This window comes from Myotis nattereri, assembly GCF_964212035.1.
Source record: "Myotis nattereri genome assembly, chromosome: 16".
NCBI lineage: Eukaryota > Metazoa > Chordata > Mammalia > Chiroptera > Vespertilionidae > Myotis > Myotis nattereri.
In genome coordinates, this window is record NC_138091.1 from 44,834,180 (window position 1) to 44,903,722 (window position 69,543).

At 60.1% G+C, this 69,543-nt stretch overlaps 1 protein-coding gene across 1 annotated transcript; it reads right to left on the minus strand.

The window, feature by feature from the left end:
* Window positions 1-3,931: 3,931 nt before the first annotated feature.
* On the minus strand, window positions 3,932-59,524 carry CACNA1G (calcium voltage-gated channel subunit alpha1 G). The gene is made up of 34 exons (XM_081109135.1): window positions 59,420-59,524; window positions 59,149-59,282; window positions 58,736-58,833; window positions 56,409-56,568; window positions 55,625-55,925; window positions 55,387-55,479; window positions 52,320-53,097; window positions 50,014-50,390; window positions 37,597-37,748; window positions 36,641-36,826; window positions 36,444-36,558; window positions 36,207-36,362; window positions 31,761-31,845; window positions 31,473-31,666; window positions 30,205-30,636; window positions 29,234-29,334; window positions 28,891-29,014; window positions 27,086-27,154; window positions 26,810-26,994; window positions 25,835-25,961; window positions 24,158-24,283; window positions 23,527-23,616; window positions 22,740-22,953; window positions 15,539-15,690; window positions 14,526-14,635; window positions 13,405-13,538; window positions 13,032-13,102; window positions 12,822-12,900; window positions 12,610-12,731; window positions 11,901-12,254; window positions 7,273-7,435; window positions 6,808-6,977; window positions 5,369-5,434; window positions 3,932-5,134 (listed from the first exon to the last, which is right to left on the minus strand). The coding sequence occupies exons 1-34, from the start codon at window positions 59,510-59,512 to the stop codon at window positions 4,703-4,705; spliced, it is 6,243 nt and encodes a 2,080-aa protein (XP_080965261.1). The 5' UTR covers window positions 59,513-59,524; the 3' UTR covers window positions 3,932-4,702.
* Between the last annotated feature and the right edge of the window lie 10,019 nt (window positions 59,525-69,543).

The following is a 69,543-nucleotide window of genomic DNA, read 5'->3' on the forward strand; positions in this document are numbered from 1 at the left end:
CTTTGGGTGATGATGGAGGTCTGAATGGGGTAGGGGGAGAGGACAGAAGAGACAAGGGGCTGGGAGGAAGGGGGTGATCCGGGGTGGGAGGGCAGCATTACGTCAGGGAAAGGTGGTTTCTGGGAAACTGGGTGATTGCAGGGCCAGCCTTGGCCAGCCCTTGCACAAGCACCCGGAGCTTAGGGACACCTTTTGCTGTGGCCGAACCTCTCTCCGCGTGCAAGGTGGAGGGCTGTGGCTGCTCCAAGCCTCCAGGGTGCCAGGCTGGGAGGTCACATGTACATTTCTATGTACACAAGTGGTATCGCTTTGGAAAAGGCCACCCTGGCAAGGCACGTTGCACCATTCCCCATGCCCTCCGCAAGGAGAAGAGGCCGGGGTAGTGTGAAGCCAGTGGGCTGCAGGTTGGCCAGGCCTCGCATGAAGTCTGCCACTTCCTGGCTGCGTGACCTCGGGCAAAGCACGGAACCTCTCTGAAGCCGTAGCCTCCTGGGGAAATGAGAGCAATGGTACACCCCTCGCCAGCGTGCTGTGAGGAGTAAGTGCGAGCCTGCCGGCGAGTCTCAGGTTTGTTTTGGGCACCAGCTCAGCTCACCCTCTTCCCAGTTCCCTACCCCCAGACAGACCTTTTCTTGGGGTGGGGGTAGAAGAAGCAGAAGCCGCCAAGCCTGAAGTGGGGGCCTCGCAGCTGTTGACACGATTTCTTCTGAACCCCCAGGGAGAGGGCGCAGAGCAGATGTGCCAGGATAGATGGTCTTACCTCCCAAAGCCCCCACATCCCTGAAGTTCCTAGTCAGTTCCACCTCTGCCCCTGGAGGCACTAATTCAAGACCTGCTGCCTCCCCACCAGCCCCTCCCCACCCCCAGCCTCCTCACACCCCTCTGCTCCCTGCCCCGGTATCCTGGAGCCGAATAAAAAGCCATCCACACAATCAGCAGGAGGTGAGCATCATTGTTATTATTACTACTGTTCATCAGAGTCAGTAGTGCCATTATTTCCATTTCAAACTCACAACAGTTTCCATCATTGATAAAGACTTTACATTGTTAGGGGAGATGCCACAATTCCCTCCCCCAGATATCCACTTTGAGGCTGAGGGGCCCTGGGCTGGGATGGAGGGGACAGGGTGACAGCTTAGCTCTCTGGCTTCATCTTGACCCAGAATCCTCCAACTATTAGAGGAAAGAAGGCCTCAGAACTCCCTCCCCACCCCCCACCCCCCAGCCTTACTAAGGAATAGACAGCTACAGGATTCTACAAAAATAGAAAAGCTTAATCTGCAAGCCTAGGTCACAAAACTCTAGGAATTTTGTACAGTTTGGCCAAAAAAAAAAGAAGGCAGCTTCTATGAGCACCCCCCCCCCCCGCCCCTTCCCCACCCAAGGAGGACAGAGAAAATAGGATTTGACATTATTGCAGGTTTTTGGATTAAACTCCAAGAGAATCAAACCAGGTGTTTGCTTTAAGGAGTGGTATTATTTCTGTCCAGGTTAGGAAACACCAGGTTGGAAAAAGCATCCAGGTTCATCGCCCAGCAGTCTGGCACCCACCCGCTGCCCCCCTGGTCCCAGGTTCAGACGGGGAGGAGCTGTGAGTGAGAGCTGCCAGCTGCTGTCGAAGTTTCAAGAATCCTGGAGTCTGAAGGTGCTGGGCATGTTGACGGGAGTGGGGTTGGGTGGCCAGCAGGGAACAGGCTGGTTGAGCGCCGCCTTTTGGGTTTCAGACCAGAGACTATTGCCCACGGTAGCACCAGAAAGGAGGTTCTGGGCCAGGTCGACAGCCCCGCCTCCTCTTCCCTTCTTCCTGCCCCTCCTTCCCCTCCCTCCCTCCTCTGCTTGCTCCCACTGGGCCGGCAGCAGCAGGCAGCAGGAACACCTTGTGGGTGCTCATTCATCAGCCCCAGGGGCCAGTTCCCCCCTCAGCAGCCTGGCTTCTCCACCTACCAGTTCCACTGGACACCTGGCCCTGGTCCCCTCGACTTGGGAGACAGCAGCCCTCTGTTTACATAGCTTAACCCATCGCCTGTCCCGATGGGCTGGTCCCCGCAGCGCGGGTCAGTGACTCCCGCAACTTGGGAGGCTGAAGCCAGACTGCTGAGGTTGCCCTGCGGAAGCCTGGGAAAGGCCAACCCAGCAGCACCGGGCCCTCCCCCACCAGCCCGGGGTGGGATCTCAGCAGCTGAGGCTGCCTCTCCCAGCCTCACTCGGCCCCATTAACCAAAACGGCTTCATTATGCCAATTTCCAGCTTTCAGTGCGAGGCTGATAGCTGTCAGCAGAAATAAGAGTTAATCTGGAATTACATTCAGAGCTGCCTGGCTCAGAGGAAGCAGCGATAACGCTTTGATAGAAGCCCGAGTGGATCCTGCCGGCCCAGCCTTCCGCCTCCAGAGGGGTGGGCTTCTCCCCTCCTCCCCGGCCCGGGAGGGAGGTCAGGCCGGAGGCTGCAGTGCTCCAGGGAGAGGCATTTGGGTTCTCTTTGCCCCAGACACGAACACATACACATATACTCACATATACACACACATCCACTCATATCCATTCACTCATATATATACACTCACACACATCACTCAGATATATATACACACTCATACAGACACACACTCACACATCCACTCACTCATATACACACACACTCACAATACACTTATACACACTCACACATCCACACACACTCATACACATCCACTCACACACTCATACACACACACAGCACACTCACACCACTTATTCACACACACCCTCACATACACACTCATACACAATCATATACACACTCATATACACTCACACATACACACTCATACACATCCACTCACTCATATACACACACACTCACAATACACTTATACACACTCACACATACACACTCATACACATCCACTCACACACTCATACACACACACAGCACACTCACACCACTTATACACACACACCCTCACATACACAATCATATACACACTCATATACACTCACACATACACACACACTCATACACATACACACACACTCATACACATCCACTCACTCATATACACACACACTCACAATACACTCATACCACTTATACACACACACCCTCACATACACACTCATACACTTACACACTCATACACAATCATATATACACACTCATATACACTCACACATACACACACACTCATACACATCCACTCACACCCACACACTCACAATACACTTATACACACTCACACATACACACACACTCATACACATCCACTCACACACACTCATACACACACACACAGCACACTCACACCACTTATACACACACACCCTCACATACACAATCATATACACACTCATATACACTCACACATACACACACACTCATACACATACACACACACTCATACACATCCACTCACTCATATACACACACACTCACAATACACTCATACCACTTATACACACACACCCTCACATACACACTCATACACTTACACACTCATACACAATCATATATACACACTCATATACACTCACACATACACACACACTCATCCACATCCACTCACACCCACACACTCACAATACACTTATACACACTCACACATACACACACACTCATACACATCCACTCACACCCACGTATACACACACTCACAATACACTCATACCACTTATACACACACACCCTCACATACACACTCATACACAATCATATACACACTCATATATACTCACACATACACACACACTCATACACATCCACTCACACCCACGTATACACACACTCACAATACACTCATACCACTTATACACACACACCCTCACATACACGCTCATACACAATCATATGCACACTCATGCGCACACACGCGTGCACACACATGCAGAGGCAGCTTTGGCCCCTCCCCTCCCCACCGCCCACGCCCCACCTCCAGGAATCTCTCCCCAGTGCCGGCCGGAAATGCCTAACGGTGCCTTGTGCTTTTACTCTGGACCGTGATTAGCTTTATTTTGGAAAATTACTTTATTATATAGATATAGATATATAGATATAGATATGTATGTATGTATATATAAAAAGGTTTCATTTCATTTGTAAAATCTTATATTTTTTTTCTTTTTCTCTCTTTTTTTTTTTTCCTACAGAAAATGATGACGAGGTTTAAGGAGAAAATAAGTTACATTACAGTTTCCAAAATGGTCCTCGCTCTCCGCGGAAGATGGGTCGCCGTCAGGGCTGTGATGCACTCGCCGTCCCAGCTTGTGCTTTGCAAGAAGAGGGAGTGTAACTAGACTGGTGGTTTTAGGTTAAAATAGCCGAGGCAGACGCCTTCGCCTCAAAAATATTCTGAGACACATAAAAGTGGAAGGAAACAAGTCTCCTCAGTCACAAAATGCCGTACATCCCGCATATACTAGATTCAATTAATTTAATAAAATAGAATATACATAGATTCTGCACAAACGTATTGCTTTCTCCCAACAGCTCCTGGTGTCGGGAACCTCAGCGACACTGGGCTTCTCTTCCCGCCTGGAGCCAGGGTGGGCAGGGCTGCTGCTCCCCACTCGCTGGGAATCCTGCAGTGGCCAGTGCCCAGTGCCACTGAGGCAGGGAGGGGCGCCTCTTGGGTGTCCACATGGAACTTTTGTCAGGAATATAGCCCAAGAGGAGGAGCGAGGATTTGGCACCCAGTGGAGAAAGGTGAGTGGGAGAGGGGGGGCAGGACTCAGGGGTCCAGGTCTGCCGGGTCAGAGGATAAACCGGAGACGCCCAGCATGTCTTTCTTTGGGGAGGGCGAGGCAGCCATGCTGTCAGGGGGGCCGGAGGCCGAGAGATCCTTGGAGTCGCTGGACGGAGCCCTCCTCCGGAGGCAGATGCCAGGGCTGGGTGGGGGCCGAGCGCCCTGGCCCTGGGGGGGGTCTATAGAGATACTGGGCGGACTGAGTTTTTTCTTGGGCCGGCTCCCAGGCCCCCCAAGAGGTTGCCCCCCGAGGCCCGAGGGGCCGGGGTCCAGGTGGGGTTGGGAGCCACTGTCCAGGCAGCTGACAGCAATGGAGTGCCTCCGCTGCTCCTCCAGCCAGGACGCCGGCCGGCGCCCGCAGCTCTGCGCCTCCACGCTGTAGCACTTCTTCAGGTCCCGCGGGGAAGGGGGCGCCTCCTGGCCGCCCACCTGCAGGAGGTCTCCTGAAACCCAGCTCAGCTCCGTGTCCAGCTCTAAGCTGCTTCTGGCCTCCAGCGGGCTTTTGTCCCAGGTGGGTTCTGGTCCCGGGCAGGGGGCTGGCGAGTGCGTGTGCTTCAAGATCTTGCTCTGGCTGCGGGAGTGCTGCACCGGGGTGCTCGGCTGGCCCCAGAAGGAGGAGGTCCGGGCCAGAGGCGGGGAGGGCCCACTCACCTCTGACAGCAGGTCCTCCCTGCTGCCCAGGCCCTGAACGTCCAGGGAATCGGTCCTTATTGCTGCCTGTATGGGGTGGGGGGAGGGCTCAGCCTGGGGGCTTCCTCTCCCCCATTAGCTGTTCCTCCAGGCAAGCTAGCGAGCCCCCTCCTCCCCGTCCAGGGAGCTGCAGGACCACCCTAACGGAGGGTCCAGTATTGGCTCTTGTGGAGAGATACGGGCCATGTGCATCGGGCCCTCTGGCCGCTGCCCTCCTCGGTGTCTCCCCCAAGCCTGCAATTCCCAGGCCCCCAGGACACAAGGAGGCACTGGGACAGCTCTGCTCTCCAGCCGGCTCCCTCATGCCTCCCTGCCTCTTTGGCCTTAAGCCCTCAACTCTATGGGCTCCGGTCCTCTGTGATGTACAGCCCGACAGTCTCTACCCTCCAATAAGACGGACCCCTTCCTCGTCTTTGCTCCCTGCTGCACTGGGCCCATGAGCATCTCGGCCCGTGACCTGTCACCGCAGAGATCTGGTGGGGTGTATGTCTACGATCACACCCTGAGCTCTGGGGGGCAGGGGCTGTCTCATTTGTCCATCTCCCCGGGGTCTGGCACACAGGGACTGCTCAGTGAATATTTACAGGATGGATGGGGACTGTACCTGTTCCCCCAGTGGGTGGGATTGAGCAGATTCTCACGTGGCCGTGCTCAGGCATAAGGACACACACCGCGTGGGCTGTGGGCTTGCTGCTGGTGGACACACAAGCCTCGCCTGGCTACATGAGCCTCTGCTCTGGGCCCCTGGAGTGTGGGCTCCAGAAGGTGGGCCCCAGGCTTGGCCAAAGATGGAGACACCTAAAATGTGCCTCGTGCCCAGCCGGTGCAGCTCAGTGGTTGAGCGTCGACCTATGAACCAGGAGGTCACAGTTCGATTCCCGGTCAGGGCACATGCCCTGGGTTGTGGGCTCCATCCCCAGTCGGGGGCGTGCAGGAGGCAGCCGATCAATGATTCTCTCTCATCATGGATGTTTCCATCTCTCTCTCCTTCTCCCTTCCTCTCTGAAATCAATAAAAACATATTTTTTTTAAAAAAATGTGCCTTGTGCCCCTTAGCTAGGTCTAGAAATACAGAGAACAGGGAGGCAGCTGTGGGTCGGGAAAAGAGAGTCAGAAGCCTGGCTCATCTCCAACTTGTCCTGCGTCCCTGGGCAACCTTGGCCTCCTCTGGGCTCCAGGCTTCCTCAGTGAAACAGGGGAGAAGGGCAAAGTCCGAGCAGTCACAGACCACCTCTGCTCGGTCTGGCTTTGTGTCCTGGTGCCTGGCCTGGCCTGTCACTGCCTCAGAGTCAGTGTTTGCTGGGAGAATGGAAGCGGCAACCCTGGTCATCGCCAACAACCCGGGACTCCCGGCAGAGAGGCTAGCCCTCAGGCCCAGGCCCACCTCCACACCAGCTTACCTGGCGCCTAAGAGGCCTCTGGGCCAAAGGGGAGCGGCCTGGCGGGGGCAGTTTGGGGATGGTGCCCCACGTGGGGGCGCCGTGGGGCTGGAGCAGATGGGGAGCATCTTTGGGAAGCTGCAGGATGTAGCTGGTGTCTGCTGGCTGGGAGTGAACGGACAAGACAGAGCCTGCGGGGTGAGGGGGACAGGGGAAGGAGGAAAGAGAAGAGGTGAAGGGCCGGCCAGTCTGGCTCCCACCTGAGTCCCCTCCCTTCCTCTCTCTGCGCCCCCATCAGGGCCTCCCCCCTTACCACAGACCCCTCACCCTGTTCGAAAGCCACCTCCCTCAGGCAGGGGCTGGGGGCTCCTCAGGAGTAGGAGAACCCTCTTTGGCTGCCTCAGTTTCCCCCCAGGTTAGGACGGAGCCTCGTCAAGGACGAGGTCCCCAGTGTGAGCCACGCTGGCTTGCCCCAGGCCCTGGTACCTGACTGAGCTTTGGGGAGCCCCCAGCTCCTGTGTCCCAGGGACCCCTCGGCCGTGCTTCCATCGCGGCACATGTAGCTGTCGTTGGGCAGAGAGTGCGTGCGGCTGACCCCGGACTTCCGCACGCTCAGCAGGTCTGGCACCTCCCCCGGGTGGGGCCTCCTCTGCAAAAGAAACAGGGGAGGGAGGTGGGCGGAAGAGGGGCATCCAGATTGGGTAACTGAGGCAGAGATGGACAGCACAGGCCAAAAGCTCCCCACCCCCCACCCCCGCCACCGCCCAAGGCCCCGGCCCCCACCCCCTTCTCGGACAAGGTGGTGATGGGATGTGTCAGGCAGAAGGGCAGACACATGGAGGAGCCCTCCACACACAGGGAGGAAGGAGGCGGGAGGAGGCCCTGGCCCCACAAAACCATCCACACTGTAACCCTTGGAGCCTCCCGGGCAGGGGGGGGTGGGCGCGGGGGGGGGGGCGGGTGGAGGGTGAGGAGGTGTCTAAAGGAAGGAGAGCAGCCCCCAGCCCCCAGCCTGGTTTAAGAGCTCATCCTCAAGGCCCCACTGAGAGGGGCCGAAGGACCACAAGGGAGGATGAAAAGCTACCAGCATCCCGCAGTCCTCCTTGCTGGGGCTGTGGGGGGACTGGGAATGGGGGAGACTTGGCAGCTGGGACTGCCTTCTAGGTCTCCATCCAATTTTGAAGGCGGCCTCAGCACCCAGTACTGGGCGTGGGCCGAGTGAACAGGTTGAACGACATGAACTTTAGGGGCTGTCATAGCTGGCTTACCCGCCTGTCTCCCTCTCCCCTTTTAATCACACCATGGGGGTGGGCTGGGCACTCAGGTCCTCCTCAGTGGAGAGACGGGGGGTTAAGGTGGGTGCCTGGAATCTATTTCAAAGAAAGGCCTTTGACCCCAGCCAGAGGGAGACGAGGTTTGCTCCCAAGAGACTTCTCCATCCCCCGGTCTGTTCCCAGTTCTCAGGGCGGCTGTAGGGTCCCACACGGGCCCAGCCGGCTGAGCAGCCACCAGGCTGGGAATGGCTGTGTTGAAGACAGTGTGGTTCCTTTGCTTCCCCCCCTCAGCTCAGGTTCCACTTCTGCACCCACCCCAAGACCCCTAGGGACAGAGCCCTGCTGTGAGGAAGGGGGTCCCTGTCCCCTCTTAAGTCCTAAGAGAAAGGAGAAGGGTGGGAGGAGGGGGCTGCTCATAGTCAGAAGGGACCAGGGGTCGGGCAAGGGTGGAGAAGCTGTCAAAACACAAAGAAGCCCCCGGACACAGGGACACACAGGGACAGGGACAGAGAGGACAGGACGCCCCCCCCCCCCCAGCCCCATTGGAAAAGGGCAAGATGGTGGCAGCAGAAATGTGGCTCTTACCCACTATGTGGTGGCAGATGGCGGGGGGTGGGGGTGGGGAGGGAGGGTAGGTGGGAAAGAGGGGGGCAGGGAGGGGGAGGGCTGGCTGGCACAGGGCTCCAAACTCGGAGGCTGGTTCTGCATTGAGGCAGGCCCTTTGGTCAGCTGCCTGAGGCCACCTCTGCTTTGGGCTGCGTCACTCCTGTGGGTCCGGATTAACCCTTTCACAACGGCAGCCCCTGGGCCCTTCTGGGGGAGGCCCTGATTGCATATGATCTCATTTCTTTGTCCACAGTGGGGGACCTGAGAGCCCTAACAAAGCCTGGGGCACCAAGTGCCTATGGTTGTGCCTGTGCCTGTGCCTCTGCGTGGGGCCGTGACAGGGGAGTGGGCAGGGATCTGGAGCCCGGCAGCCAGCCCAGCCCCCGGGGAGGCCGGGGGGGCAGTGAGGGGCTGTGCATGTACATTGCTCTCCGGGGCACTAAGTAAGAATGTGTGAGTGTCATCAGGCAAAGAGTCATCCGTCAGAGCTAGAGAGCAGGACGGTTCAGACACAATCTCTGACGTCAGAGACAGAGCCTCCATCTCAGCTAGAGGGATCTAGACAGGGAGAGAGATGAGCAGGCATAAGAAACCAGGACGGAGAGCTCTCACGCACACACATGCAATGCACACGCATGTACACAGAGCCCCTCTGCCCCTTTCCACGAAGCACAGGGAAAAGGGGCCTCCCTTCTCTCTCCCCACCGGCTTCCCGAGTCAAGTTAAACCGCCCCCCCCCCCCCCCCGCCCCACACACACCTCAAACCCCCACTCTGATCAGAGAGGCTGCAGCAGGCACCAAAGGGCCAGAGCAAACAATGACAAAGCAGGAGACACAGAAACGTATTCTAGAGATACCCCAGGAACCTAACAGCCCCCCCCCCCGCCCCGCCACCAGGGAGGGAGCAGGATGGGGAGGGCTTTAGACTCTCATGAAGATTCCAGGGGGAAAAAATGCAGAAAGGCCAGCAACGCGCCTCTCTGCCCTCAGCACAGACAGCAGCGGTGTGTGGGGGGGTGTGGGGGTGGGGGTGTGTGGGGGGTGCTGGGGACAAAGCCGCCGATCTGATGACTGCTTTCTGCCTATTCTCTCGGCTTCCAAAAGCCTGGCAGGACTTGGCCTGCCCCCGGATTCCGGCTTCTCCCCTCCTGGGGCCTCCTCCGCCTGCTGGCATGGCTTGGGCTCTGGGAGATGCTCTCCTCTTGCCAGCCTGTACTGGACACACCTGGTGGGCCGCCACACCAGCGGGCTGTCTCACCTGGAACCCACTGGGGGCAACCTCAGTGCCTACAGGACCCTGGGGGGCAGCGGGGCCGTCCGGCCCGATGAGCTGGCTGCCCTGGCCCCTTCCCATCGCCTCCTCCTCTCTCTCAGCACCGTTCCCCAGGGGCCTCCTTCAGGAGGGGCGGCTCAGGAAGGACTCCCCCTCCCCCTGATCACTCTAGGGCTTGGCCAGGTTCAGGTCCCTACAGCCCCTCTGAGACCCTGGAGGCCAGGCCCCTTCCCCTGGGAGGGTCTCCGTACATTTCTCTGGGTCAGGATACAGGTATCCCAGACTCTGGGAACCTGCCTGTCCACCCCTTCACCCCACAGGGCCTGTGGGACTCGAGGCTTTTCTGTCTCCAGCTGACACCTGTTTCCAGGTCTGCTGCAGCCCCTAGCCTAGGAGAGGGGTGGGGGGTACTCTGCCACGTGGAGGGGGTCAAGGGCAGCCAGAGAGGCCACGGGGGGAGAAGAGGAGGACCCCAGAAAGCAGGAGATCCATGTCTAGATGGGACTGGGGGAGAAAAACCCGTGGCACCGTGGGAGGGGCTGGGCTTGAGGAGGAAGCCGAACCGTATGTCACCCCCGAGTCCCAGAGTCCACTCCCAGCTGGAGCCTTCGTTCTTTCTCGGGACCAGGTCGGCATCCACGGGCTCCTGACTGCACCCCTCATGCCCAGGGGGTCCCATGGCTTCAAACGCCTCCAAAACAGAGGACGGGGGGTGGCTGGTGGGTTCGGAGAAGGGAGACCGTGGCCTGAGCGTGTCCCTCAGTGGGTCCCCTTGCCACCGGCTCTGCTCCCAGAGGCCCTTCTCCCTGGGCCTGGCGCCTCACCTCCTCCGCCCTGTCCCAGCCCCCTCCTCCACGCCCTGTCCCAGCCCCCTCTCCTCGTTCAGGGTCTTTCTCACCAGTGCTCTCTCCAAACCCCGTCTCCATCCGTCCTCTCACTCCGAGTCCCATCTCAGCACCCTCCCTTCCGACTGTGTGACCCAGAGCCTCGTCTCAGGCGGAGGGACACCCCGGTGCCTCCTGCCAAGCCCGAAGCCCAACGGAGGCCCTCAGGCTGCTTTCTCCAGGTCCCCAGCGCGCAGGACACGCCCCACCTCCCAGAAGCAGGCACAGCACGGGCACAGTAACCTGTGGGTCGGAGCCACCCGGGCTGCTGGCTGGCGGGAAGGCAGAGGGCTGGCCCTCTGGGCCTGCCAGCTCGTCCATCAGCTTCAGCTCCCCCTCCAGGGAGCCCTGGATCAGCAGGGATATGGTGTCAAACATCTGTCTGTCCTGGGAAGGACCAGCCCATGGGGGGAGCCGGAGAGTCAGGGAGCAGGGGTCAGAGGGGCAGTGAGGGGACAGGGGATTGACCAGAGACACAGAGGGAGAGAGAGAAGGACACACACACACACACACACACACACGCACACACACGTGTGTGCACACACAGCGACAAAGAGCCGGAGGAGGAGGAGGAGGAGGAGGAGGGAAGGGGTGGTGGGGAAGAGAGAGGGGTGCGAAGAGGAAGGAGAGATGGGAGATGGAAGATAAGAGCCCACGGGGAGAGGGAGAAGGAAAGAGAGGATTGGGGAAAAGGATGGAGAGATGGAATCAGGCAGGTTGAGGGTGGGAAGGAAAGAGGTTTGGCAATCGGGCAAGGGTAAGAAAGAAACAGGAAGGAAACAGAAAACTTAGCCTTGAACCTGAGAGCCAGGAAGGGGAGGCCAGGCCGGCGGAGGCTCGGGGATGAGTGAGCCAGCCCATGTGTGGCCCTGGGCAGTGAGTGTGGGCTGCCATCGCGGGGCTGGGCAGGGGACTGCTGGTCCCTCCACTTCCGGGCAGGAGCAGCAGGAGGCCGGGGGAGCCCTGGGGTCAGCTGTGCTGCCCACTCCCCGTGTACCACCCTCCGAGCCACTGGCCACCCACCCACCTGTCCCCGTCCCCCCACACCCCCTCGAGCAGGGGGGATGTGTGCTCACCGTGCGGGGCTCCAGGGAGTAGCGAGAGGAGGCCGCCCCGGCGCGGGTGCCGGCGTGCGGGGCCCCAGGCTTGGGGCTGTCGGGGCCGTCGGCCCGGGGCCAGAGGAAGGGGCTGCCCAGCGGCGCGCGGGGCTGCGGGCTGAGCGGCTTCATCTCCAGCTCGGCCTCCAGCTCGGCCTCCAGCTCGGCCTCCTCCTTTGCCTCCTTGTTGCTCTCCTCCAGGTGCTTCATCAGCACGGCGATCACCACGTTGACCAGCACAAACTGGGCCGTCAGCACGAAGGACACGAAGTAGATGGGGGAGATGACCGTGTTGTAGCAGGTGGACTCCTGGTCGCAGTCCCGGAGGGTGTCCTGGGGGAGGCGGGTAGAGGGTGAGGCGGGGCGCACAGCGGACGGAGCTGTCGTGGGAAATGGGGTCACCGGTGTCACAGAGCATGAAGGAGGAGGCGGAAGGGCAGGAGGAGGGGCCCACGGTGCCGGGGTCATGGGGGGGGGGGGTAGGAGAGCGGCAGACACTGGCCTGGGAAGCGTGAGTCAGAGCGTGACCCGGGGACCCGGGGGGAGGGAGGCGCGGTGTTCCGCGCGGGGGATAGAAGGGCACGTGCTGTTAGTCACATCTCGCCAAGGAATCTTGGCCCAAGAAGTAGGGCTGTCTTCTTGGGGCCCGAGCCAGCCCTGGGGGTACCCCACTGCCGGCGGCCCTCACCTTCATTATGCCATTCCAGTTGTCACCTGTGGAGACCCGGAAGAGGGTCAGAAAGGCCATGCCAAAGTTGCGGAAGGTGGCATGCCGGCCCAGGCCCTCACAGGGGTGCGTCTCGTCACACTCTGGAGGCGGGACGGGGAGAGAGGCCGAGTTAGTCCAGGAGGCCCCGGGGCCGCAGGCCCGCCTCCTCCACCCTCCCCACCCCAACTCACCCAGGTCTCCAAAGAGCTCCACGCCCAGAGCTGCAAAGATGAAAAACAACAACATGAAGAGAAGTCCCAGGTTCCCCACCTGGAAAAGAGGAAAAGAAATGGAAAAGGTGCCGCCGGATCTCCCAGCCAGCTTCCCCGAGCCCCCCACCCCTTCGGAGAGCACCCCCTCCCTGAGAGGACCCCGCCCACCTGCCCCCACCGCCCAGCTACCTGGGGCAGGGCCTGCATCACTGTGTCCAGCAGCGCCCGCATGCCCACAGCCATCTTCAGCAGCTTCAGCACTGCAGAAAGGACAAAGTCGTGAGCTGGCCCCTCTGAGTCCCAGGCCATGTAGCTGGTGGGGCCATGGCCAGGGCCCGGGCGGGTAGGGTGCCTGGCCCCAGCGAGCCAGGCTGCCATGGCTCCAGTGCCACCCTCAGCCCAGCCTCGACCATCCATCCCCTTTGGCGGAGGCTGGGAGAAATACCCACAGGAACCCACACCTACTCAGTCGCCCGAGCGGATCCCTGCAATCCCCCCCCCCCACCCCCGGGGCCAGTCCCCCAGGCAGGGTGAGGGGGTGGGCAGGCAGCTGGCCACGGACCTCGGGCGATGCGCAGCACCCTCATGATGCGGATTATGGTGGGGTTGATGGGCAGTGAGGCGTTGACCTCGATCTCCTCCAGCGTGATGCCCATGATGGACAGCAGCACAATGGCCAGGTCCAGCTGGTTCCACCTGGGAACACGGGACACAGATCCCTGAGTGTGTGTGTGAGGGGGTACGGGGTCCCTGAGGAGGAGCAGGCAGTTGGGGCTACAGAGAGGAGTGGAGGTCGCTTGTCTGTGGTCACTGAGCCAGTCCAGCCGGTGGCACAGGCAGGGCTATGACGTTAGCTTGAGGGCCTCTGCTTTTCACTGTTATTCATTTGCTGTTTTATTTAGCACTTCTATGCTGTTTGCTATGTGCCAAGCGCTGTTTTAAGGGCTTTATAAATAGGAACTCTGCACAGCTCTGTGATTTGGATACATTAGCTCCCATTTTACAGACCAGGAAATGGAGGCACCGAGATTTTAAGTAACTTACCCAAGGTCACCAGTTTCTAAGTGGTGGAGCCAGGGTTCAAATCTGGTCCAGGCAGTCTGGCTCCACGCTGTCCGCTCTTAAGCCCCAGTCCAGGCCACAGTGATTTCCAGCTGCCACTGTCCCCCAGGCCCTGTCTTGTCAAGTTCCCTTCCTTCGCTCCCATCTCCCAGGCCCGGATATCACACAACCCACCCCACCACCAGCCCTTGGTAGGTCCTGGGCTGAACCTCAGGAGTCAAGAAAGGTCTTCAGGCTCTAGGTCAGTGGTTCTCAACCTTCCTAATGCCGTGACCCTTGAATACAGTTCCTCATGTTGTGGCGACCCCCAACCATAAAATTATTTTCGTTGCTACTTCACAACTGTAATTTTGCTACTGTGATGAATCGTAATGTAAATATCTGATATGCAGGATGTATTTTCATTGTTACAAATTGAACATAATTAAAGCATAGTGATTAATCACAAAAACAATATGGAATTATATATGTGTTTTTCTGATGGTCTTAGGCGACCCCTGTGAAAGGGTTGGTCGACCCACAGGTTGAGAACCGCTGCTCTAGGTCCTTTCCCCACTCCCAAACCCTTCTCTATCACCTGTCCCCTTCCCCTCTGTCACCTGTCCCCTTCCCCTCTGTTACCTGTCCTGGAAGAACCGACGGAAGCCAAAGGCCACGAGTTTGAAAACTGACTCCAAGACGAAGATAATGGTGAAGATGTAGTTGCAGATCTTCAGAGCCTCGTCCAGGATCTGGCAGGGATGGGGTATGATGGATAAGGCCAGGGATGATACCTGCTGCCCCCAGCCAATCATACCTCCCAGATCTGGGAGACAGGGTGAGCCTGAGAGGACCGTTCTTCTCTGTTCCCGCCATGTTGGCTGGCCACTGCTTGCTACTGTAGGACAGAGTAGGGTCCTCATTCGCGGGGAATGCAAGAACTGGCCGGGGCCCTGTGCACTACCAGTTCAATGTTCCTATTTTACAGATGGGGAAACTGAGGCCTGGAGGGCAGCGATGACAGCTGACTGGAGGAGTGGCAAGATTGCTGGTGAGCTTGGGGGCTGGACATTCACTAGAACCTATACTGCAGAAGGGCTGGCACTAGTCTGCCTTCTTTTTATATTTATTTTATTTTTTAAATCCTCATCCAAGGATATTTTTTCTATTGATTTTTTTTAGAGAGAGTGGAAGGGAGGGAGGAAGGGCGTGGAAGAGAGAGAGAGTTTGAGAGACAGAGAAACATCAATTGGTTGCTTCCCACACGTGCCCCAACCGGGACTGGGGATCGAACCCGAGACCCTTCCGTGCCTGGGCCAATGCTCTAACCACGTAGCAACCCCGGCTAGGGCCAGTCTGCCTCGTTACCCTCACCAGTGCAGAGCTCAGCACAGGGTAGGCACTCAGTCAATCCATACGTGCTGGGTGAAGAAATCAGGTCCTCTACTTCCAAGCTTGGTGACCTTGGTCAAGTCAACTAACCTCTCCCAGGCTCCGTGTCCTCCTCTGTTAACCCAGGATGAGACCCGCCTCCCAGGGTAGTGAGAGGGGCACAGGAGGAACCCATGCAGAGTGCCCAGCGCAGGCTTGGCTGGTCTCACCCCCGGGGCCCCACAGCCGAGGCAGGGCCCACATGGCTGGCCACTCACTCCTACCTGGGGCTGCTGGTAGTGCTCCATGGCCATGGTGACCACGTTCAGCCCAATGACCCCCGTGATGAAGAGATCCAGGTAGTGGCTGGTGCAGAAGTTGTGGACGAGGAGCCGGAAGCGGGAGTAGTCCGAGTAGTAGGGTTTGCACTGGGCTTCTGGGGGGGGGGGGGCCAGGAGGAGAGCAGAGCAGTCGTGGGGCCCTGATCCCCGCGCCCCCTCCACCCGCAGTCCCTCATAGCCACCAGCTTCTAATGCCCGAGCTGAAACATTCCAGGATCATCAGCACCCTTGCCCTCCAGTTACTTCCTTTTCGGGGGGCGGGGGGAGCTCTCTCGGCATCGCCCCTCCAAGCGTCTGTGCTACTGGCTACCGGCTACCGTTGGGTGCAGAAGGGGTCAGGACATGCAGAGCTCCCCACCCACATTAGACACTAGGTGAGCCCCCGCCCGGAGGCAGCCTCCGACATCCACCAGCCCCTCGTAACTCCCTCGATTCGGTGTTCCGCAACCAGGCCAGATCAATAAGATAAAAAACAGCCGGTCTTATCAGGCTCGGAGGAAACTCCATCAACAGAGAGGCGAAGGCTCTTGCTCCTTCACCAAGCAGCCCTTGAGGGCAGCGGAGGAGCTTACACAGAGCTGGGATTTGGAGATAAAACCGGAGATTGGAAATTGGACATCTTCTTGGCAGGCTGCACTGCCCCACTCCCCCCCCCCCCCCCCCCAGGGCCTCCGGGGAGGTAGGGCCTGGGCCTCCTGTACCCTCGTGTGCAGGAGGGCAGAGCGGAGGCCATGGGGCCCTGCTCGGTCCCAGGCTCATCTGGGAGGACCCCACTTGCAGGACTCACCCAGTTTCTAATGAGGCAGCCCAGCCTGCTCCGGGGGCCAGGGCAGCGCTGGATGCAGGCCGGGCTGAAAGTGCTGTCTGAGATCTGTCAGAGGCACACTCTTTCTCTTGTAATTAGGGAACCACTTTGTTATAAAAATCATGGTGCCAGAGAGCTGGCCTGTGAAGCAGGCAGAATGCATCTGAAGGCAAGAGATTGCAGGGGGTCGGGGGGCCTCCTCCAGGTGCTGGGGAAAGGCCAGGCCGAGTTGGGGATGCATGCCATCTGGGGGTGGTTGACAGAATGGTCTCCCAGGCAGCCACAAGGAAAAAGAGGCCTCCCACGGGAGGCTGGGGCAGCCTCAGGTCCCAGACAGCCCTTCCCCCTCAGGAAGTCTAGGGCGAAAGCCAGCTAGCGCAGGCTGCAGCCTCTGAGGCCTATGCCAGGGGTGGCTGGCTCAGGGGCAGCAGGAAGCTTTGGGCCCAGGCCAGTTCGTCTATAATTGTCCTTTCCCATGCAGAGGACTGTTGAACAGAGAGGTAAACCGAGGCAGGGAGTGGCCTGGGTGGGCCTCCACCAAAGGCCGAAGGAAGAAGAGTGCCCAAGAGCTGCACGTCCAGCCTCGCCCGATGCCACGGTCCAGCATCAGCCCTGAGGTGTGGATAACCAAGAGGCAGCAGGTCTAGAATATTGGGGCGCATCACAGGGTGTGCTAGGCCGTCACTCTGCCTGCAGACGCGGGCCAGCCAACGGTGGCTTTGTTTGCTCAGGCGGCCCTCCTGACCCCCAGGAGGGTGGCGGTGGAGAGGCCTGGGACAGGGGACAGCAGGAGGCCGCGGGTCATCCACAGGGCGATCGTGGAGGGCGGACCAGGCGAGGGGGCCTCTTCCTTCCTTCCTTCAGTACCCACAGAACCAGAGGGCGCTAGTCGCCCGTGTTGCTTTAGCAGCTGCAACTCTGTCTCTGCATTAATCTCCGTAAGTGCCGAGAGAGCACCGAGTCCATTATGCTAAAATATGAATGGAGAATTAACTAAAATGTTTGAATACAATTAGGTTAGAAATAGTGGCTCCTTATTAGCCCATTATTAGCTGAGACAATGCAGAGAGGTTGGGAGAGTGCCTCCTCTCCCCTCTTGCCCAGTCTGACTGTTTAGGCGGCCCCAGGGCCAATTAAACCTCCGCCTTCACCGCTGCCATCTGGCCAGGGACCCCTCCTCCAAGTGGCCCAGAGAGAAAGTGGGGGCAGGACGACTGAGGCAGGGCATCTGCTCATAGCGACCGACCGGTCCCATCCCGGGTCCCAGGCCCCTGAGGTCTGTGCCAATGCCCTTCCACCTCCACCCGCATCCCCAGCCTAGACCAGCCGGTGCAAAGGCTGCTGGAAAACCCCTGTGAGAGCACAGGGCGAAGTGCACCAGGACCAACCCCTTTGTTTCACCGAGGAAGAGAACAAGGCCAGCAGAAAGCAGACCTCCACACACTGGGAGGCAGTGACAGCGCCCGGGCCTGAACTCCCAGCTCTAGGCCCCCAGCAGCGGCCGGGGGGTTTCAGACCCAGAGCTCGGGGATCTGGCCCAGAGGATGCCCTCGGAGAGTTTGCCAAAGTCCCTGGCTGTTGGGCTCTGAATGATGCCACCCCCTTTCTGCTCCCCAGCCCGTGGTTTTATAGGCAGCACCTGGGCTCCCAGCAGAACCAGGGAGGCCCCGCCCCCTCCCTCTGGAGGAGGGAGGAGCCTCATGCAGATCTGCTGCTCAGAGAGTTCTGGTCATTGCCCAGGAGGGGCCCAAACCAGTGGTCACTGGCATGTTGGCAGCCCTGGCCCCATCTCCCTGCCTCCCAGTAGTATGAGCTGTTTTAGGCAGAGAAAATACCAGAGTCAGACAGTGGGGAGAAGGGCACCCCAGGAATGCCCTGCCCCCAGTCAGGGGCAGGAACGCAGGAGCGGTGCAGGGAGGGTGTGATGCTGTGAGTGAGGGCAGCAGGCAGAGTGAGTTAGTAGGGGTCACTGGGAGCCTGAGGATTTGCCAAGGAGAGTGGCAGGGAGTAGGCGGAAGGTGGAGACACAGGCCCCCACGGCAGAGGCCACACCATCAGCTGCCACAGCCAAGCCTGCTCGCTGGGTTCCGTGGAAAAGGAGAGGGCGGTGCAGGCAGGTGTCCCACACAGTGCGGTGGGCGTGGAGCTGGTGCCGAAGGCCAAGTGGTCCCTTGGGACTAACCTGACTGCTCAGGCTGGTCCCAGGTGGCCAGTCAGGCCCATTGCCCTGGTAACCAAAGCCTTTTCCCGTGGGCCTCTCCCTGGGGTCTGGCTGAAGCCCTCCCGCTGGGCACAGCACTGGCATTAGCAGGAAGGTGTTTGATTCCTGCAGCCCCAGGCTAGGGGGTGTGTGACGTCATTCGGGGGACACTATGGGATAGGTTACTCAGCAACATCACCAGCCCCTGAGAACGACTGGAAATGCAGACGCTCACCTCCTGCCCAGTCCACACCGTGAGCACTGCTAGGTGAGGCTCAGGCATCTGTGTTCTAATATGTTCCCTGGGCAGTTCTTTTGCACACAGAGATTTGAAAAGCTCTGGTATGGACCACCCGGGACCCCAGATCTGGGAAAGAGGATATGGGACGACCTGAGGCTCTCTTCGGGGGTCTCTGAGCACCCGTCACCCGCTGGAAAGGTAACACACACTATTGCAATCCGTGTACATACTCTCATGTGCCGACAGGAGCACAGCACAATGTCCCCAGAGTGGGGATGCGGCGTGAGAGTAACGAGAGCGTTTAGCTTCGAGCAGGCGTGTCAGGAGTTCTCAGAGGCTGTGAGAGTCTGCACGTGCTGGTTCGTGGTGGAGGAGCTCCTGGGGTGTTTTGGGGTGAGCGTGTACGTGTGGACACTTCAGCCTATAGACCAGGTGAACCCACAAGGCCTCCCACCTTCTCCTCACCCCTTAACACGTCTGGAGCGTGCAGCGCAGGTTGTCGCAGAGAGCGGACCCAGGCAATCCAGACTGACCAGCTGGAGACGCCTGCGCCCCCGAGAGAGATGGTCTCTCGATGCCAAACACCAGAGCTCGCACCATGGGGCCAGCAGACAGCCACCCATCTAGGGCCTCAGGATGACCTCCCACACGGTGGCTCAGTGGGTCCCCCTTGGGTGGGTCCCCGAGCCCCCATAGCTCAGACAGCCCCACATCCACAGGGCAGCGTCTGCAGAGTCGTGTTTTGGGGGGGGGGTGCGGGATAAGGAAGAAAAGCTCAGCCCAGTGGTCCCCAGTCTGAAGCCCACGCCCTCAGCAGCCTGAAAAGGCAGCCGCATGGGGGTTTTTAGGTTCTTTTCAGTATTTCTAAAAGCTTAAAAACGTCACGCACACGCCTGTGTTAAGAGCCCACAGATGAACTGAGCGGCAACATGTTTTTTGTTTTGTTTTGCTTGTGTGTTGTTGTTTTTTGCCATCATTCAGTGTGAAACCTTCTGTGGCTTAGAAGCTCTGATTAGCAATTACATGTGCCTTTGATTAGCAAAAACTGAAACAAAGTCATTATTGAAGTGCTCTTAACTTCAAAGACGGCCTTTTATAATGTGGGGTTTGTTGGCGATGATAAGGGGGGCCCTTGGGGATCAGCAGGTTGGGAACCACTGCGCGGAGACATCAGAGGGTGTAACTGAGGTCCCACTGCCCTGACCCAGATTCCAATGACCTCAGAACCCCCCCCCCCGCCCCCCGTCCGGGGGGATGTGTCGGCTGAGCAGGCGCGGAGGACCGGGGCAGGCGGGGGGGGGGGGGGGGGGGAGGCCAGGACCAGGAAGGCTTCCCAGAGACCGGCTCTCAAAGAGAAGGACCCAACTCGCTCCCAAATCCTGGGTTTCGGGGAGAAGCTTATGGCTAACGCAGGCCTTGCATTCCCAAGTCCTGCTGTTTGTAGCGATGACGTGGCCACCGCGATTACTTGACTATTAATGAGTCTGTTCAATTATTCATCGTTACATTTTTGAAACAAATCCGTCCCCTCGCTGCTCCTCTCATCCTGCGCACTTGATCAAAGTCTCCCCTTCAGACAAAAGGAGACGGAGAGATGTGCAGCTCTAACCATCGAACTGTGTATGACCTGGGAGAAGGAGCAGGAGTGGGAAGAGGCAGCGGGGGGCTGGGGAGCTCGGGCGTGGGAAGCCTTGCAAGAGAAGGTGGGTCCTTCAAGAGGTATCTGAGGGAGGGGGGTGCTGAGACCCTTGCCTCCCATCCAGCGAGCGCAGCATCCCAGGGACCCTCACCCCTTCGCCCCGAGAGGAGAGAACCAATGAGCCGTGGAGAGGCAGCAAAGAGGAGGTCCCCAAACCCATGAGGCGGGCCTGGGGGCAGGCAGGGCCTGACCACCCCCGGGCCACACCCTGGAACCCGCAATCCCAGACGCAGTACCTGGCGCCGCGCTGGCTGAGCTGCCGGAAGCAATTACATCGTCCAGCATTAGATCTAAAAGAACGAAACACGACATGCGTCACTGGCTGGACCTGGCGGGCTGGGCAGGGCCCCCTCACAGCTCGCTCCCCCTCGGCTCCGACCCTCAGTCCACCTACGAATGGGGTGTGCCTAGCGTGGGTGGGCTGGTCCCAGTGTCCAGCCGCAAGCTCGGGGCGCAGAGCACTTGAGGAAAAGGGAGCTATCCAGCCAACGCGACAGGGTCACGGGGACAGGGAATCGGGCACAGCGCGGGGCAGGCAGCCTGTCATCAGAACAGATGTCCACGCCTACCTGTGCCCCGGCCTCAGCTGCACCTGAGGCGGCTCCAGACCCCAGAAGGGGAGCCAGCTGGTCAGGCAGGGCCACAAGTGCCTCCTGCCAAAAAGAATTCCGTCTGCAGATGCCCTGCCGAGAAGGCAGACGGCAAGGGGATGGAGCAGGGGTGGGAGCATGGCTGCCGGGGGCGAGGCGCCTGCTCAGCCTCAGACACAGAGCCAGCCAAGATGGGGCCCCGACCCCAGGGCTGAGCGGTTCGCCCGGGACACAGGTGTGGAGGCTGGGGGACGGGGACAGCTGCACCACCTGTGCTGCCCAGAGGCCCGCCTCCCCCCACGCCTGCCTGAGGGCCCCGCCTCTCCCAGGGCACACGGGCTCTGCCCCACCCGCACCCACCTGGTGGTACTCACATGTCAACACACCAAAGAGCAAACTCACTGCACACATCTTATCGGCGGAAGGAAGACGATGTGAAAAGGAGGAGAGAGAAAGGGAAACCCGCAGACCAGACAGAGACAGACACACAAAGGCTTAGAGAAACCCACACACAGAGACACTCAGAGAAACGTGGGCAGTGACAGGAAGAGAGACTCGTGGGGATGACTGGGTACCAGACAGGCAGGCAGGAGCCCCGAAGACAGGTGCAGGCGCACCTGGAGACTCCGAGAAGCAAAGGGGCTCCTCCCCCTGTCACGTCTCGTCCGTCCTCCCTGCAATCTGTGTGTCTTTTCCCTTAGTCCAGCGGTTCTCAACCTGTGGGTCACGACCCCTTTGGCGGTCGAACGACCCTTTCACAGGGGTCGCCTAAGACCATCCTGCATATCAGATATTTACATGACGATTCATAACAGTAGCAACATTACAGTTATGAAGTAGCAACGAAAATAATGTTATGGTTGGGTCACAACATGAGGAGCTGTATTTAAAGGGCCAGAAGGTTGAGAGCCATTGCTTGGTCTCATGGAAGAAGAGCGTGGGGAGGGGCGGAGAGGGGCCTCACCCAGCCAGTGCCAAGAAAGGCTGGAGATCACAGGTGAGGGGGCTGAAGGCTCTAAGGCCAGAGAGTCATGTGCTCAGAGTTCCTGTGACCCCAGACCTTCTCTGGACCAGGAGGAGATTTTTTTTTTTTTACAGCTTGTTTGAAAACTGACAGTGGGGAAGGCAGGGGTCCCCTCTCACTGCTGTCCATTGGCAACCTCTGTTGAGACCGTGCTCAGCAGCTAGACACTAGGCAGGCACAGGTTCAAGACGCTTGCGTGCCAGCCCTGGGCCGGGCAAGGCTGGCACCTGGGCCAACCCCTGGGTCTCTGGACAGTGGCCCTGGACAACGGAGCATGGTTCTCATCCCATGAGGCTCCTCTGAGAGTCGAGCTGGGAGAGGCTGTGCATGACTCCCCTGGAATCATCGCCGGAGTATGATGCTGAGCCCTGGGGAGCCCCGCAGGGTGGGGGTGGCTCCCCCCCACCACGGGGCTGAACTGGTGTGCTTCATGCTGGCTCTAAAGGCTGACATGCTCTTGTGGGGGAGGAGGTGAGGACGGGGGTGGGAGCAGCTTCTCCCGGCCCCCAGCCCCAGCCCCTGGCCCCCGACAGTCGCAAGGCCAAGGTCAAGCACAACTCAGAGAGAGGTGGAAAGACTACCGACCAGCCATCTGCTTCTCCTTACTCCTTCTCTTTTTCTCCAGTCTCCGCAGCCGTTTCTCCTCCCGTCGCCGCGCCTCCTCCTCCTCCTGGTGCTGCCGACACTTGTGGAAGTTCTCCACCACCACGCCCACAAACATGTTCAGGACAAAGAAGGCCACGATGAGCAGGAACGAGATGAAGTACAGGAGCATCCAGGGGTTGTGGTTCATGATGGGCTGGCAGGGAGCAGGAAGGACAGGAGGAGCCATCAGCCCCGGGGGACTGTCTCAGGTGCTGCCCCATCACCTGAGTCCTTTAAGACGGGGCCCACAAACTCAGGGAGCTACAGGGACCCAGCAGGGGCTGGAAACAAACCGTGTGGGTTCAGTGTTCGGCAGTAGGGAGGGGTGGGGACTGTGGCAAAGTGGAGAGGGGCTCTATCTAAAGGGGAAGCTGCGTCTTTGTTCCTGCTGATTCCGGTTGGGGGAATGCAAGTCCAGGGTTCCCAGATCTTTGGATTTCTCCTGAGCAGGCCCACGTCTGGATTTTCATGTGCAATTCGCCAATTTTTAAATGCTCACCACCAATTCAAAGTATTTAAACGTGTTGCAAAGCCAATAAGACATGCCCGGGTTTGGCCCTCAGGCTGCCAGTCACAGCCTCTGCCGTGAGAGGCAATGTCTCTTCGATGGCATTTTCCCAGCCTGCCTTGCCCTCTTTCTCTCTAGTGTTGGCACTTGTCATGCCTGGAGCCGGCCCATGCTGAGTGCCCTCAGCCCCAACATGGGTCCTGCCCGCCTCGAACCTACCTGCTGGTCCACACCCACGGCATCTAGCCCATCGTACATGATGTCCACCCAGCCGTCCTTGGAGGCCAGCACGAACAGGGACATCAGGGCCTAGGGGGAGGGGGAGAAGGAGAGGAGACCATCGGAAATCTAGGCTGTGTGGCCAAACCACCCACTACTTGTCCTCAAAGCACCTCCTGGCAGCAGCTTGGGGGGCCCCAGCCCCTCCGAGGTCAGGCTGGGGTCACACCCCAGGCCCCTGGAGGGCTCCAAAGCTGGAATGAAACCAGAAGAGCCGTGGGACGTGATCAGGCCCTCTGAACTTCAGAAACCAAAACCGGGGTGGGCCAGGGAAACAGACCCGCAAAACCAAGGGAAGTACTTCTTTTTGTACGTCTCCCTGTTTCTGGGAATGCGGAGTGAGAAAAGGAATCGTCTTGACACTGTGCCTGCACCCTGAGACGGAAACATACAGCTCGTCTCACTGCATCCTTCCTGTGGCCTCCAAGGGAGACACCGCTATGACCTGTTCACCAGCCGAGGAGACAGGCGCTGGCAAGGCCATTGCCCTGCAGGCATCATTAAGGCGGACTTGTGTCCTCTGGGGATTCCTGCCACCACTCCCACCTGCACCTCACAGCCTGGGGCTCACCTGGCCGAGGTTGTCAAAGTTGTACTTGTGCCGGACCCACCGGTAACTGGCTTCGGCACAGTCAGACTTGTTGGTGATGTTCCTGGTGTCCTCACCCTGGCACACGAAGAACTTCCCTTTGAAGAGCTGGACACACATGTGTCCGGAGACAGGGAGAAGTGAGCTGAGACCACCGGACGCCCAGAACTCCCAGCCCGCCCCTCCCAGCAGCCCTGGGGCCTAACAGCTCTGCGCGCATCCTGGGTGAGCGTAGGGGGCTCAGCCCTGGGATCAGCGGAGTCAGGGAACCTCCCCTGAAGGCACCCCTTCCTCTGGGCTCCTCGGAGCAGAGCCCGAGAGAGGGGAGGGAAGGGTGGCTACTGAAAAAAGGGTGAGAGGATGGGAAGAGCCACTCCTACAAAGGGCTGGGGGGCTGGTTCTCCAAGTGGGGTCCCTGGACCAGCATCAGCATCATCTGGGAATGTGCTATAATGACCAATTCTCAGGTCCACCCAGACCCACTGAATCAGACAGTCTGGGAGAGGGGCCAAGCGATCTGGTTTCATGGTGGGGGTGGGCTGGGTGTCATTGACCCCACTTTGCAGATGAGTAAAACTGAGGCTCGGAAAAGTAAATTCACTCCTGAAGGTTGACCAGAAAGGGGGCTCAAGCTCAGGTCTGTGTGGCTGGACAGCTCACCCTCACTCCAGAACAGACCAGGCTATGGCTGTGGGCGAGGAAGGGATTTGAGGAACGAGGACCAGGGGGCCTGGGCAGCAGCTCAGGACAGACCTAAAGCCCCTGGAAGGGCCCCAGACAGGGCTCAACAATGGCTTCCTCTCCTCCTCCAAGCAGGCTGGGGAGAGAGGAAAGGGCAGGGGCACTGCTCGTGCGGGGAAGCACCACACGGCCTTGGCAACTGTACCTGAGCCGGGTCCCCAGGGCTAGAGAATTCCAGGAAACCGGGAACAGCCCCCTCCCCTCCCCAGGGCAGAGAAGACATCCAGAAAGTCAAAGGAAAGGAGGGGGACAGGGGTAGCCACTCAGGAGCTCCCCTGCTGCCCCAACCGCCAGCTGTCTACCCTGCAGCTGAAACAGCTGGAGCCAGGGGCTCGGGAAGACAGGGTGGAGGGGCTCCCAGAGGCGCCTGCGGAATCCTATAGGCAGCTCCCGCTCTGTTTCCTCCAAAGCCAAGTTCCCTCCCTGGGCCAGAGGCCAAGTTTCCCCTGCAGCCCCCACTTCCTGCCTCGTCTGGGGTCTGCACCCGCCTGCCTGCCAGCACGCCGCTAACCTGGCCCAGCTGTCTGGGCCCTGGATCCCCAGGCCTGGCCTGCAGCCCACCCCACTCCAGCAGGGAAGGCAGGGAGGGGATCCCGGAGCAGACCGTGGGCCTGTGCCAGCGTCTGCACTCCGAGTGCAGTGCACGAAGGGGGTGGAACAGCAGCCTGCAGCTGTCACAGGTCAGAAGCCTCTCTGAGGCCCTCGTCCCCTTCGGGCCCTCTTCCAGGCTCCCAGTTCTCTGCAAAGTGCCCAGGCGGCCAAGAGGCCTAAGGCCCGAGGTCTGGAGGAAAGCATCCCTGCTTCTTCCTTTCTGGAATAAAGGTGGCGCCAGCTTGGGTCTCGCCATCCAAGGACCCAGAGGAGAGCCACTCCTTAGGCTTCGGCTGACAGCTGCCCTCCGCCCCGACCCCCACACACCTGCACCCCCAGGATGCCAAAAATGATGAAGAAGGCACAGCAGATGACCACGATGTTGCCGATGGGCTTCAGCGAGGACATCAGTGTCTCCACCACCAGCTTCAGGCCCTGTGCCCGGCTGATCACCCTGCGGAGGGAAGGGATGAGAGGGGTTCCCCCAGCTCAGACACTCCCCTGTCCCTTGCCCTGCTGCCCCGCCTCCCGATCTTGGTTCCTTGGTCCCCTGGGCTCAGGTTGAGGGAAGAGGTTGGCTTTCTGGGCTGGCTGGGCAGAGCAGTCCTCTTTTCCTGGGACTCCTGCCGCCAGGATGCCCACCCGCCATCTCTCAAAACAGGAAGCCGATGCTCCCGCTCTCATTTCCCCTCTCGGGATGTCAATGACCACCTGGGGGAGCTAGGTGGGGACTCAACTCAAGAAGGGTGTTCCCCAGGGATGCAGTGTGTTGCGAGGACAGGGACATACACTCGTAGGGAGCATGCAGGGGGCGGGCAGGGAGGGAATGGGGTGTGGCTTGTCACTGCTTGGGAAGCATCACTAGTCAGTCAGTATAGTCCCCATCCGTGTCCCCAGTCATGGACAGTTCGACTCTGGCCTGGGGATGGGAGGTGACTGCCTCCCTGGGGAGGGTTCCTGAGAGGGTGGGCACCTGCTACATCTGGAGGGTGGCCCCTGAGAGGGGCATGAAGGTAGAGAAAGCAAGGAAAGGCTTCACCAGGGAGGGCAGAGTGTCCCCCTTGAAGGTACCACCCAGGGCCCTTTGTACTGTGCCCTGCACAGGGCCAGGGGCACAGCCGCTCTGAGCAGTATGTCCTCTACGGAGTGTCCCTCAGGGAGGTGCCCAAGGACAGGAGCTCCTCAGCCCGCAGTTTCAGCCGAATGATGGCGGGGTTCTCTGTGGGGGTCGTAAGCAGGAAGCCAGGGCAGGCGAGGTTCTCGCTCTAGGTGGCCACGAGGCAGCATCTGGCGGGGGCTCACCTGAGCGGGCGCAGCGTCCGCAGCAGCCGCAGCACCCGCAACATGCCCAGGATCTTGGTGCCGCTGTCCGAGACCATGGACACCAGGATGTCGATGATGGAGATGAGCACCAGCAGCCCGTCCAGCACGTTCCAGCTGCTGCGCAGGTACGCCTGCTCCCCGAAGCACCAGCCCAGCGCCACCACCTGGGGATGCCCGCCACACCACCGTCACCACCGCCCCCCGGGGGCCGCAGCCCGGCCCTCCGCCCCCCAGGGACCCACGCGAGCCCCTCACCTTCACGGTCATCTCCGCCAGGAAGACCACGGTGAAGACGTAATTGGAGAGGGTCAGGAAGATGCGCTCCTGCAAGAGAGAGCAGGTAGGTGTTGCCTATCGGGGCCTCTCCTCGGGCTGAGTCTGCGCAGCATACAGAAACCAGGATTGTTCCAACATTCAACTCAGAAAAACGACCCCTCCTCTCCCCAACAAGGCAGATAAGCTCCTCTGCCTCCCCCCTCACACACACACACACACACACACACACACACACACGCAGTGCTAGGCTCCTGACTCACTTGCTCCCCTGCCCTGAACAGAACTGCTCCCCTCCCCAGAGTGGCCTGGAGCGGGGGATGATCCCACCATAGTGATGTCATCTGAGCCCCATCTCTCAGGCCCTATCCCGATTTCTGTCTTAAAACTGGGGCAGGATTTAACTTGATCTCCAGCCCCCCACCCCCATTCTACTCTCCTCCTGCTCCACGGACTCCCTTTCCTGCTGTGTGCCCCAGAAATGGAGCCACAGGGCGAGCTGGGGGCCTGAGGGTGGCTGTGCATGCCCAGGTGCAGGTTTGTGCTGGGCACAGGCTGGGGCAGGAGGGGGAGAAGGCGGCCTAGCCCCTGATCGCTGTGGACGGATTCCATTGCTGGGAGGCCAAGAGAGGAGCGAAGAGGACCGCAGAGGCAGCAGGCAGAGCTGAGTGTCAGCGAGAGCAACGGAGAAAGGGGAAAGAGAGAACATGCATGCGGCAGCTAGAGATGGAGGAGCCGAATGGAGCGGTCGGGGGAGAGATCGGGACCAGTGTAACCAGCGGCCTTTGCCCCACCCCACACAGGCCCAGGGGTGGGAGTCCCCAGTGCTGTGCTCACTCATCCACCTCTTCCTGGGCTGGCCCCTCCATCCCTCAGGGCTCTACGCCCCCCCACCCCCCTCCGCCTGGCTGGAGCCCACCCTAATGGAAGCCAGAAGCCACCGCAGCACTGACATCTGAACAATGGTGGGAGGCAGTGAGGGGGGCGGGGCGCCACCTCCAAGCAAGTGGGCAAGATGCCATGAGAGGCAACAGAGCCGCCCCCACCCACCCCTCTTGGACCACATCATGTCGGGGGAGGGGCTCTGATGCCAGGCTGGGGAGAGAGCTCTCAGAACAGCTGTGCCCACTCCGAAGAGGCTGGCCCCTGGGAGTACGTCTGGATACTCAAGCCTCTGGACTGTCCTTCTGAGAAGGACTGACAGGTTCATGGCCAAGCAGAAGTGACCAGTGTCCCCCCGGCCCCCTTAGGGCCCCTGAAAACCTATTTTTTGTGACCTGGCAGGACCATGAGAGCCAAGGCAGCTTCCCTCTCCTGTTCTGCATCCCCCATCAATGCACGGGTCATGGGCCATGGGGTCATAGGTGAAACCGAGACCCTTCGCCAGGAGCAGGGAAAGCAAGACAGCTCTGCCCAGCCAGGACGAGTCTCGCTGTTTGCATCATCCCAACACTCACCGACTCACACAGGGGCCTCACAAGGCTCTGGCTCACGAGAACACGCCGTCTGCAAATAGCCGGGGTGCGACGGAGCTCGCTTTCCACCCAGGTAAGGAGCAGAGCCCACTCCCCCAGCTGGGCTGGTGCATCGCAGAGGGAGACAGAGGCAGGAGGAGAGGGGCAAGGTGCCCGTCGCCAGGGTGGGAGTCAGGGGGGCCTAAGGGAGAGTCCTGGCTCCCTCCCTCTGTGTGGTCCTGGGTCTCCTTGCCCACCCTGCTGGCTACCCCGGGAGGGGCCTGGCACCGAGCAGGCACTCAACAGCCACCACGTGTCGTCCTGGGGACTCACAGCGCTGTGCGGGTCGATCTTGGGGCGCTCCATGGCAATGGTGATGCAGTTGAGGAAGATGATGACGAGGACCACGTGGTCGAACATCTTGTGCGTGATGATCCGGTGACACAGGAGGCGGAACCTGCTCCAGGACAGAGGCCAAGGCTGAGCGGGAGGCAGGGCAGGGCAGCAGTGAGAGGCATCGTCCGAGGCCCCTCCCCGTCCTGGGCCCTCCCAGCCCGAGGCCCCTCTCTCACACACTCCCACGTCTGGGGACACTGCTCACATCTCTGGGGTGACGGCACAGGATACTCTCCCATGAGGAGAGGCTGGGGTACAGGTCAGGGGACCCCCTGCTTACCTTGACTGAGGAGGGAAGATGTAGGCAGACCAAGAGTCTCGCTCTCGGCAGCAGGCAGGGAGCCGGGCTCGGATCCACGCTCTCATCCGCTCCCCTTTGCTCTGGGGAGGATCACAGGGGTGAGAGCAGGGCCAGGCCTCCGAGTCCCCGACCCCTCGTTCTTTTGTAGCAGCTCCACGGCCCCCACTCCTTGCCTACCTTCCCCCAGCCGTGTTTCTTCCTGCATTCCTGAAACCACCTTCCCACCTCCCTCTAAGGCCCTTTTGTCCCCTGAGCTTCCCTCGTCCTTCATCTCCCCCCTCCTCCCTTGCCCAAGCTCTCCACCTTTTCCCATCTCTGCCTCCAGCTCAGCCCTCGCCTGCCCTTCCTCCTTCCCTCCCTGCTGGGCTTGGAAGTGCATCAATTATCAAACACTGTACCCATCACAGCTGTCTGTTCAAAGACACACCTGGGATGAGGGGACCCTGGCCTCTTCTCCTCACGTGATAACTGGGAGGTCCTGTGCCCCATCCCAGGGCTAAAGGTGGTGGCTGGGGACTGGGGGAGGGGGGTAATGGGTAAGGATGGGTGTGAAGTCGAGGCTGTGATGAGGTCCAGATGAGACAGGGGGACAGGAGAGGGCGTCAGTTTGGAGAGATGAGTGATGGGTCTTTCTGAGTCACAGGGGGAGGACCATGAAAGATTCATACACATCTGTCCAAAACCATTCATATCCACCAAGGACCGCAGACACACAGCCCTGGGGGTGATGAAGATCTGGGGCTCAGCGAGGCCAGGAGAGGGAATAAAGGGGGTGTTTGAAGCTCGGCCTCTGGGGCCGGCACCCTGATATCCCTTGGGTGTGATGGTAAACTTCCTGAATGCCATAGAGCTGGGAGGGGCTGTCCACCCCTGCCCCAGGCCAGGCATAGCTCCTCTCACTCAAGGTCGGGGATGAGTGGGTGCAGTCACTGTGCCCACAGGGGCCTCACCAGGTTGCCCTCGTCATCGCCATCATCTCCATCCAGTGGGGGGTCGTCGGGGTGCAGGGCCCGGGCCAGGCGCCCCGAGGCCGACTTGCCATTGCAGCCCTGGTGCTCAGAGGCAGAGCTGCGGCCGCTGGCTGTGCGGTGCAGCCCGGGCACCTGCAGCGTGTCGGGCAGGTCAAAGGAGCTCTTCGCCTCCCGCTCCAGGGAGCCCCTGTGGCGACGGTCGCTGCCTGCTGGGCTGGCCCGCTCCTCCTCCGAGCTCTCCTCTTCGTCCTGGCTCTCCTGGCCCTCGCCCGACAACAGGGACCTCCGCTCCCCACTCGGGCTCCTCCGCTTCAGGCTGGGGGCCCGGCCCAGGCTGTTGCGGCTGGAGCGCCTGCTGGCCCAGCTGCTGGCTGCGCTCCAGGGGCTGTGCGGAGAACTCCGGGCACTCGGCTGGGGATGAGCAGAGGAGAGGGTGGCCTCAGCCAGCGTCACGTGGCCCTGCATCCCCCCCAGACACCCCATCTCCTGTGAGCCTCCTGGCACCACACCAGGTGTGGAGGCAGGATGGGCAGGAGCCTGGTGTCGGATGCCTGGATCCAGGTCCAGGCTTATTCCAACCGGCTGTGTGACCGTGGCCAAGTTACTGAACCTCTCTGTACCTCAGCTCCTCACCTGTCAACTAGATGGGACACGGGCACCTATTCCACATTCAGTTGGTGAGAGAAGCCTAATACCCGCCGGTGGCAGTACAAAGCACTGGTCAGAGCGTCGGCCCTGACACCGGCCTTCTGGACTAACGTGCTGGTTCCATCACCTACTGGCTTCGGAGCTTCCCACAAATCACTTGGGCAACCTGAGATGCAGGTCCCCAAATAGGGAGAGTAACAGCACCTACTTTATAAGGTTGCTATGAGGGTTCAACGTGTCTAGGACACTATGAGCAGCATCTGGAATCAGTGACCAGCTGGGGGCTGCTATTACGATAAGGTATTAAGGAGGTACCACCACACACACACACACACACACACACACACGCACACACTCACACACACGCTTTACAAGGAGGCTCAGAAGTTGAGCCTCACTCAGTTCAGGAACCGGAGCAGCAGGATTTGAACCCAAGGCCATGGCTCCACCACATGCCTGCATTACCAGCCCTGATCAACCTCCCGGGGCTCGTCCACCCATGGCTCGGGGGTATCTGCTCAGGCCTGCCCACCTCCATCCTCTCTCCCTTCCTGAAGTCCTCACATCTCCCACCGTCGGGCACCCACAGGCACCCCTACCGGTGACTTCATCTCGTGGGCTGCCCCGGGCTCCGCCGACCCGCTGCTGCTGGTGCGGCGGGAGGCAGGGCCCAGTGCCTCAGCCAGGCCGGTGCTGGAGCTCTTGGGCAGCGACATGGGCGTGGCGGCCGTGTGGATGATGAGAGGGGGCAACAGGCTCCTCTGAAGCTCCGGGTGCTCTCCCAGGGACACCACTGCGGGGGAGAGATGGGGACACCCTGAGTCCACTCAAAGCTGGGCCAGGGCCAGGGGCTGCCCCCACCCCTGCCCCCCGGGACAGATACACACAGGCCAAGCGCTTCTTCCTGTCTCCGTCGCCATCCAGGCTGGGGGAGAAGAAATCAGGCTCTGACTCGGACTTGGTGGCATCTCCCTAGGGGAGGGGAGCAGCGGGCCGTTAGGGAGCTGGCCCAGCAGGGGTCAGTGGGCTGGATGGAGGTCTCCCTGTCTTCACACGCACACACTACATAGAGGCCACGGGGACCAGCAACCACGGCACGAGACATGCACTGGCATCAACCAGACCACCCAGGCTTGGGGCCCGGGGCTCCCCAGGGTCCCTAACACCTGTGCCTCCCACCAGCCACACCTCAGAGAAGGCCACTGTTAGCCCCAGAGCCCGGAGCACAACCAGCCTGGCTGGGACTGGCTCCAAGAATGGCCGAGGGGAGAGAGGATAGCTGGGTGGGTGGTGGCATGGCCAGGGGAAGCCGGGGACCTGAGTGGTCACTAGAGCCTCAGTTCCAAAGGCCACCTGCACCCCCTGCCTTCCCTCCGTGGCTGCCCTCCCCGAGCCTCAGCCCCGAGGACCCCAGAAGGAAACTGAAAGGCCCCAGACAGAGCGGCTCAGCCCAAGGACGCCACTTCGGTCCCCCTGCTTCTCCCTACACCCTACCCAAGCTCCCACCCCTCCCCTGGCCCCATTTTTTACCTCTCTCTCTGTCTCTGGGACAGTTTTTTCTTCCTTCTTAGCAGGTCAGTAGGTTCCCCAGTAATTACACACTTCTCCTTAAGAAGTTATTAAAAAATACTTGATTGCTACTTTTGATAAGGACATAAATATTGCGTAATTGGCATCTCAGGGGATCATTTTCATTAACTCCGTTTGCGTCCCTAACAGAGCTTTTAATTATCAAGTGGGATCTCCAGGGGGCTGCTCGGGATGTGCAGCTCTGTGGGTCCTGCGGGAACCCTGACTTTGCCCTGAATCCGGGTGCAGGAAACAGCAGGGCACAGGCTCAGCGCTGGGGCCAGAGGAGGAATATGTCCCCCCCAACACCTGCTGGACCTCCTGGGAGGGCGGGGGGCCAGAGACTGGGAAGTGGATTGAAAACTCTGGCACATTCTGGCAAGAGCCATCCCTATCCCCTCATCCTCCAAAGACATGTCCTGAGCTGAGGCAGCTAGTGGGGTCTCCAACAGGGGCTCAGGGCAAGGGGGGGGGCGAGAGAGACGGGGAGCACGGTCTGGGCCCCGGATGGGACTCCACTGAGGCCCGGCGACTGGGACCCCCGGGGGCCCTCTGCGTCGGCACGCACACGCGGTGCACCACACACGTGCACACAGAGGATTCTAAGTCCCTTCCTTCTCCCTCCATCCGCCGGTCTGTCGGGGGCGGAACATGCCCTTTGCGGGTGGATGGGGGCAGAGGCAAGGAGGCTCCCCTCCTCCCTGTCCTCAAGGGGGAAGGGACTTAAAATCGAAGCCAGCCTCACGACACCAATGACCACCACGGCGACCACAGGTTGCACAGGAGCTGAGCGTGAACACGAGCACAGAGACATGGAGGCGGAGTGGAGGGGGCACGGGGCACGGGGCGGGGCATGCCGACTCAGGATCGCGTACCTACCCCCTGGGAGTCGACAGGCAGCTGAATACAGCTTAACTGTCCACTCGCATCTTCCCGTTTGCTGATTTCCTACAGGGAGAGGGGGAGGCAGGGGACGGGCGCTGGTCACAGGCGCTCAGACTTTCAAACATCAGCAGTGTCCAAAGAGGAGGGAGAGAAGGAGCGATGCAAACCCGACAGCAGGGGACGTGAGACACGGGGGGTGGGAGGAGAAAGGGGAGAGAGCGGCCTTCCAGAATTCAGCCACAGGCTCCAGGGCCAGATGAATCTGAAGGGTGAGGAGGGAGGCCACGAAGATGGGGACAAGGGCAGGAAAGGCGACCAAGCCCCCGGGTAGTTCTAACAGCAGCCACCATTCGCCGGGTGTGCCAGGCATCACGGCCGGCTTCATGAACACTAGCTTGCTTCCTCGCCAGGCGGGGAGCAGGCGCTGCCAGAGCAATCTTAGAGGAGGCACCCAGGTCTGGAAAGACTGTGCCCGTCATACAGAGTCAGAGGTGCCTCGGGGCCTCGCACCTAAGACTCTAGCTCCCCCTTCCTGGCTGGGAGGCAGCAGGCTGGGGGAATGGGCAGGAGCGGGGTTGGGCGGGTGGGGGGAGGAGGAGTGGGTGGAAGTCAGAGGCTGGGGAGGAGACCAGGTCAGGATTGAGAACAGGCCTCCTAACTCCCATCCCTTCTGCCTTCGTCCCTCCCCATCAGAACGGCTCCTGCTGCTCCAATGGGGATGGGATGTGACAAGGAACACCAGGATGACAGCTATGATGTTGTTTAATATCAATTAATGGCCTCACACAGGGCCTGCTGCCTGTTCATTTAATTAAGTGTGTGGATGATAAATATACAGGGGTTCAGGGCACTGCCCCCTGCAAGTCAGGAAATCTACAGCCAGCCGGCTCCGGCCCCTGGCGGCGCGGCAAGGCCAGCAGGGGGCCACTCTCGAGGCTCCTGCTAATGACATCCAAAGAAATGAAGGCAGCCACTTCCTCCACGAGGTGGGCTGCCTCACATGCCACCACAACGGCAAGAACCAGACTCCCCTGCCAGATTGTGGGGCTCCCAGAGCCACCGGGGCAGCCCCCTGAAACTCGGTACAGGAGGAGGCAGGCGTCTCTGGAGGCATGCAGGTCACCGTCATCGAGAGCCCCCCCTGCACCCAGGTGCTGGCTCACGTGCAGGACAGCGAGCAGCTGGCCCAGCCCCTCCGCAGGCTCTCCACGGCCATGCCACTGCCCACCCCATGGGGCGGGTGTTGGCGCTGTAATCCTGTCTCCATCCCGCCCAGCCCCGAAGCAGCAGGCCCTGCCAGAGACCATCCCAGGAGTCACTTGTCCTCTGAAGGTGGAGGAGGCTGTGGCCCCAGGTCCTGGCTGGCCCCTTAGGCTGAGGCAGGCCCACAGGCCACGAGCAGGGCCAGAGTGACCAGGCCAGGCCCGAGGGCCAGGCTGCTCTCTTCCCACACACAGACGTAGCTGCTGCCTAGCAACCGGGCCGGCTCAGCGGCACTCGATTTAACAAGGTGTTCGCTGAAAAAGGCCGCGGTGGGAGGGGGCTGTCTGCGCTGGGCACCGCCAGGACTGCCCAGGTGGCCATTGGCCAGTTGAGGGAAGCAGAACAGGCTTGGGGTGCTTTCCAGTTCCCCCCACATAGTTCCACAGCAATTATTCTAGGGGAATCTTGGCTGTCAGGAGCTGTGGCCTGGGAGGGGCTGAAGGACCGTGTCCCCACTCTGCTCCTCCTCCCACAGGCCAAGAGCCGTGGCCGAGCATGGTGGGTCTCCATAGAGACCCTGGCTTTTGTGGGAGCATGGTGGCACCCCTTCACCCTTCACGCCCCAGGGAACTACCCAGTCAGTGTCCTGCTGCAGGGAGAGCACCAATGTCTCTCCCTCCTGCAAAAGGCCCGCCGTCACCAAGGCAGGGCTCCACCAGCGGCCCTCACCACCCCGCAGGAGGAGAGGCGATAATGGGGAGCTACAGAGTTACAGGGGGCGCCGGAGAAGGCCAGTGAGGGACAGATGCCCCCGCACCCCACCAGCCTGGCCCTCGGGGAGCAGCCCTCCCTCGCAAAGCTGGGAAAAGGCGGAAAATAGATTTTTGTTTTTCCACCGTGTGCCGGGTATTTATAGACCAGGCCGCAGCGGGAGTTTCCATCCGGGTCACCCACAGAGAACTGGACCGAGCGCTCCTCCACACCCAACCTGGAGCGTTTCTAGGTTGGGTCAACCTCCCCGGGTGCACGGCACCGGGCTGGGCCTGGGGCGGGCAGAGGGGCAGGGCGGAGGGAGAGGAGGAGGGTGCAGCCTTTCGGGCAGAGGCTGTGCCCCGGCCCGGCACGGGCGGGATCAATGTAAGTCAATATTAATTGATGACGCTGCCTGTGACGGAGGTGATGGAGCCGGGGCTGGAAATAGGACGCTCATCTCTGCCATCCCCGCAGCTAATTGGGCTCATTTCTCACCCTGGGCAGCTCGGCCCTGCCCGGGCCCTGGTGGCATCTTCATCATCTCAGCCAGAGCTCAGATGACTTGCACACAAGCTTCCCCCCACCCCTCAGCTCAGATGGGTCCCCCCAGATGTCCCCGAGAACACCTATACTCAGGGATCCAGACGCCCTGTGTGCTGACACTTGTGTAGCTTTCTGAGGAAGGGTTTAGCCGACTTTGAAGGGGAAGCCCACTGGGCAGCTAACCTGGGGTCCCAAAGACACCCCCCCACATGCACCCCATTTCCTGAGTGCCAAGAGGCTTCCTGAAACCCGGCGCCTCCCACCCTTAGTCGCCCCCACCTAATCTGAAGGGTGCTTTCTGCAGAACCTGCCAGGCCCCCAAAGGTCAGGCTGGGCAGCCGATTCCTCCTGGAAATGGACCGTTGCGGGCAGGGGGTTACCTCCGCCTGGAAGCCCTCCACCAGAATGGCGACAAGCAGGTTAAAGAGCACGTAGTTGCCAAAGGTCATGAGGGCAATGAAGTAAAGGGCAGCCCAGGACGACGTGGAGGCCATTCCGTTGTAGAGCACCTTGTTCCAGTCCTCCTGGGTCAGGATCTGTGGGCAGAGGGCGGGAGTCAGGGCATTGGCCAGGGTCACCTCACCACCCCTGCCCACCCTGTCCCGCTGCCCTCGCACCTGAAAGACGGTGACAATGGCCCAGAGCAGGGAGTCGAAATTCTTCCGGTCCGGCAGCGTGTCCCCGTCCCGCTCGGATGCAAATTTGCAGCCGAAGAGGTGCATGCCCAGGATGCTGCAGACACAGGAGCCACGGGATGGGCTCAGCCCCAGCAGCCCCGCCCCCGAGGCCCCTCCCCGCGGGCACCCGCCCTCACCTGAAGATGAAGATGAAGAGCATGAGCAGCATGCAGAAGGTGGCCACGTTGTCCATGGTCTTCATGAGCACCACGAGCTGCCGCTGCAGCGCCGGCAGGAAGCGCACCAGCTTCAGCACCCGCATCAGGCGGAAGGTCCGCAGCACCGACAGGCCGCCCCCCTGCTGGCCCACGATCTCCCACACACTGCAAGGGGGTGGGGGCGGGGAGCCTGAGCCTGGTGGGCATGCCCACCCCCCGCCTGCCCCTCCCTTTACGAAGGGCCAGGAGCACCCGGGGGCCTGGATTGGCTGGCACAGCCCTCGGGCCTCCGAGATGTCAAGGATCTGGGGGACAGCTCCTGCCCTCTCCACCCTCCCGGCCAGGCCAAAGATCGCACAGCCTGGCAGTGGACAGCCCTCTCCTTCAATCGGCCAATGCAACAGCATCCAGTTATGGAATATTCCCTTTGTTCTCTTCAAATGAAATCTAAAGCCAATTCCAAAAAGCCATAAAGCAGTTCTCCTGGCTCCTGGCTGGAGGGGACGGGGCACTTTCCCGAGGTGTTGGAAACCCTGAAGCAAGCGGTCGGCGTCTGAGATGGTTTCCAAGCACTTTGCAAGCAGGGATGGCTGGCCGGGCCTCAGACCTCCTCCAACTCCTCGCCAAGGCCAACTCCCCAGTCCTCACCCACCCCCCCTCCCGGGCCTGCGTGGGGGTGAGGACAAGAAGTAGAAGCGGGGAGAGGAGACCGCAGAGGGGCTTGGCCAAAGGAGATGTGAGGCCAAGACCCTCCTGAGCAGGGTAGGACCGAGAGACAGGGTGGAGTGGAGCAGGGGGGGCACAGCGAGTCCCCACCTGGGGGCGCGGCAGGGCCTGTGGGTCAGTGGGACCCCTGGAAGAGGCTGCGTGGCTCCTCGCCCCAAGCCGCCCCACGGACGCTCTTCAGGCGAGAGGCAGTGCAGGGGCGGTCATACCTGATGACAACAATGACGCCGTCGAAGATGTTGTAGGGGTTCTTGATGTAGCCAAAGGGACCATACACGAGCAGCTTCAGGAGCATCTCCAGGGCGAAGAGGCTGGTGAAGACGATGTTGCTGATTTCCAGGGCGTTGGTGAGCTCCTCGGGCTGCAGGGCAGGGCGGGCGTGAAGCAGCCGTGGCTTGTCCCTGAGCCCCTCACCCCAGTCCCCCCAAACACGGGACCACAGGGAGAGGAGGAGCAGGAACAGAAAGCCAGGGGTTCTGGATGCTCAGGCTTATGGGGAACACCCTCCCCCAAAGGGTCCCCCCACCATTCCCAGCTCTGGGTCTCAGATCCTGGGGCCTGCCCTGTGGGCTCTGCCCACCTCCTGCTGGCAGCTCTGAGACCCATCGGTCCTGTGCTGCCAGGTCAGCCCAGCGAGCCCAGGCCAGTGGCGCAATGATGCTGGCCCGTGCCACGAGATGACTGCCAAGGCCTCACACGCATACCAGTCACACAGCCACCGGCAAAGGCACACGTGCTCCACAATTACTCTGTGGACTTGGCAGCCTCCTCTCGGACAACTACTGGCTACCCTGCTTCCTTCCAGACAACGCACCAACAAACGTCACGCACAAACACGCATACGCACACCAACATGCTGATACACAGAAGGGAACCCCCAAGAAGGGCTGTCACAGAGAAGGAGGCTCCGGAAGCTGCTACCAGAGACTAGGACACCTCGGTTCCTTCTGTCCATTCACTGTGTGACCTCAAAGAGGACAACCATCTCATCTGCTTCTCCAGCTCACTAGTCACCGCCCTCCCTTCCTCCTCTTTTCAGTATTAAGTGCTGCCTGCATACCTAGAACTGCACCAGGTACGAAAGGGGCCGCACAAACATGCCAGCCATGCCCTCTGCTCCCGGGAGCTCAGCAGCTGGCTGGAAGCAAGGTGTACGCACACAGCACAGCTGAATGACCGCCAGAGGCCTGAGATGCTTCCGTGACAAACTATATGACCCAGACAGTAAATCCGGGAGCTCGGGGACAGAAGGTGAGAGAAGGACACGCCAGGAAAGCCTTCGTCAGCAGCCAGCATTTGACATGAACTCTGAACGGTGAGTGGGGTCTCTCCAAGCAGAGCAGAGGGAAGGCACCACAGGTCCAGCACAAGAAATGAGCCCTGTGCCTGGCCGGTGTGGCTCAGTGGTTGAGCATCAACCTATGAACCAGTGGGTCACGGTTCAATTCCCAGTCAGGGCGCATGCCTAGGTTGTGGGCTCGATCCCCCATGGGAGGCGTGCAGGAGGCAGTCAATCAATGATTCTCTCTCATCATTGATATTTCTATCTTTCTCTCTTTCTCCCTTCCTCTCTGAAATCAATAAAAATATTTTTTTAAAAAAAAAAGAGAGAGAGAGAGAAAGGGAGGGGTGTGGCTGAGCTGGAGGTCCGGGTGGAGATGATTGGTTCAGCAGAGCCCACTGCCCATCGGTGGGGTGTTTGACCATTCAAAAGCCCAAGCTCCATGGCAGCCACTCAAGGATAATAAATAAATAAGCAGGTGAAGCCCCTAGTCCTTCAGACACCTCACCCTGTTAACCTGGCTGCCTCATCTGGCCGGCTGTCCACGTAGGTCACCCAAGCCTGGAGCCAGGCCCTGGACGCCACCAAATGGATCCTACCGGCCCCAATCCGTGTGACCAGCCTGGGTGGAAGTGGGGAGAATTGGGAGGAAAGGCCTCCGACTGCCAGGTGAGGCGCGTCTGGAGGTCCGTGGCTGCTCAGGAAGAGAGAAGCTCTCAACTGGGCATGCGTCCTCTCCAAAGGCAGTCCTGGGGGCCAGAGCCAGGGTCAGCAGGCAGAGCCAAGAGCCAGCTGCCCAGAGAGTGAGTGGCTGTCACAGGGGCAGGTGTGGCACGGAGCCCGTGGCTCCGGTAGATCTGAATCGAATCTTTTCTCCCCAGACGGCGAGTGGAGGCAGGAGAGGGCACCGTCACCTGACCTAGTGAACGGGGTCACAGAGAGACAGGACCTTTGTCCACTGCCTGTGAGCGCGGAGCAGGTGGTGGGGAGGGGCTTATGTCAGGACAGAGAAAGCCCAGGGCGCAGAGCCCTCCTGAGAGAGTGGATCCCCCACTCTGTGCTCCCAGGTCCAGTCTCCCCGGAAGCTGTGATCGGCGAGCCTGGCTCCCTGTCACTCTGCCACCTGCCCAGTTGTTCGCTCTGGGATCGGATAAAGATGAGGCGCATAGACCACGCAGGTGTGATATTTTGCGGGTCCCCTGGCTCGTGCCTCTCACCTCATGCCATCCACACAACAGCGGTCACACCGGGGGTTTATAGATGAACAAAAGAAGTCAAGAAGATGGTGAATGACAGGTTCAAAGTCACAGGGCGGGGAGAACGAGGGAGGGCGCCCAACCCACCTCACTCTGACTCCAATAAATACCAAGCAGGACCAAACCCAACATGGTGACAGCAACAGGCCCGTGAATCAGATACCCGGATGGACTGAATATACTATGTACCTTCTAATGAACATAAAATTACATTTCACATGAACATAGATGTATGAATGAAGAACAAGTTGAGCCCAGGCAGGGTGGCTCAGTGGTTGAATGTCAACCTATGAACCAGGAGGTCCCAGTTGGATTCCCCATCAGGGCACATGCGGGCTGGGTCCCAGTGTGGGGCATGCAGGAGGCAGCCGATCAATGATTCTCTCTCATCACTGATGTTTCTCTCTCTCTCTCCCTTCCTCTCTGAAATCAATAGAAATATATTTTAAAAAAAGAACAAGTTGGCTTGAAAACGTAACTGAAGTACACCATGTACATAGAGCAAATACATTATACCTCAACAACAAAAATGAATACAACTTTTTTAAGTAGCTGGACGCCCTGTAGTCTTTGTTATCGTGTATTTACTCCGTCAGTGAGCCCTAAAAGTACAACTACTACCAGGCGTGTGGAGGGAGGATGTTTTCATCATGTCCTAACGTTATCCCTGGGGTAGAGACAGTCTGTACCCGGTGTTCATTGGCACACACATGCTCACACACGCTCACAAACCAACTGAGAGCCTCATCAGAAGGATGGTGCAGGGCTCCCCCAAGGCCTACATGATGGATCCTTGTCGGGGTGCGAAGTGGGGGTGGGGGGGGCAGAAAAGCCTGAAGCCTCCACCTCCTCCCTCCAGGCAGCTCAGGGACTGGAGAGGCAGGTGGGGGGAGGGCCGGGCCCTCTCCCTCAGCCCGTCCTCTCTCTCCTCACACACTCACTGGGCAAGGCCTATCCTCTCGCAGGACGCTGGGACCCCCCGTGATCCATGGGAAAAAGCCCTCCTCCCCCAGACATCCAGGTCTGTCCAAGTTACTAAATCGGAGGCTGGGAACATTCTGCAAACGCAGGACGAGGGCGCAGAGACACAATCTTAGCAACAGAGTTGCCCCAGGGACCAGAGCCGTGATCCCGGGCCTCCGCAGCGGCGAAGGGGTGGGGAGGGAGCCAACTTCTGCCAGCACCCTCGCCAGGCCTGCAGGGCTGGTGCCTTCCTCCCAGAAGGTCACTTCCTCCCTGCCTCCTCCACGGCCTGCTCCCAAAGGTGTGGTCATTGAAAGGAGGTGGCTTAGGTGCAGGGCTAGGTCCGGCCGAGCGTTTCTCTGCATCTGTCCACGCGGCCCCCAGCCCCCCCTAGAGCCCATGTCCTACTGTCATCCCTGGGGCAGATGTGCGCAAGCCCGTCAGGCCCTCCCCCGGGGCCAGGATGTCCTTTCTCGGGTCTAGACTGCATCCTCCCTCCGGTGCACAGAGGTCAAGGCCCAGGAAGCGCTTTGGTGAGCTGAGGCCAGGCAGCCCGAGCTCCTCCCACCCAGAGCTCCCAGGTCTTCTCAGGGCTGTAACTGTACATCCCCCACCTCCCACGTCCCAACACCTTCCCTCCCTCAGCCTGTCACCTGAGAGCAACTGCGGCCCCCGGTAAGCTGTACATACTTCCCAGCACCAGGTCTCCCCTGACACCCACAGCAGCTCCATCAACGAACCCTGATCGTGCCCACAGCGTGCACGACACTGGTGATGCAAGGTGGGATCGAACCCGAACACAGGAGGCCTGCCGACTCTGGGACTTTCCACCTGTGTGACCTGGGGCGAGTCCCTTAACCTCTCTGATCCCTAGTGGCCTCTTCTGTGAAACAGGGTAACACCACCTCGAGGGGAGGCTGCCTTGCAGAAGACAGATCAAGCCTGTGAGCACATCCAGCCGAGAGCCACGCTCAAGCGGCCCCGTGGGCACTGCCAGTGGAAGTGGCCTCACACGGGGCAGGACACAGTGCCTGCAGGGCTGTCACTCAGCATCAGGAGCACCAGGAGCACCAGGAGCTCCAACCCCACGAGGTCAGTGGGCCAGTGGGGAGGAGCAGGCGGGAGGGGAGCGCCCAATGAGGACATGCCCAGCTGGGCGCAGTGTGAGCCAAGGTGCAGAGGAGGGAAGGGCCGGGCATACCAGGGACCAAGAGTTAAGTGGTCTGCCTGGGTCGGAGCGGGGAGGGGCCGGTGGGGGACAAGGCTGCAGGGTCAGCAGGGCCAGGCCCATTGACTCCACGCCACAGGCTGGACTTGCCTCTGGGCACATGCTGCCATTGAGGCTGCGGGGGATGGGGTGGGGGGTGGGGGAGGGAGGCGATGTGCAAAGCGGTGTATTAAGAAGATTAATCTGGCTGCAGTGGTGGCAGCGTGCGGATGGCTCAGAGAGCTGGAGAGACAGACCAATTAGGGGAGACTGCAGAGGTCCCGGCAGGAGGCCTGAGAGCAGGCTCGGCAGACAGTGACACGCCTGCTGCAGAGAAGGTTCCAGAGGGTGGACCAGCCAGGTGAGAGTGGAGTAGGGGCCTGCATGAGTCACCCCAGCTCCCCGGCTCCCTGTTCCACTGACCCTGAAATCTCTGCTCCCCAGTTCTGACTCCCCAGCTCACCTCACCTCTGCTTTGGACAGCCCGGCCTGCTGCTCCCACACACCCAGGAGAGGTGCTGCAGGGGCCCGCAGTGAGGGGGTAAGGGCCACTGGGTCGGTGGGACCTCCTCCTTCCTGGTCCTCCTCCTTCCAGGAGGTGTGGGAAGTCAGGAGACACCTGTGTGGTGGGAGGTTTCCAGGAAACCCCACAGGCTTCGGCGTGGAGAGGTGGCCTTGCTGTTCGCCCTCCCCCTGGAAGCTCTCCAGCCTGGAGCTGTGCCAGCTGGAATGTCACTGTGCCCCAGTGCCTCCTCCGAAGGGGTGGGGAGGCTTCAGTCCTTCCCCACATCGCCCACCAGCGCCCCGAAGCCACCCCCAGCACACACACAAGCTCAGCGGGCGCAGGGCTCCTCCAGGGCTCACTCCGTTTGGAAACAGCTAACCCAGAGCCCCTTCAACCCAAAACTCTGGAGCTGTGGTCCCGCCCCTCACCTGCCAGCACAACCTCGCAGCCCAGAGCCCAGCGGGCCATTTATTTTATTTTTTTATTTTTATTGATTTCAGGGAGGAAGGGAGAGGGAGAGAGAGAGATAGAAACATCAATGATGAGAGAGAATCATTGATCAGCTGCCTCCTGCACATCCCCTACTGGGGATCGAGCCCACAACCCAGGCATGTGCCCTTGGCCGGAATCGAACCTGGGACCCTTCAGTCCGCAGGTCAATGCTCTATCCACAGAGCCAAACCGGCCAGGGCTCAGTGGACCATTCAAAGCTGCTCTTATGCTGCAGGCCTTAGAGGGTGGCTGTCCTGCCCAGCCCAGCCCAGCCCAGGCCCTGCTCCCACGGCCTCTCTGCTGCGGCTGCTGAGTGTTGCTAGAGTCACCAACCTCTGCTGAGTGGACCGGCGATGCCCTGCTGGGGGCCCCCAGGCTGCTGTGCACTTTATTCGCTGTCTTCTATTGCTGACTGCCCATCTCTCTCCTCCCAGAAGCTGCCCCAAACCTCCCCCTCCCCTCAGCCTCCACCCCCAGTCCCCGACCTGGCTCCGCTTCCTTCCCTCCCCCACACAGCGCTGGTCCCAGCCTACTCCTCTCCCCTCCCCTCCTGGCAGGGCGCCAGCCGCTCCTCCACCTGCACCTCCACCTCACTCCCATCCCTCAGGCTCCCCTGGGTCCCATTCCGTTTCATCATTTATCCCTGGTTCCTGCACGCCTCCAATCGCCTTTCCCTGCCTAAAAGCAGAGCCTTCCTGTGAATCCAGGCGCATTCATGCCTAGAGCAGGGGCCTACCTCGCCAGCGCTCTCCAAGGCCCCTCTTCCCAGCCCTCCTCTTAGCAGACGCCCTGCCTGAGCAGCATCTGGGCCAGTGGCCACCCCTCCTGCCTGATGCCCAGCCGGCCCGGGCTTCCCTGGCCCCGTGCTGCTGGCCACCTCCTGCCCTCCAGGGCTGCCTGTCTCCTCTCAGGCCAACATTCTTGAGTCGAGTCTAAGCCCACTCCCTCCCCTTGCCTCCCCCACCCCCCCTCATCTCCCCCACTCCCACCTCTCCAGCTGTCACTGGGTGTAGAGGACACTAAACAATCTCCCCCAAGAGCTTGGCTCCTCACCCCGAGAGCCAGTCTGTCTGAGAGCCTTCCCGGGGTGGCCCTCGGCCAGCTCAAAGGCAGCACGTCCAAAACAAACCCTCTCACCTCCTCTCCCAAACCTGTCCTTCCCCGAGTTCCCGACTCCCTCACTGTCCAGGATTCTGTCTTGGAGCCTGGGAGTTATCTAGGATTCAGGCCTGCCCTCCATCCCTCCAGCCACAGGTGCCCGCTGCAGATACTGCCTGTGGGGTGGCTGTTCCCAACCCCTCGACCCCTCGACCCCTCGCTCACCCTGCCACCACCAGACTTGGGGCTCTCATTGTCTCTGATCTAAACAACAGAAATAGTCTCTGGCGGCTCTGCCAGCCCAGCCCACACCTACTGGAATCTTATGCTTCCTTCCACTCTGCTGGGCTCGTATCAATGCTGCTCAGACACCTCAGGGGTGAGGGAGGGGGTGGGGGTGGGGGCAGGAGGCAACACGACTGTCCTTCAGAGTGTCCCGGGCCACCCTGCGCATTTCCAGGCCAGGCTGCCAGAATTCACCCTCATCCTTCCACCTGGACTTCTCAGCTCCTATCCCACTTAGAAAGTTAAGGCCCATCTCAAAAGCCACCTCCTTCATGAAGCCCTTCCAAGTCTCCGACCCGGGTATAAGCATCTCTCTCTGCGCCCCAGAAGCCTCCCTTACAGCGTTTGGCATAATCGTCCATGAAGCAGAATGACGTTTCCGCTAGAACTTAAGATTCCGGGGTGCTTCTGGCTCTGCCCTGCCCCTGCCACCCTATTATTCTAGTCTCGTGTGCTGTGCACAGGCCGTGCTCCCACATTTGCTGAATCGGGGGAGCCCAGAGCCAGAGGATGCGGAAAAAACGTGGGCACCGCTTTAGTTGGCCAGCTCCTTACAGCACTCTTCTCCCCCCTCCCCCCACAGAGGGTGATCCTTTGAAAGTCTGGGGCCTGGGCAGCCAAGTCCTGCCTGCACCCCAGCCCCAGCTCCTCAGCCAGGGCTCCTTGCCCGGGAGCTCCGAGCAGCCGGCTTGGAATGGAAGGTGTCCATGAAAACCCTTGTTCTCTAAGGCCCCGATTGGGGTGCCTATGCATACATGTGTTTTCTGGGGAGAGGGTCCCCGGCTTTCAGCAGAATCCAAAAAGAGTCCGTGAATCTTCTCAAAAGTCCACATCTGGACTCTCCGCCACCCCCCGCCCCCACCCCCCAGCTTCCTTCACCTTGAACAGCCGGTCTCACGCACTTATAAATAGAAACCCTCTCTGGACATGTATCTAGAGTGACAGCATGGGCCCGTGACAGTCGGAGCAACACGCAGAGTCATCACCTGCCCTGCCCTCTCCTGGCAGGAAAGGCCACCATCTCTGGACCCTCCCTCTCTCCCCTCTGTTGCCCAGGAGACCGCTGGGCCGCCTGCCCTTCCCCTTCTCCCACACACTGTTGCCTCTTTTCTAAAATATGAGGTGAGCCCCTGCCCAGAGGGGGATGATGAGGAAGCTCCTGTGCCCCCGAGACCTCCTTCTGGCACCTTCCCCCGCGCCCGCCTCCTGGAGCGGCCTTGCCCCAGTGCAGACCCAGGGAGACAGGTCCTGGGAGACAGCCTCTCTTCTGAGCTACAGCCGCCTGCTGGGCAGACACCAGATGTCCTAGGGGCATCTCAATGCTTCGTCCTCCAGCCCAAATCTGCTCAAGCCCCAGTGCACCACCCCCAGCAGGAATCCGGATGCTGTCCATGCTGCCTCCTCTCCCAAATATCCGCTCGGTGTTGAGTCCTGCAGATTCAGCCACCCGCCAGCTCTCCTAGCCCTCTCCTCCCATCTCCAGGGACAGATGTGTGAACGGCCCGGACCACGGCAGCAGCCCTCTTGTCAGCCTCCCTGCCTCCTGTCTCCCCTCCCTGCCTTTAATTCCCCCACAAGGCTTCCAGGAACACAGACCTGCTCCTCTTACTGACCTGCCTCAAACCTTTGTTGGAAACCTATCACCTTCAGAATAAAATCCAAACTCCATCTATGCCTCTCAGGACCTGGCCTCCAATTTTTTCCAACTCATCTCTTATCATTTGCCGATCTCAGCCCCTACCCAGTACCTTGAACTCCTTATACTAGTAAACCACTCCATTTTGGTGCCTGGTATCTCTGGCCCTTGCCCACACGGTGCCCTCCCCTCCCCCTTCACCACTATGCCCCACTCTTTCTCCAAACTCAGCTCCAAGGTCATGTCCTACATGGAGCCCCCCTTGAATCCTTTTCCCAGTCTGGGTCACGGGTTGTGCCTCTGTGCCTCCCTCTCCGAGCTTGTACTAATCAAGCAAATGTGACTGTTTACTTGTTGGTGACCTCTTGGAGAGGAAGGATGAAGTGCCGCAGGCCCAGTGGTGTGCTGGAGCCATCTCCCACCGGCTCAGGAGAACCAGCTGTGCGCATCCCTTCCCAGCTCCGCACTCAGTGACATCATGACGGCAGCTTAAAATTGGCCTCGGTGGGAGCATTTACACCACGGTAATTGGCAAATGCTACAACACTACAAATCAGAACTTCTTTTTCTTTCTCTTTTTAAGGGCTGATGGTTAAACATTTGTCAGTAGGCCACTGCTCAGGCCCAACTTTGACACACACAAAATGTGAGTGCAATGGATGGACGCCTGGGAAATTCATAGGAAGTTCCTTGCTCCACGTACTGCCCCCTAGTGGATGGGGCACACGTGTGCTCACTCCCCATGTCCTCAGGGTCCTGTCCTTAGTCCCCTCTGGACAAACCAGTCCTGTCAGTCCTCCACCAGCTGGTGGGTTACGGGGTTGGGAAAGGAGGGCAGGGTGGACAGCATGGGGACTCCCTTGGGTAGGGTGGGGTATGACAACATGGGTTCTTCCTCAGCCAAGATGTTGGTAGATAGAGGCAGAAGAGGCCTCGCCATCCCCAGCAGGAACACTGAATGATGGGCATGGTAGGTGACAGTGGAGAGGACCAGCCTGGGAGGGCAGCGGCACCTGGCAGGGAAGAGGGCTGGCTGCTCCCCCAGGGAAGCACAGCACACCCTCTGCAGTGCCCCCCAGCCTGATCAATACCAGGATGGATGGACATGACCACCTCATTACGTGCTCTGCAGGGGAACCATGAGCCTGTGTCAGCGTCTGCTGCCGCTCTCCCTGCTGCCGCTCTCAGCCTCTCTCCTTCCGTCTGCAAGGCTCCATCCGAGCCCGTCTCCCAGCCCTGCCCGGCCTGCCCTGGTCTGTCATCTGTTTCTGGGTCCGGCTCCCTCTCCATATCTCTCTGTCTCCGTCACATGTCTCTGTGACTCCATCTGCTTCTGTCTCCTCCCCCTGAGTCTCTGTCCCCCTTACAACTCTGTCCCTCTCGTCTGTCTTTCTATCTTTATATTTGCCTCTCTCCCGGGGCTTCCTCTTGTCCTCTGTGCCCCCGTCTCTCCACCTCAGTCTCCCCCTTTCTCTCTCAGTGTCTCTTCTGCTGTGTCTCCGTCTCCCCTCTGTGTCTCTGTCTCTCGGCCCCCACGTCTCCTCACTTCCCTCCCTGCCCACCTCCCCCCCACCAGCCCGCTCAGGCTCCGGGGCCCAGATGGCGGGATGTTCACGCCGCAGTGCCTGCAAGCACGGGGCCATGGCTGCTCCTGGGACTCCTCGCCACCCCCGGTCCCTAGGCCTGCCCGGCAGCCAGTCATCTGGCCAGCCTGCTGGGGACTCCCACTCACCCCCGCGGGGCTCTCAGCAGCCAGGTACCGGAACAAACTCCTCCCTGGCACAGGCGCCACGCCACCACCAAGGGGGGATCCCTGCCAGCGAGGGCCTGGGGGGCCATCCCCTGCTTCCCTCAGGAGCCTGGGCAAGGCGGTGCCGAGACACCCCTGACCGATCGCTGCTACTTTCTCCCCAAGCGGGTGTCCTTCTTGCTGTCTAACTGAAAGCCCTCTTGCTGCGCCTTCATCTGCCCTCGGTCTCTGTGACTCAGCTTCTTCCGAGTGCAAAGCCTCTGCCAGCCGCATCCGGCTGGGCAGAGACTGCTGGGCGCACTGCCCCCCCCCCCCAAGGAAAGCTCGGAAGAGGTGACCCCTGGGGGCAGGCACGGACCACAGCCAGATCTGGGGTGAGGGAGAGGAGGTTGAGGTTCAGGCTCGGGGAGCTGGGGTAAAGGGAGGTCAGGAGCTGCCACCCCCTGGGGCCCAGCAGCAGAAGATGCTGCCCCCACCAGCCTGGAATAGCAGAGCAGCTCTCCTCAGGAGGCTGGTGGAGCAGGCAAGTGCCCACACCGCATGCCCCATGCGCCCAGACGCAACACGCCCACCACGGTGCCACACTCCCCTCCTGCTGGCACTGCAGCCGGTATCCTTCCTGCCCCCTCTGCCTCTCTCCTCCGCAGGGAAGGGATCCAGCAGAGCCGGCTGGGGTGGGGGGCCTGAGGCAAGTAGAAGGGATGCCAAGGTGTGTGATGGCGATGGGGGAGAGGTTGGGGGTTGGGCACACCTGGCTGGACAGGGTGACTGGGGTAAGAGCTGAGTGCTCACAACACTCAGAGGTCAGTGGGGTGAGGGAGGTGGCTTCCAATCTCCTGGAAAATGAACACCTCATGTTTTCCCAGCCCCAGCTTGGACTTACGCTCCCCAGCCTCACCCGAGACCCCTACTTCCTCCCTCCCCTGGGGACGCTGGCAAGCCAGACCCAGACCCTGACTCAGAGCTGCCCTACCCCTTCCCACACCTCTGGCCCCTACATGCCCCTACCTACCCACAACGAGGGGGGCTGGGCAAGCACATGGCCTTGGTGCCACACCAGGGACAGTCAGGTCCTGGTGACCCAGTTCCCTCCCTGAGCCACAGGAAGGCAAGACACACCCAGGAGAGAAGAGCGCAGAGGGCCTGTGGACGGCAGCACCTGCTGGCTGCCTCCTCCTTTTATAAGAATCCGCCAAGGGGGTGACCTGGAAGGCCACCTCGGGGGGGAAGGACTGCTTTCTGGAAGGAACCTTGTGGGGGAGGCAGCCAAGCCTGCTGGTGAGGCCCCCTGGTGCCTACTCCCACGCCCAGGAAGGGAGAGGTGGGGGTCCCTGGGTCCCCCAGGCCACAATTCTGTCCTTGCACAGCTCTCAGAGCGAGGGCCGCCTCCTCCCCTCAGCCCAGATTCCTCTGCTTGCAGCCATCGCCCCACAAAACAAGCCTGCTCCCTCTTCCACATGATGGCCCTTCAACATCTGACGACAGCTTGCCTGCCCCTGCTGAGCCTCCTTTTCTCCCGACTTAAACACCCAGGTTCTTAGAATGATTCCTCAAACGCGACGGTTTCAAGTCCCCTCACCACGCTAGGTGCTCTCATCCACACAGCACCCCGCTCACAGCGAGGCTCCCGGATCAGAGGCCAGGCCCAGGCGGCCTGGCTGCATCCAGGCGCAGCCACCAACCCTCCACCCCTCACCCCTACCTACTCAGCGCCCTTCTAGTCAATCATGATCCTAATTATGAGTCAGGTGAACGCTAGGGGATCCCCCAACCCCTCCCTTCCCCCCCATATCTTCTCCGAAGATCCAAATCTCTTCCAGTGACTTGTCCCTCCAAAGAGGCCTTGCCCACAGCTGATGCTCGTCACTCACTCACATCCTTCAAAGCCTGGCTCCTCTGGGAAGCCGTCCCAGGAAGATCACACCCAGCTCAGACCCTGCCCCTGCCCCTGCCCCGGCAGCGCCCAGACTCAGACACTGCGTGACATTCACTGGTTTCCACCCTCCAACGCGTCCCCACGCGCTGCTGCGCCTCCCCGCTGTCCTCCCTGCCACGCAGACTAGCAGCATGGAGAGGCAGCTGAGCACAGCAGGTGGGAGGGGAGGAAGGCAGAGGGTCTCCAGCCCCAGGGACCATCGTGCCCTTGCCCTACCTGCTCGTGGTACTCGATGCCCATGCTGAGCGTGTTGACCAGGATGGCAATCATGATGCCCCGACCAAAGTACTTGCTGTCCACAATCTTGCGGAAGGTGTCACAGATCAGCCTCCAGAAGGCCAGCACGGAGCTGGGCTCCACATCCAGCCCCAGGCTGCGTCGCCGTCGACCCTGGGGGTCCCGGAGTTCGCCGTGCGGGGCATCCTGCGTGAACTCATAAACCGCCTCACTGTCTGAGTCAGGCATCTCGGGGCCGGCGAGCTCCACCTCCCCTGCCCCAGCCCGGGCACAGTAGGGGCAGCTGTCGGGGCCACAGGCTCCACGGTCTGCCTTCAAGCAAGGGCTGGAGATCTTGCAGGAGCTTTGGCAGGTGCCTGAGACAGGAGGGTAGAGGTTAGAGGCTCCAGGGTTTCTTAGTTGGGGCGGCCTTCCCTCAGAGGGTGGATGAAATGAGTGGGGAGCATGGGGTTGTTACGATGATGGGGTACTGGGCACTCAGTGGGCCAGGGGTGCTGAATGCCCTAAGTGCGAGCAGTTCTGGCGACAGAATGCTCCCGAATGCCAACAGCATCCTTCTGACAGTCGCTGAGGGTGTCCTAGGGTCGGGCAGGGGGCCTTGATGTCCTCTGAGGTCCTGGGAAGGTCTTATGTGAGGTCCGAGGAGCCTTCAGCACGGAGCTTAGGTCATCTCTACATCCCAGGACACAGGCCCGACACCAACACTGCTCTGAGCAGTATTTCCCAAAGGACTCTTAAGTCACACGCCCTCACACGTGTGCTCATGTATACACCAGACACATGCACATGTGCACGATAGACACTCCATGTGCATAAGCATATGTACTGTGTACACACATACTATTTGCATGCCACACATGCACAGCCAAACACATGTGCACACAGACACATGCAAATCACACAATGCATGTGTACACATGGGCATGCATACACACCAGACAGGAGCATTACTCCTGTGTGCGCACACATGCACCTACACCATCAGATACCTATGCACACATATACACACGAACACCAGACACATGCACATGTACAGGCACACATACAGGACACTTTCATGTGTACACACACATACACACACACCAGACTGTGCACGCACACACACACACACACAGTGACCTATCCTCAGACATAAATGTCCATTTAAACCCAGCTTTGACCATAACATATGAGAGCTGAAAGGAACCTGAGGAGCCACCCAGGGAAAGCAGGTACGAGCAGGCACCCGGCTAAGAGCCCAGCCCCTAGTAGACATCCAACTCTGTTTCCCCTTCCGACTGCACACAGCAAGGTGTCCCTAAGCATCCACCGGCCATGCTGGTCCCAGCCCTGCCTTCTCTAGAGCAGGGAACTGAAACGTGCAACTGGCTCGCGTCACGTGGCGGGTAGTGGAAGAGTTGGCACCAGATCCCTTCGCACTGCGTTCTGTGATAACACCTTCCTATCCCAGCCCACATTCCCACATAACATCCCACAAATACACCACTTCTCCCACGTGCCAAATCCTTCCTGAAATACAGGCCCCGGGCTGTGCTGACAGTGAGTCTGTCTGTGGAAGGGGGCCCGCCGCCCCTGCTTGACTGGGGGACACCCCAGGCAGCGAGCACCTCACTCCTGATAGTGGGTGCTCCTCTCATCAGAATAACAGCCCCCTGCGGGCTTGCTGCTCCAGGCCCCCCGTCTCCCTGTGGGGAGAGGTTAAAACTCATGCTCACGAGAGTGTGGTGCTGGCCCACAGTCAGACACCATTTCTCCTCCAAGCCTTGCAACAGGGGGTCTCAGCATAGAGCCTGGGCCTCAGAGTCAGGTGGCCCTACGTCCACTCCTCACTAATGCCACAACCTTGGACCTAGACCTGCAACCTCTCCGAGCCTCCCTTTCTCTCATCAGTGAAATCGGGTCAAAAAGAAAGCTGATCATTTAAACTGGAGGAGCCAACAGGATTTTGCCTGCAAGGCATGTGACAGGCACAGAGCAATGGGCCAACAATCCTAGGTGTTATAGCAAACAGCGCAGAGCGTGTAGCAAGCAGGTGCCTATTACATGATGGTTATTGTTATTATTACAATGTGGGAACCATAATTCCCATTTAACAGGAGAGAAAAGTAGGGCTCCAAGAAGTCATGTGACTGATGGAAGATCCCAAGGCTGTGAGTGGCTGAATGGGGATCCAAGCCCAGTCCTTCTGACTCCAGACCCCCAGGCTTCTCTGGGACACCACCCGGCCCCGGGATAAGAGGCAGCAACATGCCCCCCCTACGCCCCCTACCCCCCCGAGCTCTCACCTGTACTCTGCGTCTCTAGCAGCTTGTGCATGGAGCTGTAGCGCTCAGGTGGGATGTTGAGGCTGGTGAGGGTGGGGGGTCCGGAAGTGGGGGCCACCTCAAGTGCCTTCTCCTTCAGCATCTCTGGTGGAGGGCTGGTGTGCACCGTGGGGTACACCTTCCCGCTGCTCACAGTCCTGCCTGATGCCTCGGATGGCGACCTGGGTGGGGGTGCCTGGCAGCGGACCGGCTCCAAGTGGCAGTCGGCATGGTAGAAGCTGTGCACAGCCTCTGCGCCCCGAGGAGGGCCCCCGGAGAGGGCCGGTGTCGAGGGTGGTGGCAGCATGAGCCGGCGGGACCCATTGGCATCCCGATCCTGGATCTCTGGGCTGGCCCGGGGGCCCCGTAGCGTCCCGTTGCCCAGGTGGTAGTGATGGTGGTGGTGGTGGTGGTGGTGCACCAGGTGATGGACGGACGGGCGGCGATGGGAGCGTGAGCAGCTGCCACTGGGCTGGGGCTCCTGGACCCCCAGGGGCGCCGGGCTGAGCAGCCCGGCCCGCACGCCCACTGCCCGAGAAACCTGGGCCAGCCTGCGGGCTGCTTTACGGAGGATGTACACCAGGTATTTGAGCAGCTCTTCGTAGCAGCTGCCCGGCTCCGAGAAGCTGGCCAGGGTACTGGCGTTGGATAGGAACCGCACGCGCTGCTCCCGCATCAGCTGGCTCTCCCGCTGCTTGGTCTCCGAGAACTGCGTGGCAATCACCACCAGGCACAGGTTGATCATGAAGAAGGAGCCCACCTGTTGGGGTGGGGACAGCAAGAGGAGACAGTCCTGAAGAAGAGGGAATCACCATGCCAGCCACCGAGCACGGAGCCCTGCCTATGGCTGGGCACTGGGCTCAGCAACTGTCCAAGCGCTATCTCATTGCATTCTTTTAACAGTCTCAAGAGGTGATACTTCTATTATCTTCCCTTGGCGGTGAGGAAACTGAGGCTCAGAGCGTTTGAGGAATCTGCCCAAGACCCTTCCGCTAATGTACGGCACAGCTAAGGCCTGCCCCAAGCTCTCCGGGGTTCCAAGGCATTGCTAGGGATCCCGGTGCCGCCCTGCAAGGATGTCTCCCGCACTCCCTGCCCCTAAACGTGCCTGTGCGCAGATTCTGGACACCCCTCCCCAGTTCCCACCAGGAGCAGAGAAGGCTGGGGAAATGAACCCAGTCTTGGGGACATGGGGTTTCCACACTGGATTGAGCCTTTGAGATGTTGGCACAAAGCTTGTCCACAAGACTCCTGCTTCCAGTCCCAGTTCTAGCTGTGTGACCTTGAGGGAGAGATTCTTAACCTTGGGTCCGCAGTGTGCTCACGGCCATTGGCTTTGCCTGTATCCCTTTTCCCCAGGCTCACCTCCTCGCCCAGCCAGGGGATGGGTTGGACCCTGAACCCTGCAGACTAGCCAAGCTGTCACTCTGACTTGTCCACACTCCCCTGTCCCCATCTCCATGCCTCAGTTTCCCTAGAGTTCTGAGATGGCCGTTGCTTGGACAATAATCCAGAAGGAAGGAAATGAATATTTATGGTGACAAAGCAGTTTTGTTTTTCTGAATTGTGTCCTAGTAATTATGATAATTAGCTTCACTAGTGTGAGTCCAGAGAGCTGTTGGGAAAGATTTCTCAGGGGGTGTGTGGGAGGGTGGAAACTGGGCCCCTTACCTCCCTGTCTACTTCCTTCCCCCTCACCCAAGCCCAGAGAGAACAGCAGAGGAAAAAAAACAGGCTTCCACAAGGCACTGATGGGGGACGCCCCCCCACCCCCTTCCAGGTCCTGATGGGGGATGGGAACAGGCCCCCAGCCTGGCTACTCTTTCGCACTAGGGAATGTTGCAGGGGCAGGAGGGGGTGGCCTGGAGGACTTGTTCCTTCTCAGGGCCTATCCGCTGTCTCTCACGGCCTTATTCTGTCTCCACCTCTCTCTGAAGCTTGCCCTAAATCCTGTGTAGATTTTAATCTCTTTCTCTCAATATCTGTCCCTCTGTTGGCTCTGTCATTGGCCTCTTGGTGGCAGGGGAAAAGGGCTGGACGTGGAGTCAATAGCCTGGGGTTGATTTCTCGGCTCCAGCCACTTAGCCTGGTGACCAAGCCCTCTGAAGCCCAGAGTTCTCATTTAGGAGCTGAGGCCCCATTCGCTGAACCCCCTTCCCCAGGGACTATGAGGACGCAGCCGGCAGCAGCTGCTACAGTGCACAACAGCATCAACGCCCCACCCAGCAAGATTAATCCACAGCACATGCCAAGCCCACGCTGAGGTCAGACCAAGGAGGACACATTGGTCTCCTCATCTGCTAAGTGGAAATGATAACAGGATTCTGGTGAGAATGAAATCCACCAGCAATAAAAAGTGCTTAGAGCAGGGCCTGGAGCACAGTACCAGGCGTACCCGTTAACAACGCGGATTTGGTACATACCGGTCAACGATGCAAAATCCGCATTGTTAACCGGTACACCTTGTAAGCGCTCAACAAATATTAGCTATAAGGAGTAAGCAATCAAATTGTTAAACGATGAACGGTAGCGACTTGAATTTTAAACACTGCTACTTTTGCCTCTGTCTCCTGCCCTCATTCAGTCTTGGAACTTCTGAGCTGGAAGGAGCAGGAGATCATGCAGTGTTTCTTAATAGCAAATGATGGGAATTTGGGGTGGAAGAAATCATTTTGCAGAATGTTTACCACCTCCTGCCTGCTCCCCAACAAAGTGCCAACAGTGCTCTCCCAGTCCTGGCGAAAAACCCGGGACCACCCTTTGCCACTTGCGGAGGTGGTATCACCCTGGGCAGAGGTCCAGGGGGCTCTGGGAGCCCGGTAGGAATGACTCGCCCGCCCTAAGTTGTGAGTGGTGGTAAGTGAGAGTCAGGCCCTGACCTTGCATTTCCTCCCGAGCTCTCCTCACAGGTGCCCTCTCTGTCTGTGCCTCAGTGGGACTTGTCCCGAGAGCTAGAACTTCAGACCGAGCAAGCTTTCCCCTCTCTGGACTTCCCCGACCCGCTTCCCTAGGCTCCCCCATCCCCTCGGGGGCCTGAGGAATCACTCACGATGATGAGGAGGATGAAGTAGATGAAGTTGTAGAAGGAATGAGCATCCATCACAAAGTACATGATGTCGACCCAGCCCTCCAGCGTGATGACCTGGGGAGGTGGCAGAGGGGCAGGCTGACTCCAGGCCCCCTAAAGCCTCCTGCAGCCTCCTTCAGAGGCCCTGACCCCACCCCCACGCGGACAATGACCGCTCCAGCCTGGACTGCGCAAGCGCCCGGCCCCCAGGCTGCCCCACCTGGAAGATGGCGATCCAGGCGTAGCCGATGTTGTCGAAGTTGATGGCGCCCTTGAAGGGGTTGTGCTCCCCGGCAGAGCAGTTGGTGTAGTACTGGTTCCAGTTGACACAGGTGGTGTTGCTGGAGCTGTTGTAGGCCTCGTAGTCCAGGCCGCAGGGGGAGCCGCCCCCGCCCTCCCCACGCAGGGTGGGCACGCTCCTGCAGGAGCGCATGCCGTTCTCCCGGGGCTGGGAGCAGATGAAGGGGTTCTCGTCCTCATTCTCCGTCTGGTAATAGGGCTCCAAGTCCACGCTCAGGGGGCTGTGGGGGGGAAAGGGATGAGGCTGGGGGGGGGGGTCCCCGGGGGGCAGGCCCCGGAAGGGAGAACTGCATGTGTGCGCCGAGGCACGCGGGGTGAGCAGGGAAAGGACCAGAGTCCGGGCAAGCACCGGGCAGGTGGGGATTGGTGAGTGTGGATAGGGAGCGTGGGGACTGGGTCGGGATCTTGGGAGGTTTGTCCCATGAGGCTGCCTATCAGGCTCACTGAGGAGCTTATAACACTCCCCAGGCCTAGGGCTGACCCCCAGACCAGTGGAATCGGAATCTGTGGGGGTGGGACCCAGGCCTCAAGAATTTCTTAAGCTCCCCAAGTGACTCTAATGTGGGAGTTTGAGAACCAGACGTGTCACGGAGATGAGGACAGATATGTCGACAGCAACAGGGACTGAGGGCGGTCCCAGCCCTCCACAGCCAATCGCAGCCCCTACCCCCCACCCCGCCACCCCCAGCCCCTGGGACACTCACAGGCTGAAGTTCTCGGGCAGGAAGCATCGGTTCCGGAGCAGCCCTGCCCACAGCTGGACGCCCACGATGCCGAAGATGAAGAAGACGAAGAAGCAGAGCAGCAGGACGTTGCCCAGCATGGGCAGCGTGTCCAGCAGCAGCGTGACAAGGATGCGCATGCCTGTGGGGGGCAGAAGCCACGCTGGGGGCGCCAGGCTGGCCGGCCTCGGCTGGCTGCCACGGGCCTGGCAGCGCTCCCAGAGGGGGCCCACCGGGGCCTCTGAGGCTGAGACCCATCCACAGACACCTCTAGCTCCGCAGGCAGCCCTCTGCAGCTGCTAACTCTACCAGCGACCTCTCCGGGCCCCCCATATTAATCGGTGTGCGGGACAACCAAGGGTGAGCCAGGGTAACCGCCCTTCCCGAAGCACCCTCCTGCACCCCATCCCACCTAACATCCTCCCGGCGTGACTGTCAGCCCCAGTTTACAGAGGAGGGTCGAGTTCCAGAAAACTGACATGACTGGTCCAGGGCCGGTCATTGTAGGTGCCAGGACTTGAACCAGGCCCTGCGTCCGAATCCCATTACACATACACACACACACACACACACTCACACACACACTCACACACACACTCACACACACACACACACTCACACACTCACACTCACACACACTCACACACACACACTCACACACTCACACTCACACACACACTCACACACACACTCACACACACACACTCACACACACACACACACACACTCACACACACTCCCCTCCTAGTCTTGCTCTCGCCACAGTCAGCTGACCTTTTCCTAAGTTACTGCCACCACAGTCACTGGGGAAACTGAGGCAGAGAACTCCAGGAGGGAAGTTAGCAGGCAGGGCTCTCACTTGGAGATCCAGGCCCTCAGTCGGGGCTGAGTTGCCCTGCGCTCCACCGCGCGCGCGGTTCTCAGACCCCTGCCCCCAGCCTACCCTCTGTGTGGTCCAGATCCCACCCCAGGACCCGACGGGCACACACAAGCAAGGCTATCTTCCCAGGTGGCCATCAAGTAGCAACATCTTCCCAGGGAAAAGCCACCACGACCCCACTCTCCCTTACCGCGTCCGGTCCAGGACCCATCTACCTACAAGGTCTGAACCAGCCTCCAGCCTCCAGGCCCCTGTCAAACTCACAGACGTTTCATGGCTGGTTTTGACTCCCAAAGTGCTGCTTCCAGTCCCCTGCTCCCTCCAGGGGAAAAGCTTCTAAGTGGCAGCTAATTAACAGGCTTGGTGACTGCAGCTGCCCTGTCCCTGCCCCTGGCAGCCCAGCGTTCTCACTTGTGCCTCTCCCTCTCCTCCAGCCCCATCCCCCTTCAGCTCCTCGGTGCTCCAGCTGAGATCAATCCCTCAGGGTTTGCATTAAGGGAATTACACCGGTGGGTAGACAGAAGCCTATAAATCTGCCAGCCATCACCTGGGCGGGAGAGGAGGGGAGAGGAGGGGAAGGCAGGCCTCGCCCGGAGCTCCTGTGAACACCAGCACAGCACAGCACCTGGAGGACACACTGAGCAGCTCTGCCCACCCAGAGGCAGCTCATCACACACACAAGATGCGTCATGCGCACGCATGCACACGCACGCACACAGCAAAGGGGGCTGCCGCCACACGACTCCCAGAAACCGGCTCCCCCAACCCACCCCACTCCTGGGATTTCAGCAAAGACCATCTGCAGCTTGTGTAGGTCAGGGAGTTGCAAAGGGGGCCTGAGCAAGGGTGGGGGGCAGGATGTGTGCGGAGCTGGAACTGCCAAAGCGTCGTTGGCTCGGGGAACCAATGCGGTTTAATTTAGATAATGGTCCCGGCAGTCAGTTGCTATGATGAGTTGGAAGGGGGTGAGCATGGAGAAGGGGATACAGGTGGGAGGGTGAGGCACGGAGTGGCCTTGTCTTGAGAGAGGTCAAGCTCAGCGTGACCACTGTGGTCTCGCCAATGAGACCCCCACTGCAGGAGAGGCTTCTGGCCAGAAAAGGCCGAGGCGCCTTGCACCCACTCCTGGCCCGCCATCCTCTCTACCTCGTTCTCACCACCCCTCTCCCAGGAAAGGAGTCATCTGAGACACTTCTGAGACTTGGACCCAAAATCAGGCTAAAATGAGGGGGCAGGGTCTTTCCGGGTAATTCTTACAGAGCCACAGCCAGGGGGAGGGGCTCCTTTTGGCTTCAGTGACCCCAGCTCCCCACTAAGCCCTTCCTTGATATGGCCTGTGAGTGGTCAGGGGGTAGGGGTGGGGTCTGAGATGTCCATATTTCCTCTTGGGGCTCTCCGTCCAGGGGCTGAGGGCCGAGGGGTCACTCACTGGGCACCCGGTTAATGGCCCTGAGCGGTCGCAGCACACGGACTGTCCTGACAGCTGAGAAGCTGACGTTCTGCAGGTCCAGCGAATACTCCAGCATCCTGCAGGGAGGGGCCCAAAGGGAGGCCCTTTGAGTCTGAGGCCGCCATGGGGGTCAAAAGAGGTCAGTGAGGAAGCCTGCTGCAGAGGTGCAGCACAAACTCCGACCCCTCCCCTCCTCCACCCAGGGACCCTGCAGAGGGAGTGGATGGGGAGGCCGTGGATTCAGAGAAGTACAGGCTGGACAGCCTCGGGCCCTTAGTGAACGGGGAGCAGCATTGTAGGTGAGCTGGGGTGAGGGCCAGGCCGAGGACTCTGGCCTTAGGGATGGGACTGACCTAATCCATTTCTTGCCCACACCCAGCCCAGGATCTCACCCTGCAATAACGATGAAAAAGTCCAGCCGGTTCCAAGTGTCTCCCAGGTAACACTTTTTCCCAAAGATGCCCAAGGCCACCATCTTCACCACCATCTCCACGGCGAAGAAGGCAAAGATGAAGTCATCAAAGGCCTGGTGTGGGGATGAGAGGCTGCTGAAACTGAGAAGGGGGTGGGGGAATATGCCCCACCCCCACCCCATCAGCGGGGTCCGGGCCTCTTGCAGAGAAGGGGTCAGGATTATTAAGACCCTACTGCTCACACATTCACCTGCAGGATCCGGCAGCGCTGGGAGTCACAGGCAATGTCCTCACACGGCCGGAACATGCCCAGAGTCACACAGTTGAGAAGGATGACCAACATGCTGATACGCTCAAACCAGGTAAACAGGTGGTCAAGGAAACAGCAGGCCAGGGCTGGAACTGAGCCCATGCCCCCACCCCCCACCCCCCACCCCCGTGCCTCCTGCTTCTTGACCTCCCAACCCCATCTGACAGGTGCAATGGGAAGGCCCTGGCCCCGTCCCACCTTGATCCTCTCGCCCCTCTGGACCCAGCTTCCTCCTCTGTAAAGTCAGAAAAGCCATAAATACCCTGACTATTTACACAAGCCATTTGGGGAATAAAATCGATCGCACTTATGGAAATGCCAGACACCAAGAGTTTGCTGCTGAATCTGAATCCTATTCTCCTACCTCCCAGGGAAGATGTGAGAAGCAAATGAGATAATGTATGTGAATGTGTGACACAAACCTAAAGTCGGATCCTGTCTGCCTTACAGTTTACCAAGCACTCTCACACCATGCCACGTGCGGTGCTCACAACAGCCCGCGAGGTATCTGGGGTGGATGGTTTTCTCCCCCAGAACCCAAGGAAACTGAGGCTCAGAGAGCCAAAGTCCTGTGCTCAAGGTCACAAGAGAAGCCAGCAGGAGACAGGTTCAAGCACGCAGGGCAAGGGCTGTCATGGCCACACCGGCACCAGACAGACAGGCAGAGGCAGCCAAGAGGGCCCACGGCTTCGCCACAGCACCAGAGCCCATGGCTGCCTCTTTCACCACCAGCCCCCCTGGCCTCTCAAAGACCTCAGATGGCCTCTAGACACAGTCACGCGTTAAAGAATGTGCACCCACGACACACCATGCCCTGTGCCGGACACAAGCCCCCAGCCTGTGCGGAGTGGACAGTACAGTACCCTGCACACACAGACCAGGCTGCCATCACACCTTCTTGTGGCTTCCAGCAAAGCCCGAGCCCGGACCAACTAAAACAGACGCTGTTTTGCAGGAATGGGGAGAGAGGAGTCTTTCTAAAACCTGATTCTTTCCACATAGTGTATTTCATCAAGGGGCTCACTTCCAGCCCATCAGCAAGGGATGTATAAAATGGTCTCTGGACCTTAGAAGGTTCTGGACACCAGACGCACAGCTCAGTGACAAGCAGCCTATTTTTCTCAAGGAAAATATGAGAGGAGTGGGGAAGAGCAAAGAGGTTGGAAACAAGCAGAGGTTGGGGTTCAAGGGATGGAGGGAGGGTCTGCTCACAGCATGACCCACCAAGCCAGAAGCAGTGGGTAGAGGACCCAGGAGTGACAAGACCTTCCTGTTGTAACTCCACTTCTAGAGTGAGAAGCCTCTGACCAAGACCCAATGACTTTCTTCCCGGCTGATCCTAGCCACACCCCATCTCTGTCCTGAACCTGGCCATGCCCCCTGGCCAGGAGCCCCTGACTCCCTCCATCCCTCCATAGCCCTCCTCCCCTCCTCTGCCAGCCAGGCCCTCTTCTCTCAGACATCAGTTCCCTCCATCAGATACCCAACTGTCCCCAGACGCTGCAAGTTCCCTACCCTCTACCTCCTCCAAGAGTAAAAGTTAGAGAAAAGAAGTTCTAGGTTTCTGGGGTAAGTAGATGGAAGTGGGAAATAAAAAGTGTTCTGTTTCCATGGAGCTGTTTTCCTGAGTGGAGCTGGAGCCCAATGTGTCTCTCTCCAGAATAGGGGTCAGCCAGGGGTCACCCTGGAAAAGGGGAGACAGGGAGGGAGCTCCCGTGGGGCTATCATCCAGAAAAGGAGAGACACAATTACTCTTGGTCTGCTTTCTCCAAGCTAGCCCCCCTCCTCTCCTCTGCAGGGAAGGGACCCATGTGAGCACACACCTCTGCATGGGGGAGGGTCGGCAGTTCTGGGAAGAGTGGCTCCTGGGACACCTGTTGGAACCCCTCTAATGGCAGTGGCTCCACCCTGTCATTCTAGTCACCTATCTCATCTCCCTTGCCAAGGCAGGGCGCTCTGATACATCTTTATATACCCCACAAAGCTTAGAGTAGTGCCTGACATACAGCAGATGATCAATACATGGGAAGAGGAAATGAATGAATCAATGAATGAACGAGTCAGTCAACTGGTCAATCCATCTCCCTGCCTAGAAGCTAGATGTTTTTCCCCATTCATGTTTTCCTGCCTTATTTGCCCTGATAACCAAGGTGGTAGGTGGGGTGGAGAGGGCAGAGGTACAGAAGTGACACCATAGGGGAGCCATCCCTCCTATCCCTGCTTCATCCATGCTCACACTGGGGCCTCTTGTAGCCAGAGTCTGCCTCCAAACAATCCCATCTCCAGCTCTTAACCACAGAAGCCCCGTCTCAAGGGCCCCCTTAGCAATTCAACTTATTCCCATGTACATCCTGCTCTCTCTCTCCTTCTCTCCTCTCCCTACAGACAAACATAAATGGACAGGGAAGACACCAGGCACAGAAAAATGTGGGGCAATCTGAATTAAGGAATAATTAATAGGGCTGGGGGGGGGGGAGTCTTTCACCTTTCTCAAAGAAGAGCTTGTTTCCTTGGGAATATAGCCGTATGTCACTGTGTGATGTTCCTCTGTTGCCATAACAACAGGAGGATGTGTCACCAGGTGGTGTGGATTTGTTGCCATGGTAATTAAAAGGACCCCTCACACATGAACTCCCCTTACCTAGGCTGCTGTCTAGTCCTCAAGCAGGGAAGGAGAAGCAGGGAGACCCACAGGTTATCAACTTGGGGGGAAACCATGTGACAAAGCTCCATAGCAACCAAGAGAACGGGGGACACTGGTTGCTATAGTGACTATGAGAGACCTGTGCGGTCACATGTCTACTGTTGCTATGGTGACTGTCCGGGCTGGAGTGGATCCCAAAGGGAAAAGTGGGTAGGAGAGGGGAGGATCTTTCTTTTCCTCACAACCCACCATCAAAAGCAGAGAAAAAGGAAATGGCAGGGCAAGGGACCCCACTTCCATGGCTCCTCCTCTCCCTCCAGGAGCGAGAACTAGAGCATGTTATCTGCATAACTCAGTCCTCTCTGTGGGGCTTTATCTAGAGCCCTTGCCTAACCTGGCAGCTGTAAGGGAGAGGGAGGTGGGAGAGGAGGGAGGAGGGCTGGGACACCTCCAGAGGGCGGGGGGGGGGGCGGGGGGGGGGGATCTAAGCGGGGCGGGGGTGGTCTGAACAGGGCATGACTGAGAAGGGGAGCAGGCCCTCCACCTGCCCATTCCCCACTAGGAACCTGGAAATCTGAAACGGAGGAGCATTGAGGAGCCGGCCTGGACCCAGGAATCTGGCCTCCTAGTAGTTGGTCGGAAGGTGGGGTGCTGTTCTCAGCCACTCCATGGGATTCAGCGTTCCCCAGGTTGGGGTGGGATAAAGGGCCTCAGCAGCAAGGCTCCTGCTAGGAAGGCAGACAGGGGGATTCCCCCGCCGAGCCCCCCCCTCCCACACGCCTGCTTCCCAGTGGTCTCCCCGCCACGGGCTCCAGCATGTGGGTGTGTGGGGAGAGAGGCTTCCAGCTGAACTGAAAACTGAAGCCTGAAGAAAGGCAGCCGGCCCCACCCAGAGACAGAGACGTGAGGCAGAGACACAAGAGAGCCGGCCTGCTGGAATCTTTGGAGAGGAAATAGGCCAGAAATCCGATTCAAATGTCTGTGAGTGTGTGTGTGTGTGTGTGTGTGTGTGTGTGTGAGTGTGTGTGTGAGCAGTTGTGTCTGTCGCCATCCTGGCTGAGGCAGGCAGGGTGGGGTGAGAGCAGGCGATGGGTAAGGGGGGCAGTGTGTTGGGGGTAATCCCAGGAATGGCTCCAACTGGCACTATGGGTGATGGGGAGTCCCCCAACAGTTCTGTGGAGCCGAGTGGGTGTGTGACCCAGAAGGAAGGCGTGCCCGGGACAAAAAGAGGCTCTGTCCCACCCCCCTGTACCCCCCACCCCGTCCTATTCAATTCTTTAACCCCAGCCCTTCTCCCCAGAACCCCCCTGGAGAACCTTGGGTTTGCACATGGGAGGACGGCATCAGTGAAGAGACAGAAAGAACCCCCTCTCCCATTTCCTCTCAGGACCAAAATGGAGACTTCTCCCCAGGTAGGAGAAACAGGCAGACGTGGGGCACTGGGACAGGGGCAGGGAAAGCTCCAGAAACTCCGGGTGCCCCCTCCCCTCCAGACGCACACACGCAGACACACACAGTGACGCAGTCACACACTCACACTCACTTCTGGAAGCCATTAGGGTTCCTGCCCGTCCAGGCCTCCCCCTCCTCCTCCCCCCACTCCTGGCAGACTCCCCTCTCCCCCTCGGCCCCCCTCCCCCTTCTCAGCATCCCAAATGCCAGCCTGTGATTTCCAAATGAGAAAAAGCTGTGCTGGGCTCTGAGCTTGGAGAAACTCCTACACAAACTTCCAGATGTGACACAGCAGCCGGAGAGGGAATGCTCAGCATCTCCTTCCCGGGAGGGGAGGCGCACTCCCTCACACTTGAAGAAACACACACTGGGAAGTCCATCACACTCCCTGTAACCTGGGAGGAGGGGGCCTTTCTGACTCTGCATCGACTGTCTGGGAGCACCCCTGGCCTCCCCAATACCAAAACACGAACTTCCCAGCCTCTCTTCCTTCTGCTGCCACCCCTACCTCCCCAACACACACACACACACACACACACACCCTCTACCTGGGTCTAGATCTCCTCTCTAGGAAACCTGGTCGCTTAAAGAGGCCAAGAGAGCAGGGGACCCAGAAGAATGCCCCCAAGAGTCTCACTAGCTTCGGTGACTTGGGGGAAGGTGTCCTCAGATCTCTCGGGTTCAGAGGTGCAGAGAGAAACCGTGTGGAGCCACGGGAAGCTCCACAGAAAGTAAAGAGACAGAAAGGGAGCCGCTGAGGCCCAGCGTCGGTCCAAGCGCCTCTGGTAGTAACAGCACAGGTCTCTCTTGGCACCTGGGCGCAGTGGGAGGGGTGGGGGCACACTTAGGCAGCCCAATGGCCAAGAAATTGTCCTCGACCCACCCTCAGCCAATCTAGCCCAAGAGGCTTGTCCAGACCTAGTGATGCCGCCGCACCCCCTGGGCTCCCACCATCCCAGAGGAAAGCTTGCTCCCCCACCCCCAAGACAAGCACTGGGCTCCTACCGCTCTCCTCATCCCAGTCCTCCCCACTTGCCCCCTCCCAGAACCCCTCGAGGAAGGAATCTGCACCCCCCCCCCCCATCCACTAGCACCTGGAGATAGGGCAGGTGGGGAGATGCTGGCCCAGAGGTTTGGTTTTTGTGGAGGGGGAGGGAAAGGGGGAAGGTCTGCCGCCCCTGGGCCCTTGAGGAGGAGGGGCTGGTCTGGGGCTTCCTCTCCGTTCATGAGGAGTGTGGGTAGCTAAGGGTGGAGAGGACGGACGCCCAGAGCCCATCCTTCTCAGGGACATCTCCATCTCTGCGCAGAGAAAGGGGCCTGGGGCCAGGGGGTGGGGGCGGGGGAGAGTCAAGAGCCCACGACGCGCCTACTCAGCAGGTTCACGGCCCCCTGCGGCCCCCACCTCTCTCTTCCTGCGGCTCAGAGAGAAAGGTAGAAGAGGCCGGGACCGGGAAGAGGGTGTGATAAGGGGCGCTTCCTAAAACCCCCCGGGGTGTACAGGATGGGGGTTGGGGGAGACCCGAGCTCACATCCCTGCTTTGCGCACTAGAGGCAGCAGAGCTGCAGAGTGAGGGCGGCACCAAGCCTCCCCTCCACCTCCCACCCCTGACTTCCCCAAAGCAGAGTCCTGGCTGGGCTCTCAGGGGTTCCGGGGAGACCCGCAGTCTCCCGCCCTGGCTCCCCAAGAGCCCCTGGGCCGGGAGGAAGGAGCAGGGGGAAGCTGTCAAGATCTGGGCTGGCAGCGCACTGTCCCCTCTCCTTCCGGCAGTGGTGGGACCCACCCGGGAGCCGGGAGCCTGGAGCCCGGCATTAGTCCAGCGGCACTTTGTGCCAGGGGCTCAGGAAGAGAGGCCGGGGGGTGAGGGAGGCCGGGGTCTCCCGTACCACCCAGACTGGACAGAGGACAGCAGGGGGCAGTGCCCAATCCGTCCCCCTGGAATGTGGGGCTTGCATTCCACAAACCCATCCAAGGAGCAGACGCTGGGGTGGTGCCCCCCCCCTCTCCCAGTGAGCGGGCCTCAGGTCTCAGTCCTCCACCCGCACCCCAGCACTTTCTTGGAGGGCTGTGGTCTCCCCTCCCGGCTCTGCGATCCAGCCGGAGCACTCTATTGGCGAAAGCGAATGGATAACTTAAACGGCTTCATCCCATCCCCCGCTTGCCCAAGCTCTTGCCACGGTCTTTCCCTCCACAAGAAAAAATCTAGCACAAAACTCCCAACCCGAGCAGCCCGAAGCGCCCCGCACTGAATGAGGACTGTGGAGCGGGGCGGCCCCGGGGCCAGGGCTCCAGGGAAGGGTTTCGGCTCTGGCTCCGGGGGCAGACAGCTTCCCCTCCACCACATCTTGTTCTCATTCTGCGCCCCTGACATCAGCCGCCGCCGGAATCTCCTTGTTGTGCCTCCAACCCGCGGGGTGGGGGTGGGGGGGTTAGGATCTGGTCCCCGCCCCCCCCCCATTTCCCTCTGGGTCAGTAAAAACCTCAGCCTCAACGACCAGGTTGCGGGTGGGGGTGGGGGTGGGGGGGTCAGACCCTAGAATGCACGGCAAACTTTGGAGCGGGGGTCAGAGGGGAAACCCAGGAGATTGCGGTTCCCCCTCCCCCGTCCCCGCAGCTTCCTCCCCTCCCCACCCCCCAAACTCGGAAACCGAACCCAGCTCGCTAACCGGCGGCGGCGGCGGCGGCGGGCCGAGTGCAGCTCCCAGGCTCCCGAAGATTCCCACATCTGGAGGGTGACGACCCTCCCATGCCCACATCTGGAGAGCATCCAGCTGCAAGCCCACGGGGCACGTCTCCGCTCTTTCCCTGGCCTGAATCCCAGCCCCCAGGGAGGTCTGAGGTGTGTGTGCCGAGGTGGGGCTCGCCAGGGCATCTGCCCAGCCTGCTCGCGCCTCTGCTCCCCTCTGACGCCCCCTCCCCTGCTCAGCAGCCCCCCTTCCACCTGACCGCCGTCCAGGCTCGCTCTTCCCACTCACCTGGCTCGGGGTCCCCTCCGGCGGCGCGGCCCGCCCCCCTGCGGACCCCCCAGCCTGGCCGTCGCGGCCGGAGGATATGGGTTACAGACCGTGCGGAGGCACCAGCTCCGCGGACGGCTGTCCTGGCTCAAGTAGAAGAAGACCACCGGGGCCAGCGCGGGGTACGGCAGTCCCTCCGCCTCGGAGTCCGCGCTGCCCGGGTCCTTCTCCGCCGACCCCGGCCCCGGCCGGCCCCCGGCCCCCGACAGGTCGTTGAGCCGCAGGAAGCTTCGGGGCTGTCCTGACTCCTCGGCGCCCGCTCCATCCTCCTCCTCGTCCATCCTCTGGCCAACCGGGGCCCCGGGCGGTCTCGAGAGGGGCGAGCGGCGCCCCTCAGAGGAGGTGTCCTCACGCAACCGGGGGGCCCCGGAGGGGGCGCATCTGGGGGGCTCTAGGGCGCAGGCTGAGCCCCCGGGAGGGCCAGTTCAGCCCAGCTCCCCCTGCCCTCAGGGGCATGCTGCCCGCGGGGCGCCGGGTCGCTGGGAAGCCCCGCCCGGAGCGAGTTCCGCTACCCCAGGGCCCCGAGGGCCCCCCCGGGCCAGCCGGCCGGCTCCCCCTCACTTTGTTCCGGCTTCTTCGCTTCGCGCCTAGGCTCCAGTCGCCCGATTTGGCTCTACCTTCGGCGAAGCGGCCCCGATAGAGGAAGCGAGAAGGGGGGCGGCGGGCGGGGGGGGTCCAGAGAGGGGCGTCCCCTCTTCCCGCGCCGCGGCTGGAGCAGGATCTAAGGGGTCAGCATCGTCCCGGCTCCGCGCCAGAGACGGCGGGGGGAGGGGAGGAGGGATCTCTTTGGGGGTGGGTTTGGAGGGGTGGGGGCCGGCTTCTTCCTCCACCCCGCGGCGGGCTCACGGTCCGCGGGAGGCGGGGAGACCGTGGGGGGCAGTCCCGGGCGGGGGTGGAGGCGGAGATGCCGCCGCCGCCGCCACCGCCGCGGTGGCTGCCGCTGCCGTAGCTTTCGCCGGCGCCACAGCCGCCTCCTCCGGCCGAGACGCGGAGCGAGCGAGCGAAAGCGGCGGCGAGGAGCGCGGCGCACACCGCAGCTGGATCCCTCACTCCAACTTCAAGCCTCGGCCCCGCCTCCCCCCAGCCAGGCTCGCAGCCAATCGCCGCGCGCCGTGGACCCCGAGCCGCGTGCCCATTGGCCGGCCGCCGTGGCAGTGCGGGCGGGGCGCCCCGGGAGAGAACCACAGCTGGAATCCGGTTCCCACCCCAAAGCCCAGGACCGCCCCTCTCTCCTCCTCTCGGCCCCGGGTCCGTTCCCGAAGGCCGGAGCCAATTAGACGGCTACCTAGACCGAACCCACTTTCCTATTGGCTGCTGGGGTCTCGGGGACTCCCCTGGAGGAAGCCCCGGGAAATCAGAGTATTCGGCGCGGGGTCCTGGGATCGCGCCGCCCGCCCCCACCGCCTTCTTTGTCCAAGACCCTTTAATTGGACGGTAGCCGGAGGGCGGGGCTCAGCTCTGGGCGGGCCTGGAGAAAGAGCGAGGCAGGCGACCCGGTGTGGGGCGCGACCTGGATCCCAGGGAGAAACCTAGGGATCCCCCAGATTAATCGCCCACCCTGGAGGAGAGCCCGAGCGGGACTGCGGGAGGAGAAGAGCGGAACAGGTTGCCCCGGGCGCAGGCCTTGAGGCTGGAGGGAGCCCGTCTGGGGAAAACCGGCGGATCCAAGGAAAGGCTGGGGTGGGCAAAGTCTGGACGTGGCCTCTCCCACCCGCTTGGACTTGATCTAGTCCCAGTCCACTCCTGCTACTTTGACCCTGACCTCGCATTGACACTCCTGAGCTTCATTGCCTCTGCCCCCAGGGATCCTGCGGAGGGTGTGCATTCCACGCGGGAGCTTTGCACTGGAACACGTGGCCCCCGGCAGGTCACGCCGGACCCAGAGCCTATCCCCCAAAGCAGCTGTGAAGCAGAGATAGGCTCCTGCGAAGGGACCTGGGGTGGGGGGAGGCTCAAGTGTGGAAGCCCAGAGCTGGGCTTTGCTGACTCTTAACCTGCAAAGTTTCACCAACCCGTCATTCCGTGCCTCAGTTTCTCCTCTCAAGTTCCAATATGGTTTATGGGGAGACAGCACGCAGGACAGGAGCTTCGTGGGGCTGCTCTCCTGGCACATCTCCAACCCACCAGGAGCGGGTCCACTCCCGTGCAGCCCCCAGCCCCCACCTGGCCTCACCTTCCCGATTCACCTGCCCGAGCTCAGGCAGCCCTAGCCTGCTCGCCGCCAACTCGAAAGTCTGTGGGTACTGTGAGCAGAGCGCCGCGGGAGTGCTGGGTGCTGGGTGCTGGGTGCTGGGTGCAGGGCGAGGTGGGGCGGGGAGAGCATTGAGGATTGGCGGTCGGGAAGCGCTTCCCCATTTGTGCTAAAGGTAGACCCGGAGGAACAGAGCGGGTCAGTCTCCCAAGCCTTCGGGATGCGTACACCACCGCGGAGAGGCAGAGGAATGGGCCAGATGACCTCCCGCTCCCGCCGCCCCCGCCCCCACTTCCGCGCTCCCTCAAGACTGCGCCAGTCGCGCAGCCCCCGCGCGCCTCCCGCCGCGTGGGGCGGGTGTCTCGGCTCCGTCCCGGGCGGGTTGCGCTGAGTGCGGTGGGGAAGGCCAAGCGGCTGCTGCGCCGTCGCCTCCCGGTTTGCCCTTTCTCCGAATCCCCGCACCGAGTTGTGCAAATGAGGCCGGGCTCATTTGCATTTCATGCTAATGAGCAGATCCCTTTGGTGCCTCTCTCTCCTGGCGGGAGTCTCTGCTCTCATTCTGCGTGTGCCGAGCCGGAGTCTTGAACTCGCAGCGGTCTTCTGGGAGAGGGGCCTATTTATGGTTGGCTCCACGTGTCTGACACCTTCTTCCCTCCCGCCGGTCCGCAGTCTGCCAGGTCTGCCTGCCCTTTGCGCCGGCCGACTGGGTCAAGAGGCCTAGGGAAGGTAGTGACTCTAACCATCCCCTCTCTGCAAAGGGGAAAA

What these genes read in the sequence shown, in the direction of transcription:
- CACNA1G (XM_081109135.1), bottom strand. Translation starts at nt 59,512, where the DNA reads ATGTTGGTCATCCTTCTCAACTGTGTGACTCTGGGCATGTTCCGGCCG. An exon ending in CTGCCCGAGAACTTCAGCCT is followed by an intron (nt 55,926 to 56,408) that starts GTGAGTGTCCCA and finishes TCCCCCCCACAG; the next exon opens with CCCCCTGAGCGTGGACTTGG. An exon ending in GCGATGACGAGGGCAACCTG is followed by an intron (nt 29,335 to 30,204) that starts GTGAGGCCCCTG and finishes GATCCTCCCCAG; the next exon opens with AGCAAAGGGGAGCGGATGAG.